The following is a 72089-nucleotide window of genomic DNA, read 5'->3' as shown; positions in this document are numbered from 1 at the left end:
AAGTATATTGTGTCAAAGAGAAAATAAGACTTAAAAAAAAGTATGTTAGGAATTTCCAAAATTATTTCAAACTGCTTAAGTCTTACTGCTTTATTCATTAGTAGATTGGACTAGAAAAAGAAAAAAATGAATGCAAAAATATAGTTTTCCAATATTTAACAAAATGTGTGAGAAAACTAAATCCACAGGCAGGGTTTATCGTTATTCATTTATATGAAATTAGTAAAATGAGTTGAAATCCTGAGTTACCCTTCCCCATACAATTCCTCTTTAATATTGGGGGAGAAAAAAAAGGAAAAAAAGAAAAGGTATTATAAAAGGTATAAATGTTTTATGTTTCTGGTAGCCAACTTATGTAGAGAAAGGTGTAAGTTAGCCCTTTCTCTGAATAAACCAAATTCTTTGGTATAATTCTGTATTAAGCAATGAAACATATACACTAAACATTACAAACACATACTGCAATGTTGTAACTGTTAAGATGTTGAAAGGTTTTCTACAGAAATTTCAATCAGTTAGCACCTCAGAAGTGGATCAAGATCAAAAGCTGTATTATTTTTATTAAGAAACTAATGGAGTCAATGTATTTGCATGTTTTTATACCAAAAAGAGTATCAAATCAAAACATAATCAAAATTAAAAATTGTTAAGGAAAAGTCTATAGTTACACTGTCCCTGGAATGAGATGATGAATAAATTTGTTGGGTGTTTTTTTCTGAAAATTACAGTTATTTGCTCATGTAAAGCACTGGAAAGGCAGACAAAATTCACCTTTTTCATGTAGCCTGTGTCCTGTGTACTGTTGTACAGAAAGAATTCCATTTCCCTGTTCCTAGATCAGCTGTACAAGGGGAAGGAAACATGGACCTGTCAACAAGTGGCCCCTTACCTTTCCCTTTCCGGGAATCCCAGTTCCACAGGACTAAGTCAACCTATGAACAAACTCATTATTTCTTTCTCTGCCAGCCTGGGGACGGAGCTCTAAATGTCACTCAGAAAGCTTGAAGTATTTTGAAGAATCATTTATCCAGGAAAAAGATAATTAAGACAGATACTAGAAATCTACCAGATGCTTACCCTGGCAAGTGTCACCATGTATGCTTGTAGAAAAGACTGAACAGTATTCAAAATAAGCCACCTGCTGAAAAATATGAATAGTTACAGAGATGATAGGAAAATAGAGCTTGGGCAGGGTAGAGGTAGGTCACAGTAATTCCCTGCCAGGAGCTAATGTCAAGTTATTGCAAACATCCCTGTTTTGGAAGATCGTAGTAAACCTTTTTAGAATAAATATGGAAATGAAACAAATGTTAATGGATTCATCTAGCTTGGGTGAATTTGACTTTCTTGTTTGTTAAGCCATTCTGTCCACCTCTTTCTCATAGCCCTCCTCCCCTTCTAGTTCCTGCCTCCGGGCCACTGCTTCTATAAGCAAGAAAAAGGTCATCAGAAAAAACATAATTTAGATCTTCTGAGAGCCTGATAATTAGTCTTTATGTTATTGAAGTGGAACTGGCTAAATTTGTTTGAGAGTGTATTTTTGTAAATGTCTACAAAATCCAGGTGTATCTGCCACCTAACTGAAAATCTATCATTCTGGGTGAGGAAATTATTACTTGAGCATTGTTATTAGTTAAAAAAAAATCAGTGACTCCTAGCTTAAACACACACACACACATTACACATGTGCATATATGTATGTGTACATTTATGTTTGAGTGTGTTTAAATGTATATTTTATTTCTCTTTCTCTTTCTTACTGGCCTCCCTAACTTTACTTGCATAATCATGGTAAAAAAGAGACCACATGAAATATGTTGGTCTTTATCATTAAGGACCAACTAAAATTTCAAAGTGCCAGTAATTTCCCACCTCAAGAAATATCTTAGTTTAGATGATAAGGGAAAATGATAAAAAAGACATAACATGTAAATATAAAGAGAAAGTAATAGAAAAGCCAAATGAAAAGCTGAAGGAGAAATACTGAAAAATAATGCAAATCTGTAAACCTTTGAAATACTGCATCATCAAACAAATTCAGTATTTTATTTTCAAAACAATAAAACCATATTATGCCTAACATGATATATATTATCAGCTATGTACTATATAGATTACTGAAACTAATAGTCTTAACTGAAATTTCCAGATTCCAGTAGAGGTCAGTGACATTTAAGAAATGTCCCATTCTTAACTGATATGCAAGATTGCTTGAAAAAATATGTGATATATTCTGCAGGTTTTGCTGGTAATAGTTTTAGAATGGAGTGTATGAAACGTAGAGCAAGGCATAGGGGTCAGGTGGGGAGTAAAAAACAGGAAGACAAATCTGGAAGAAGAAGAGGAACAGGCCCCAGAACAACCTGGAGGCATCGTGACAGAAGATGAGATATGGTATTCTGGGAGCAGCATGTTTGGTAAAGAAAGCAAAAAATCTGTTACTTCATGCCTTCTCTAATAGTTATGAATATCATTGCTTCCTGACTCTACTGTCATCAATTTCTACTTCTAATGTAGAAATTTCATTAAAATGGGGGAGGGGGACAAAGGAGGGGAGGACAAACCCCACAATTTTTGACTAGTTATTTAAGTCAAAAGAGACACAATTCAAGAGACAGTATTTACCAGTCTTACCTTATATGGATATGATAAAATTTCTTTCTGAGAGAATACCTTATAGATTTCTTGATTTTATTTTTAAATACTTAGATTTTTATATTCTCTTAGTAACTGACTCAGGATGAGTCTTCTTCTCAGGCTAAGACTTCTACTAGATGCTTTCACATTATTCCCCATGTTGCACTCCTCTTCATGGAGAAAAATTTTCTTCAAATCATTTGGTTCCATAAAAGAGGCTTTGTGGGAGTGTCACTAGCATTTCCTAGCGCAAAGGTCAAAATGTTGTATCTATTCACTTTTCATATTGTGTATCACTTCTTGTCTAAAATTTGGAAATAAAAGTTAAAGCAGGAATCCAATTCAGACCTGCATTAGGAAAATCAATAAATATCAGAAGAGAAGCTCCCAATTCTAATGGTAGCTATTCTGAGGAAAACAAACAAACAAAAAAAGCACTAATAACCAAACTGATGAATACTCTCAGTTCTTTATTTATGTCTTTATGTACATTCTTTATTTATGTCTTTACTACACATTTGAAGTGCAAATCAGAAGTGTCAGGCTAAAATTTTATTAGCTCCAGAAATAATGAGTTTTCATAGTAAAAACAACAACATAAGGAACAAGAGGTGTTTCTCCTTTTTCTCTTTTTCTTTTTCCTTTTCTTTTACTTTTTCTTTCTTTTTTTAATCCTTCATCTATTTTCAGATGTCTGAAATATTAGTATTTTCTAATAGTTTCCTTTAGTAATGCTGCTCCTTTCCCATTCCCTTCTGCTTATGTGAAATAGAAAGTATATTTTATCTGCAGAGACTTTACTTTTCCCAAGTGGGTGATAACCAATAGGGGAATTTTTTTTTCCTCTTTTCCTGCTGAAAGCACTTTTTGGTAGCAACACTCTGAAGATTAAACTTTCACATTCGAAAATTTGTCTTCCAAATTTGAAAATGACCTAAAGAAAACCTAGGATTTTTATCCATAATGCCAGAAATCTTTCATTAAAGCCTCTCTGAAGTGCTAAAACTCAAGTGTATTTCAGAAAACTAAAACTAGGACCTGATAAAATGGACAAATATATGTCCAAACAGCTTATCACACGTATGGGTATTAAATGCTCTAAGTTAGTTCAAAGTTAGTTTGATGAAATCCCAATAAAGATATGCCGGTCAAAATCCTCGAGCAGCTAGAAAGACATAATACAAAACCTCTCAAATTTCTAGTTATAATAATTATTTTAAGCCTATTGGCTTAAAACCTCTCTTAGCCCAGGACACATATATAATCAATAGCACCCAAAAGCTTCCCGAACCTGGATAACCTGTGGTAAATCCAATTTTGTAAATGCTTTTAGTATTTACCAAAGAAAGGGATTTTTAAATAAGTATTGTGACACTAAAATAACTTTTCAGAAAAATTGGAATATTTGGATAAACTTTTTAGAGTTTCATTTTAATAGCCCTTTTTTAAAATGACCTACACTGGAAATATAATTTCTAAAAGATGAATATCTGAAAAATAAAGATAGCTAGCTCAGTTTATGTCTCTTTCCCCACTAGCTATCAGTTCTGCTGACCTTCATGTAGAAGTTGAAAAATCTCACCTTGATTTTGTTGGTAGGAAAGAGCGAAAACTTATCTGGGAAATAATTTCTAATTGCAGTGGAAAATAGTTTCTAATTGCAGTTGTATTTATCAGCAATGCTTTTCACTCACGTTTCATTAACTCTTCCATGACTTGTGTCATGAATAACTTTTTTATTTTACCTCATAAAAGCTCTCAAAATAGGTATTGCAGGTAATCCATCTGATTTTTGGTTGGAGTTGCGAGAAAAGCCAACAGAGTCCCAGAAGAGGAGGGAAGGTAAAAAGAACACTTACTTCATGACTTTTATTTCTGCATAATTAAGGTAACACAAATGCCAGAAGTCAGATCTGCAAAAAAGGTCAGTCCTACCTTAAAATTTAATGGTGACTTTAACAAGACCAGATCTAGTCCAAAGATGAGGTTTGAGGAAATTTTTACTTTCCTTTTTCTTTTAATCTTACCTGTTCTATTTAATATGCAGAGACATTCTACAAATTATTACACTGTGCTATGTAATAGACATTAGTAGTACAAGTCCTTTAAAAAATTTTGCCTTTAGAAACAGGTTGCGCTTCTGCTCTTCATGAGGACAATGGGAAACCAGCAAACAAATCAGCTGTAAAACTCGGGCCCCTCTCTAGAGAACAAGTTGAATATTACTAGTCCACATGAACATGAGAGATGATGCACATGCTCAACATGAAGCACTCTTTTTAAATGGGCCAAAATCTTCAGATGCTCAGGAGCAAAACAGCCATCATAGCGTATATGTCCGGATGCATATATATACATATCGATAAACCTAATCTTCCAATGCCATATAACACCAGTGCTGAAGAATACCAGTGTGACCTCTTAAATTAGGGTGAACTCAAGTAAGTAGAATTCAGTGGTAACTTAAATTATTGTCATTTACTTCAGTAATTTACTGACTGCAACTTCTTTTTATAGTACCCACACTGTGGTCTGATGAGAAGAAAAGCTAGCTATACAATGTTAAAACTGGAATACTCTAAATTGTTAAAATTATCTATAGTTATAGTATTAAAGGGCTTAAAGGGAAAAGCTCCTGGATATCAATGAGTTCAGGCATCAGAACAGAAGGTCAGAACAGGGATAATGACAAAGTACTTGTCAAAGGGCATACGAGAAGGAAGAGAAGGCAGGATCAAATCTTGTGATGGTATTAATAGTCATAAGGACTGAAATATGAATTTCAGTCACATTAAAGAGGAGAGGCCAAGTCCATACCTGCAATTTTATGCGGGCTGCAATTACCTAAATCCAAGTTTTGACTTTATAAAGTAATTAATTCTATAACAGCCTTTCTCCTTCCTCATTCCCTCTGTCAAAAGTAGGCCAAAGACGTGGATAGCATGCAACATTAGATATGTGAACTGAAGACAAAATGTAATGGATGTGTTCTTCGGAAGATTACTCTGGACAGAGTTTTATTGCAGAAAAGTGAATGCAACAGGCCTGCTAATTTGAAATACCAGATGCTAACTTTTAGAAAGGGCAATAAAGAGGCAGGTTATTAGTAGATCTTTTTATGTGCAATTTACTCTGTTTAAGTGGCTCTTAATCTAGTACAAGAGAAATACATGCCAGAACTGTAGTACATTAATCTCCCCCATGTCTACCTCCCAGTATTCATAATCAGTATCGGGCTGAAGTGAGAAATGTTATAGCTGGGAAAAAGAAAAGTTACTTTACACAATATAAACAGCAAAAATGTGTTTTGCATGCCCCATAACTTCTTATTAATTCCTTAGGAGGCTTTCTCATCAAACTACATCCAAAGTTATGATACAACAAGGTGATCAAATGATTTATGTCATGAAAAAATCCTCTTTGATATGATGCACGTTGAGTTCCATACTGGTGATGTCATAAAATATGATAAAAGATAAAGCATGAGTTTCTATTAAGTAAAAAGGAGAAATACAAGAAAAGACTTCACTGAAGTGTCAATTCTGAAACTTGGTACTGATTTAACAGGTGGTATTTCTCTAACTTGAAGGGACTTTTATTTATAAACTTAACAATGTCCTATCAACCATATGTGTATAGTCACAAGTGAATGCTTGAGGAACAGTTATTTTCTATCTTCATTTCAAAAATACAAGTCAGCAGGCAAAGCATTTCTCTACTAACAACCCCTCAAACTGTTAGAATGTCTATGAAAATTCACAGAATAAATGAGAAGGAAGGAATGGAGTACTTATTGAAGGAGTACTAATTTTTGTATAATTACAGGCTTTCTGAAAGGAATGGTTTTCTTTTCTTATATATATATATATATTACACATTCAAAAATACTGCTCTACTTGTAATATGCCATGGTGACAGAGCACTGGAACAGGCTGCCAAGAGAGCTTGTGGAATTTCCTTCTCTGGATATCTTCAAAACCTGGAAGCAATCCTACGTAACAAGCTCTAGGCGACCTTGCATGCGCAGAAGGGTTGGACTAGATGATCTCTAAAGGTCCCGTCCAAACTTAATTATTCTATCACTCTATGGACATTTAGGGAAGAAATAGTAATGGAACTTAGCGGGACAGACAGGATCTTTATTAGAAATAATAATTATACAAAGTATGCCACATGTCTGAATGTGGACCAAAGTTTTGGAAAGAAGACCTCTATCAATATATTAATAGTCTGCTGTTCCGTCTTCAGGTATTTTGAGTTACTGAACAGGACTGGGTGAATTATGTATTCTTTAAATGAATAAATATTGATCTGTAGCCCTCAGAGCATGTCGCATGTCACCAGGAAGAAAGAAAGAATCTTGGAAAGAAAATTGAGATTAATTACTTTCTAACAGGAAAAAAGCCAGGTATCAAAATTATTTCCAACACCCATTAAATTTTATGAAAAGTAAATTTCTATCTTCAGAAGTCTTTCCACTGCAAACACAAAGGTTCTGGTAGCACTTGCATGTGGTTAAAGCAGTGAGTGTTAGTGTTTAAAAGGCTACAGTTGTTTGAGGATAGGATCTTTAAGATAAAAAAAAAAAAAAAAAGTGATTTACTTTTGCATCTGTTTTAAGGAATTAATTTGAATAGTTCCACAGCTATTTATACAAGTTTACTGACAGTGCCAAGGAACAGATTTCAACCTATGCTCACTTTTTGCTCTCCCTGCTAAACTTCTACCATGTGAGTACTCATTAGAGTTCAACTGCCACTTTTTGTGCCTTGCTGTTATAAAGCTTCAGCTCATCGTCCTTATTGCACAGTAATGGGGTGTTAATTTTTCAAATACAACTTCCTTGATGTCATACTCACTGGGTATAAATTGCTTCAGGGATTCTTTGGATGTATATTCCTTTATCGAGTTAATGTCACCATTAGTTCTGATTGCTTCTTTAAGTGCCTTCTTGTGTTCTGCTCAGGGTATTACAGATTCTTATTGTTGTCTTCTTCTGGGCAATTTTACTTTAATGCTTTGTTTGTTTTCAGTCTTTTCCTGATTTGTACAGGAGCTTTTGCCTCAATTTTCCTTCAAAGTGGATTCCACTTGTGTTATTAGGTGGAGTGCAAAGCAGTTTTCCATCATTTTAGACAGTTTTATACTTGCTTAATGGGGTTAGAGTTTTTGTTCTTGGGGATGTGACTTGCCTTATTTAGTGGGATTTTAGTCATGCACACTATTCAGTGACTGTTTTTGTCTGCTGAATTTTTTCAATTCCCTTCTGTGTATTTGGTGTTTCTTGTAATATTATTCAGAGTTATGGCCAGTAGCAGCTGTGTGATTTCATGGCTGAGGTCTGCAGAAAATTCTGTCTATCAATAGCTCTCAGCAGCTCATGAAATTTCCTATTTGTGTATAATATTAAGTTACAGAATTCGCCAAATCCACAGTAATGAATTTTGCTCTGCTGTAAATTACCTGTGCATGCATGAGCAAGTGTCATTTAATGACATTTGCATGTCAGACTAGAAAGGCTGAATTTCTCCTAATGTGTTCCATTCCCTGGTTAGAAATCACTTCACACTTTTAGCAAACTTATAACAAACTGCCATCGATTTTATAAAATTCTGGATTTTTAGACTTCTAATTTTATTCATCCTTGAACAACCAAGTAAGTCGAGACATTATAACTATGTCCTCTGAGAAGGAAAATACAACAATTTTAGTAACCTATTCCTGGTGAATTTTCCTCAAGGATGCATTATCATTTGGATGCAATTGAATTTAGGAGTGTGCTACCAAAACAAATGGCCCAGGTCTGTAAACATTTTAACTATGTTGATTTTGCTAACTAAAATTTTCACAGAACCTGACAAAAAGGAAATGGCCTACATTCACTGCAGGGTTTCTCCAGCTTCCTAAAGAAAAACTTTCAATTCATATCCCCAGGGAGGAAACCTCTGATGTGTCCACCACTCTTGTTCTGCCACAAAACTCAAACCTATGACAACTTGGTTTTGGTGCTCTAAAAGCTGCTTATTTTTAATCTGGTTTGATCTCAGCACAGCTTAATGTGTTTTAGTCTTCCTACAGTAAAAACACAGTGAGGATAAAACATGATAGTTTTGCTTTAAGCTTAACCTCAAGTACTATAGCAAGTGATATACCATCTCTCGCTAGGTAAAAAGAACAATATTTACTGCTTTTTATTTTTCAAAGCCATGAAGTAAAGACACTTGTTAGCTCCAGAGATAAATTATTTCAGTTCTGAGATGCTTCAGTTAGGAAACTTTCCCATTACCACAGTCTAAAGATTATATCCAGGGAGAAAGGATTTTGTATTGGTTTATGTTTCTTCATGGATCATAAACAAAGTTAAAAGAGTTTTGTTTGCTTTAAAATGTTGATTAGCTTACTCCCCAGTATTGGAGACTGACTTAAAAAAAAGTTTTTTTTAAAAAAAAGCATGATTTTTATTTTCATTCAGCGCTGTGAGTCTTTTGATAGAATTGAATCATGTTTTAAAATCTTTCTTGATGAAGACCATCCTACAGACTCCCTGAGAAAAAAAATATATAGCTATGATGTAACGATAGGATCTTTACACAGGGCTTCAGACCTGTCCGAGTAGGTCATTCAACAAACATGAATTGGATTGTAAGGAAGTACCATTTGAAAGATCCTGCACCTAAAACAACAATCAAGTTTTACCTGGTCAGATTCATGGGTTTCAAAATTAGATGTCAAAATCAGGACAAGTTGTCACTGCTCCATTAATCAGTTACTTGGTAGGGAGTAAAAAGCATCTCTAGGAAATGGCTCATCTCATTCTAGACCTCATGTTTAATATAGGTGAGATGAATCACCTTTTGTATGTTTTTCTCTATTGGCTATTACAGGAAATTAGATTTATCTCTATCCTTAAAAATAAACTAATAATCTTAATTAATACTACATGATTATGCCTAAGAATCTTGAAGAAGTGGGTTATTACCTCAATAACAAATTTGTGAACCACAATTTCAAGAAAGTGAGATGTACTAATATGTGTTTAATGAAATAAAATATGTTTAAATGATCCTTGATTATTGTCAAAAAAAGAGAGTACACTGGTGCTGAAGTCAGATTATGGCTCAATTTGTGTAAGTGTCATTTGTGTTCTTAGGTGTCATTTATATTCTTAGATATAAAAATCTTAACGATTCAATGCTCAGGAATCAAGTAGTGTAACTAAAAATAATTATTTTTGTGCATCAGAAATCACTAATCGTTAATTACATTACAGACTTTGAAAGCTGGACAAGAGACAGCATTTTGAATTTTGAATTTTTGGCTGTCCTTTGCCTTGCAAAATTTTGAAGACGCTACAGCAACTTTGTCAAAAGGCACTTCTAGTAACTGTAATGTGCTTAGAAATTCATGTTTTATGCAAATTTGTCTGACATACTTATGGACATTTATGCATCCACAACCCCCTCAAATCCCCTGTGGGGTTTAATCATGACAAGATGGATCACATCAATGAAAATATTTCCCTTGACTCAAGAACTAGTATAATTGAAACTCACTAGCAACTATATTTTGACAATTTTTTAACATTTCTTAATAATGATAATGATTATCACCTTCAAAAAATGCCTTGATTTAGATCTTTCCTCTTTAAGAAACAGTGCCAAGGTATGTTGACATAAGCTTTCAGCCAAAAAGTTTTAATTCACTAAAATCTTGAGAGAATTTGAGAAAGCTCCTACTGAAATCTTGCAGCCTCTTATGTGGGAGATAGAAAACTGAAGCCAATTAAAATGCTGGGAGCAATCCTGGAGAACTGTGAAATCAAGCATTATGCAAAATAATATTTACTATAGATAACAGCAGTCTATAGAGGTCAAAAATGTACCAGACTGAATTGGTCTTAGTTTTCATTATTATCCATGTAGCTTCCTTAGAAACATCTGATATTTTCCATCATTCACGCAGTGTGACACATTGAAGGAAGCAGTCCTACTATGAGGATTTCTAATCTGCCTAAATACTGACAGTGCCCAATTTATACCAATATGAATAAAAGCAGGTTGCTCAAATACTAGTGGCCTCATACTTTTGGGTGAAGTCATTCACAAAATGAAAGGTTCTCTTTTCAAGATTACTTTGTTCCCAAGAAAAATGGCCTTTGCATTCACATAAGGATGCAAAATATATTGGAAGCCAAATAAATGGGGAGTGATAAGCCTTTACTCACAGCCTCTGACTTTTTTTCCTCCATATCTGTTTCAGATAAACAAATAAATAAATAAATAAGCTTTCCAGTACTCCAGAGCAAACTGGATAGATAGACATTTTGTCATCTCACAGCAAATTGATCATGACAAAAAAGAAAGGGAGGTGAAAAAAAGAGAAGGGTTAAGGTAATTAATACGTGTTGGTATATATGTGTACTTAGTTATTTGGGCCCAGTGTGAACAGAGAAGAGAGGGATAGAGAGGAAAATACAGCATGGAATTAAATGAAGACAGAAGTAGATAGAATAGAGCTGGCAGAGGTGATAAAGGATTCCGCAACAACAGAGGAGCAGGACTTTCGGAAGGAATAGGGCAATGCTGAATAAAAAGAAATCATCATTATTTTGGCTTTGCAATATGTGTATGAATTAGGCATGGAAACAGATTATTTTCCTATAGTTCAAATAGCTCTCATTGTCAACTACAATGAAAAAAGATGACCCAGGTCTTTGATCCACTTTCACAAGGAACATGTTGCAGAAGGATGTCATAGTTTCTCTGTTTTATTGATCTAGAAATATGTATAATTTTTTCTAGTTTATTTGATCCAGAGTTATTTTACTTATGGCAGTGTTTCCTAAAATACCTTCCACAACATTTTATCTGGTTAGTATTCAAATATACTTGATTTTGTTATTGTTGTTTATTGTGTATTTATTTTGAAGTTATTTTAGATTGAAGTTATTATGCCATTTGACATTCACACAAGCTTTTTAATATTGCTATCACATCAGTAAAGATTCCACAGTGGCCTTCTAAACATGATTGGAAAGCTCCCATGAAATTTATTAAAGAACATGTATTTGAGGAATATTTTGGAAAAAAATCTCATTCAAATATAAGAAAAATAATTTTAGATTAAATAATTTTGTTTTTCATCAGGTTTTTTTTTCTGATGGAAATGGAATGCCAAGAGTAAAGATTTCAAAGTACTTTAAAGTAAATTAAACTCCACATAGTCTGAAGTTAGTAGCTATGGTCTTTGTTTAAGATGGACCACAGTTCTTACATGTGCAACGTAACTTCATTTTGGCATGAAATCTTTATTTACAGAAAGATTTTAAATAGCAGAGAATCTGTTTCTTCCATTTATATTTTTTCCCCAATTTTTAGTTAAGCCAATTATTCATAGGATTCCTCATTCCAATACTTAATCTGTTTAGCTATAGCATCTGGGTATTATATCTCTTTCATAGAACCTACTTTTGGCTTTAAGTGAACAGACCGTCTCTCTTGAAATAAATAAATAAATAAACCTTAAATTGAAAATGCTCTAAAACTGTGTTCATCTCTTTTTAAGTGATTTTCAGTTATTTTCTATACAATGACTATTATGAATTTGTATGAGGTAGAAGGTTTTGTTAGGTTGGCTTTGCCAGATGGAATTTACTGGGGATATTTTCTCTCAAAAGGTTCTTCATGTCCTTGAGACAAAACAAAATGTGCCTCCAACATATCTGCTTCATTGCTAAGGTCCAAAAATGACATGAAGAATTGGTGAGAAGCTATGGGCAAAACTCTCCTCTCACAGAGCTGAAGTGAGAGTAAAGTAAAATGTGTTGTAAAGTCTTGAGGCAGGTCAGTGTTACCTGTGCCTTGGAGTGTTTTGTCTGTTTGTTTTTGTTAGTAAAGTAAGTTCTGAAGAAAGGTATATTTCTATGATTAGGACTTCGTATTTGTATTACTAGTCTTATGAGTATCATTCATCACCTAACAGAACCGAGGCATGATTCAGGCTGATAAATTAATAAATATTCTATAACTGGAGAAGGAAGTTTCCTCCACACTTATCTTTCCTCAGTAAAGTCATATTACTAATGATGACTGCACCCCAGAATGCAGCACCGTTTTCCAGTGGAGCACATTATTAAAACAGCTTGATGGAATACATCGAGTTTCAGAAAACTACAGGTGCCGTCTGCCTTACTTTGTGGAAGGGAAGAGTTGGAAAGATTTTTCCCCCCATTTGACAATGACATACATAAAATGTGTGGCAGCACAGCTTGATAAAAAAGCTAGGTCATGCCCTTGCTCTGTATTTATCTCTGCACAGTTCTTGAAGCCATTAATAAAGACAGCATTGACAGAGTTCCTGCTGAGTAGGCAGCTGTAGGCAGCTCTCAGCATAGTGCCTGCGTTGGAGATTTAACATGGTGCATAAAAGTTCTGGGTATGGTTTGGCCATGCCATCAAATATAGAGGTTGCAAAAGTAACTTTTCAAAATGGAACATATAACGCTTCTAGCAGTTGTGAAGCCAAGGATACACTTGCCATGGATACTGGTTTGTTTCCAAAGAACATTCATCACTATCACAAGTAGAGACGAGCCGGTTTTAGTACTTCTTTCCTGCCTGTGAGCTGTGCCATCAGACATTTTTTCCATGACTCCAAAATTGATGTGCTCTTTAAAAATGGGCTCTACCCCTTTGTGTGATTATGCATATGTAATGGATCACCCTGTTAATTGATACAATAGCTCAACTGAGGAGTCATCAGAGTCAAAGTCCACATTAACCTCACTCTTGCTCAGGAATATCAAATACCTATCAAACCATCAGAAGCCGAAATTGACGGTTATAAGCAAAGTTGTAGTGACATTGACATTATATAAATGTTTAGAACCCTATTAAGCCTTAACCTATCCTTGCCACATCATTTGTAAAATGTCCTCTTCTTAACATGAGTTCCTGTCACATTACCTAGCATGAGTCTTCTGACAAAGACTAATGGTGACAATATCAATACAGATGACTAGGAGCTATTTAACAACAAACATTCCATACCAGACCTGACTTTGTTGTTCATTCTATTTCTAAAAATATTAAAAATAACATATCCATCTTGTATTTTTCACATCTGTTTGTAGAAGATTACATATGTGTGTGTATGTGTATACATATATGTAGTTATAAATACAGATATAAAGTTTGGACTTGTAAGTTGTCTTTAAAGATTTTAATATGTCATACTTGATCTGAGTACATGTAACAAACTTACAGAGGATGATGCTCAAGATGTTAGTGACTTGTCTAAACAAATCCATTAAAAATTTAGGAGAAATAAAACCTTATTTCATAATAGCATTAACCTGATAATTGAGTTAAATATGTATTGTGCTTGACTAAAAAGGGAACTACTTGTTAAGTAATACTACAGCAAGAAATACTTGCTGATTTAGCCTACACATTATTAATTATTAATGTCCTTTTTGTGAAAATTGTTGCATGACAGTTGACAATGAAGTATATGGGCATAGCAAACAACTTTTCCAGTCTGCTAGAACAAAGTATTTGCAAATACAAGTCATAACACTCATTCTTCACAATCAGAAACAAATATTAAAATGTGAACTGTCATTTTTGCCAGTTAATCAATTTAAAAAGTGATTTAATAGTCAAAGTTTTTATTTTCTATAATCTGTGGTTTTAGACTCTTCAAATGTGGTTACAAGCATTCTCTGGACTCTGTTCTATGTTATCTAAATTTTTTAATGTGTAAAATTTGTTATTCATCTTCTTCATCTTCTATGTCCACAAACTTAGTCCACACATATACCAGGATAAATTATTCCCATTTTCAAAACTTTTTTCTGAACACTGGAGATTCTAGGCTTGACTTACCAATTGTGGTGTGGTACCTAACTTATGCTTGTGTTGTACTAATGCGCAATAGGAGCTAATTACTTGCTATCCTGTTTGAATACAAAGAAGAACAAACTGCCTCCTGCATTTAAAAAAAGAAAAATAGTAAAGAAACATGCTAGGATTCTGTAAAGTTGTAACTTACAGTTACAACTGTAAACGTAGTTAAACTACATTTTAAGTCAAAAGTTTTCAGTTTCAGATATGATTTTCAAAAAAAAAAAAAAAGTTAACAAAATCGGTAGAAAACATATTCTGCCAGAAAGAACATGTTAAAAAATAAACATTATTTTAGTTAAAAAATCAAGAATTTTCTCAGAAAAAAAATGACATTTTATTCAAATATGGAAAAAAAAAGTCACACATAAAGAAAACTGTACTATATTTCTCTTTAAAATGAATATTACAGATATTTTTCAAGGATAGACACCAACTATTGTGCAATCCTTCACAGGATGTCTTTGTATCGAAAAAGCAATCTGCAAAATATGAACAAAATGCTGGGTAAATTTATAAGGAATAATTTATTTCCTTGCATAAAATTTCTATAAACTCAAGCTCACATTGCATAATCTCCACCTGTACACCTGTACACTAATGCACACTAATAACTACAGTATGTCATATCTATGGAATATACATTTAGAACAGTGAGTCATGGCATAGGCAAATCAGATTTTGAGCGTATACACAGTTTGTTAACTAGGGCTAATTCCTTGTTCAGAGAATATATTAAGATAAAATGTACTCCTTCACTCACAAACCAGTCTTGAGTGTACAGTATACTAATATGTGAGAGCTAGGATAATTTCTAGGATTACATCATGTATATTCAACCCAGAACGTACCTGGTTGCCCACAGACTAAACATTTTCTGAAGGCAGAATTCATCCCTCATATACCTTTCCTGGCTTAAATGAATTTATCAAATATAAATTAATTTTCCCTATAACTCTTGCTGATGAAAATTCTAATAATCAAGTGCCCTATAAGAAATAAAGCTGAGAAAGTGAACACTTCTTCTCTAGGACTGATGGTGAATGTTGTCACTTAGTCAGGGAAAATCAACTGTTGTGCTCATCCATGATAACTGCATCAACTTCTTTGATTAAAATAACTCCAATTAATAACTCCCATTTGATAACTCCAGTTTAACAATAATTTCAGATTATTTTAAAGTACTTCTTGCTGAACTTCAATTTAAGACATTGATAAAGGATATAACATTATTATTTTAATTTAGAACACAAGCAATTATTTTATTGGCACATTTTCTCAAAATAACAAGTTAGCAACAATTCAGGTCATGTATTCATGAGCTCAGATATTTTCTTAACAAATGGGAAGACAAGCAAATTAGTGAATAAATTACTCCCTAAAAAATTGGATTATGTCAATTTAAGCAGTACAGCAGTTTCCTAAATTTAGAAACACTTAAAAGAAGTCATCTTCCTGATATAATTAATATAACAGAACCAATCTCTTAACGCTAGAGCACATTCTTTTTTTCCTTTAGCTTTTTTTTTTTGTTTCGTGTCATTTAATTTTTTTTTCTCTTTCTTTCAGAACATTATCAGTGTAGCCCAGTAAGTGGCTTTCCAAACAAATCCTGCTTGCCGGTTACTCCTGCCTGGCATGTGCATCATTTTACTCATGAAGATGAAGCGCTATTTCTGGAGAAAATGCCTCCCAACCCAGTATACACCACCTCCTCCTTACTGAAGATCATCTAGAATACTCTTTCTTTCCTCTTTTCTCCTGCAGAACAAAGCAATTCATCCAGCTCAGACCTGATTCCCATTTCTCCCTTTCTCCTTCCCTTCTGTTACCTGCACTGGAGAACTTTCCAGTTCCCACTTTGTTTTGCAGTGATGACTGAAGCTGCAGACAAAAAGAGAAAGGATGTCGCTTGCTTGAGAGATCAAGTAAAAGAGAAACAAGCTGAGGATTATCCGGGTATTTTCTAGGAAATGATGGTTATGTCTGCCTTTAAAATATGAATGCTTCTGAAGTAGGGCTACTCCCAGTCCACTGTAAATTTTGACAAAATTTTACCTAGATTTCCAGGGAATAGAGAAATAAGTGATTATTCTTTCTGGCCCCGTTCATCATTTTTGAACCTATTTCCCAATTTACCCAAACTTGGTGAGGACTAAATAGCATGAAAGATCAGTTATTTCCTAACAGCTTTGTTAAAGAGAGTGGCCATCACAGAATCACAGAATGGTTAAGGTTGGAAGGGACCACTGGAGATCATCTAGTCCAATCCCCCTGCTCAAGCAGAGACACCTAGAGCACATGGCACAGGGTGGCATACAGGCAAGTCTGGAAGATCTCCAGAGAAGGAGACTCCACAACCTCTCTGGGGAGCCTGTGCCAGGGCTCTGTCATCCTCACAGGAAAGAAGTTCTTCCTCACATGGAGAAAGAACTTCCTGTGTTTCAACTTCTGTGCATTACCGCTTCTCCTGTCACTGGCCACCACCGAGAAGAGTTTGACCCCATCTTCTTTACATTCACTCCTCAGGTACTTATACATATTGATCCGATCTCCTCTCAGTCTTCTCTTCTCTGGGCTTAGCTCACTTAATCTTTCCTCATAAGATAGATGCTCCAGTCCCTTAATCGTTTTCGTTACTCTACGCTGGATCCTCTCTAGAAGTTCCACATCCCTCTTGTACTGGGGAGCCCAGAACTGCACGCAATATTCCACATGCGGCCTCATCAGAGCTGAGTAGAGGGGGAGGATCTCCTCCCTTAACCTGCTGGCAACACTCCTCCTGATGCAAAGCCTGATACCACTGGCCTTGGCCACGAGGGCACATTGCTGACTCATGGTTAACTTGTTGTCAACCAGGACTCCCACATCACTCTCCATGGAGTTGCTTTCCAGTAGGTCAACCTTTAATCTGTACTGGTGCCTGGGGTTATTCCTCCCCAGGTGCAGGACCCTGCACTTTTCCTTGTGGAACCTTATGAAGTTCCTCTCTGCCCAAGTCTCCATCCTGTCTGGGTCCCTCTGAATGGCAGCAGAGCTCTCTGGAATGTCGGCCATGCCAGTCAGTTTGATATCGTCTGACTTGCTGAGGATGTACTCTGTCCCCTCATCCAAGTCACTGATGAACAAGTTGAACAGTCCTGGGCCCTGAGGGACACCAGAAGCCACAGGTCTTCAACTAGATTTATTATCACCATTTATCACCGCCCTCTGAGCTCTGCCATCCATCCAGTTATCAATCCACCTCACTGTCCACTCATCCAGTCCACACTTTCAGAGCTTTCCTATGAGGATGTTAGGGGAATCTGTGTTGAAAGCCTTGCTGAAGTCAAGGTAGACAACATCCACGGCTTTCCCATCATCCAGCCATATACATAGAATGCTTAAGGTTGGAAGGACCTCTAGAGGTCATCTAGTCCAACCCCCCTGTACATGCAGGGTCACCTAGAGCACATGGCACAGGACTGCATCCAAGCGGGTTTTGAAGATCTCCAGAGCAGGAGACTCCACAACCTCTCTGGGCAACCTGTTCCAGTGTTCCGTCACCATTACTGTTAAGGAATTTTTCCTTAAGTTTCTATGGAATTTTTGATGCTTCAGTTTCTGGCCATTTCCTCTAGGTCTGTCAGTGGCCACCACTGAAAAGAGGCCAGCCCCATCCTCCTCACTGCCTCCCTTGAGGTACTCATATACACTGATCAGGTCTCCTCTCAGCCTTCTCTTCTCCAGGCTGAACAGGCCCAGCTCCCTCAGCCTCTCCTCATAGGGCATAGGGCTCTAGGCTCTCAGCCTTCAGTCTCCAGACTGAACAGTCCCAGCTCTCCCAGTCTTTCCTCATAGGGCAGATGTTCCAGGCCCCTGACCATCCTCGTAGCCCTGCTCTGGACTCTCTCCATAAGCTCCACGTCGCTCTTGTCCCGGGGGGGCCAAGAACCGGACACAATACTCCAGATGTGGCCTCACCAGGGCTGAGTAGAGGGGCAGGATCATCTCCCTCAATCTGCTGGAGACGCTCTTCTTAATGCACCCCAGGATCCCATTGGCCTTCTTGGTCACGAGGGCACACTGCTGCCTCATGGTCAACTTGTCTTCTACCATGACACCCATGTCCTTCTCTGTAGAGCTGCTCTCCAGAAGGTCAGTCCCCAGCCTGTACTGGTGTCTGGGGTTATTCCTCCACAGGTGCAGAACCTTGCATTTGCCTTTGTTGAATTTCATGAGGTTTCTCACTGCCCCATTTTCCAGTCTGTCCAGGTTCCTCTGGATGGCAGCGCAGCCCTCTAGGGTATCAGCTACTCCTCCCAGTTTCATATCATCAGCAAACTTGCTGAGGGAGCACTCTGTGCCTTCATCCAGGTCATTGATGAATAAATTGAACAGGACTGGACCGAGGACTGACCCCTGGGGGACCCCGCTAGCTACAGGCCTCCAACTAGACTCTGCACCGCTGATCACCACCCTCTGAGCTCTGCCATCCAGCCAGTTCCTAATCCACCTCACTGTCCGCTCATCTATCCCACACTTGCGGAGCTTACCCAGGAGGATGTTGTGAGGGACAGTGTCAAAAGCCTTGGTGAAGTCGAGATAGACGACATCCACCGCTCTCCCCTCATCTATCCAACTGGTCATTCCATCATAGAAGGGTATCAGGTTAGTCAAGCAAGATTTCCCCTTGGTCAAACCATGCTGACTACTCTTGAGCACCTTCTTGTCCTCCATGTGCCTGGAGACAACGGCCAGGATGAGCCATTCCATCACTTTTCCGGGGACGGAGGTGAGACTCACTGGCCTGTAGTTGCCCGGGTCCTCCTTCTTGCCTTTTTTGAAGACTGGTGGGACATTGGCTTTCTTCCAGTCTTCCGGCACCTCTCCCGTTCTCCAGGATCTTTCAAAGACAATGGAGAGCGGCTTAGCTATGGCCTCTGCCAGCTCACGCAGCACTCTGGGGTGCATCCCATCAGGACTCATTGATTTGTGGGTATTGAGTTTCCTTAGGTGCTCTCTGACCCAATCTTCCTCTACCCAGGGGGAGTCTTCCTCTCTCCAGGCTTCTTCTCTTGTCCCTAGGGCCTGGGGCTCTAAAGGGCTGCCCTTGGTAAACACCGAAGCAAAGAAGGCATTCAGCAACTCTGCTTTTTCTATGTTATTTGCAACCAGGGTACCCATCCTGTTCACCAGTGGACCCACATTTTCCCTGATCTTCCTTTTGCTGTTAATATATTTGAAGAAGTTTTTCTTGTTATTTTTAATGTACCTTGCCAGATTGCATTCCGTACGTGCCTTAGCTTTCCTTGCCACATCTCTGCATTCTCTGACAACGACCCTGTATTTCTCCCAGGGGACCTGTCCTTTTTTCCACATTTTGTATACTGCCGCCTTCTTCTGCTTGAGCATTGCCACAAGCTCCCTGCTCACCCACGTAGGGTCTCCTGCCCCCTCTGCCTGACTTCTTACACACAGGGATGCACTGTTGCTGGGTGTGGAGGAAGTGCCACTTGAAAACAAACCATGTCTCTTGGGCCCCCCTACCTTCTAGAGCTCTAGCCCATGGGATTCTTCTGAGGAGGTCTCTGAAGAGGCCAAAGTTAGCCCTCCTGAAGTCCATTGCTGCAAGGCTACTTACAGCCCTGCCTCCTCCTCGTTGGATCCTGAGCTCTACCAACTCATGGTCACTGCAGCTGAGGCTACCCCCCACCTTAACATCTCCTACAAGTCCCTCTCTATTTGTTAGCACAAGGTTCAGTAGCCCATCTCTCCTCATTCGCTCCTCCACAACCTGCGTCAAAAAGTTATCATCAACGCACTACACGAACCTACAGGACTGTTTGTGCCTGCATGTGTTGTCCTTCCACTTGATGTCAAGGTAGTTGAAGTCCCTCATGAGAACCAGGGCCTGTGACTGAGAGGCAACATCCATTATAGAAGGATGATTATAGAAGGCCTCATCAACTTCCTCATCCTGATCAGGTGGCCTGTAGCAGACACCTACCACAGTGTCTCCCACATTAGCCTGCCCTTTAACCCTTACCCACAAGCTCTCAACTCGCTCATCATCCACCCCCAGGTTGGGCTCCATGCATTCCAGTTGCTGTCTCACATAAAGAGCAACTCCACCACCTCTCCTTCCCAGCCTGTCCTTCCTAAAGTGCACGTAGCCTTCCATGGCAGCGCTCCAGTTGTGTGAGCTATCCCACCACGTCTCTGTGATTCCAAAGAGATCATGACAGTGGGACCGCACGCAGATCTCCAGTAATATACACACATATACACACACACCCTCACACCCACACACCCCCACATATATTCACACACACACACACACGCATATATATATATATATAAACAGCTTATTTATATGAATGAAAATAGTGTGCAAGTTAGCACACAGGTAGGTTAGAAAACGTACCTGTAGAGGAAGGCTTATAGCTTTTGGCCCTGTGAAAATATTTTTATCTTGTGAAAGTGTTATTATTTGTTGAAAACCTGTTTTTATTAGTTCTACTTTGCATGGAACAGATCTTTTCCTTTGGACATTAACTATCAGTTTTGCAAGCAACAAATGGCTACAATAAGGAATGAGATATGAGAACAAAGCACATAAGGGCCTATTACAGACTTGTAATTTAAAAGGTTTATCACTACATTTAGAAGTGTCAGGTTGCTGTTGGTTGCACAAAGTGAACAAGAAGAGTTGCAAAATAATTGAGGCAACATCATATAGTCAGAAAATGTACACTATACATATAACATGGTGACAGGTGATGTGACACAACATGACTTTCACGCATAGGTCTTTCTTCTTACTCTTCTTAAACTAAATGCTGAGAGTAATGTCTTTGTTTCTAGAAGTCTTGATAATACCACATTTTTGTTTTAAACCCAATTTCTACAACTAGTCCTTGTTGTTTGAATTCAATAGGACAACAGGGGTGTATAATAAGAATTTCTCTTGGTTGCCTCCCAGCCAAAAGAAGTGAAACATAGTAAAGACTAGAAGCCTCAAGAATGCACCAAGATGACAGAAGAAAACAAGAACAATATATTCCTGGGAGAGTTAATTGGGTGGACAAAGCCACATGATAAGAGGCAAATCTTTAATGTTTGGAACTTTTAGAGGGCAGCTTGAGGATATATATATATATTTCTTACAAACTATCTTTGTGTTTGTTTAATTTTATTTCACACCATAAATACACAGAATGTGTCACAGTAGATAAGCATATTTCAAGAATGCAGGCTTGAAGATAATTAAAAGTATATCTTGAAGCCAGAAATATCAGAAAGTTCCCATGGACTCCTCCGTAAGTAGATTTGGAGATGCATAATAAACACATTTTGCTGCAGTAAGTAAATAGTTGTAAATAAAGTTAAAGATCCTATGATTGTTTTGATATTGGGATGCAAGGAGCAAAATAATGTAAGGAACAAAATATGGCTGAGGAAATTTAATGAGAGACTTCTCAGTCATCTAAAAGACTATTATGTAAAGGCAGGAATAAGCCAGTGAAGAATCACAGACTGTACTGAAGATTGTTTATAAGAAATCAAGTCTGAGAAAAAAAAAAGGGAAAATAGACGCACTCAAACAAGCAGGAGAGCACAAACAAAAAAGGAATGCTAATTAGGGAGGAGCATGTAGGCATAGAGAATATTTTTACGTGAGCAGAATGTGTGTTTTCTGGGCTCACAAGTCAAGTGAATTCACAAGTGAAAAGTGAAAAATTAGAAATCAGCTACAAGCTGCATGCAGTTTGGAACAAGCTGTCTCAGTTTTAAGATAATTATGTTGATCAGTCCAGCTGTAACCCCAGTGAACAGGTTAACTTAACCATATCATGATTTAATAAAAATACACTATGTCTCCCTGTACCACTTATTATTTCTCAAATCCTAGATCTTGAGAACAAGGACAACATTACTACTTCAACTCACGGAGAAAATAAAATAGGTGTGCATAACAGGACGATAAGTACAGATTAGCAAGTAATTAAATTAATAAGCAAGAAAAGCATCAAAATTAGTACTACCAAAGCCTGAGAAAGTCTGTGGCGAAATTTAAAGCATGAAGCAAAATGGTTTTTACACAACTCGACATAGCAAATGAAGAAATATTTGTGAAAGCTAATGCAGACAAAAATATATCCTAGAAAGTGGATAGAATTAGAAAAGCAGTTAATAATTATTTTTGATGGTTACTTTAAATTAAATAAACGAAGGGAAAACATAATAAGCAAATAAGTAAGAAAAACAAACAAACAAATAAAATCCCAAACTAACATCTGTTTCTGATAAATGTTATTATATAAACCAAATCTGTAAAGATCAGTAAGATGTTATGCCTATTTTATTAACTGCTTGAGTAGAAATTATATCAATAATACCACAATATAGATCATTATACTGTGTTTTGAGAACAGCTTTCCTTCAGGATTTTCAAAATAATTTATTAGAAATAATAATGGTCTGCTATAGTTAAATGACTGCTTATAGCAAGAGATTGCAGTTAGCAGCATCTCGCATCAGAGGTGACATTTCTGTGCCTGATTTGATATTATGTGAATTATTTACTGAAGATGAAGGCATGAAAATAAAATGGTGTACATCTAAACTAAAGTCCAACTGATTTTTCTCCCCCAAACATCACAATCGTCATTAGGTACTGATACTTACTAATATGTACAGTGAAACTTGTCAAAAGTAAAGAAGTCATTCCCCTTCCCTCTCCATCCCTCCATCCCCCCATCCCTCCCAAAATCGACAAGATCCCATGTTTCTGAATTAGCATGGAAGATAACTTTTTATCCTACTCAAATTTTCTAAAAGAGAAAAAAAAAAAGGGGCTCTCTTCTTCATTTTAAGTTAAATATGTAAGCTCAGGGTGACATACAAGGATTAGTATTTGCCTGATGAAGGGAAAAAAAAGCATTAAATGCCATCTTTCCTAGTACAAGATCATTTTGAAAATATCACTGTAAAATGAAAAAAAAATGGTGGGACTAGCTGTTAAATTTTAAGAGGAGAGAAAAAAACAAATTATTCTAAATTAGTGCAACAAGGAGTGTAAGTCAGTCAGTAGATACAAGGAGTTAAATTTACATAGAAATATATGAAAAAAATATTAGCAGAAAATGAAATAAGAAGGCGGAAAATGTGCCATTAAAGTATTTAGTTGTGAAGTACAAGGAATTTTTTTTTTCTCCTTGCACAGTCTCCACTGAAATTCACTAAATGAAAGCATGTGAAAATAATAATAAAAAATAAATGTAGAGGTGCCTACCATCATATTAAAATGTTTTCATTTGAACTACTCAACATTTACAGAAAACTTTAAACTTTCACTGCTGATTTAAGGGCAATATGTAAATATAGTAAAGTAATTTGCATAAAATAAGTTGGAAAGCACTTTTCTCAGAACTGTTTGGAATAAACCAGGACTCAATATTCATGCTCAAATGGAAGCATTCTAAGTACATTAAAGAGTCGTAATTTCTAAACCGTGCCACCTTCACTTGCAAAGTGGTGTGGATACATCTATACATATACAAGTATATGCATGTTTTTGGGGGTGAGGAGGACTTTGGCTTTCCTTTGGCTTTGGATTTCCATGGGAGAAGTCTCTTACCTTTCTGTTTCAACTTATTTAGGTAAGTTAGTAAGGGGAATCATTAATCCAAATCCACTGTCATGCATTCAGGTAGCTATGCATGCTACAGAACACTTGGAATTTCCAAAGCTTTCCTAATTTAATGCACTCAGTATAGCAAGCTGTTGAACACAAGTGAGCTAGCATTACTCCCTTTCTCTATTCGGTCAGTCAAAAATACCTCACGCTAGTAGACTTTTGTGTGATTTTTTTGAAAGTAATACATAGCTATAGATACAAAAACTTCAAGGCACACAGTTGTTTCCTTAGTAAAAGCATGTAGTTCTTATTCTTTCATAGGAAAATAGAAAGAAAAATATAAAGAAAAAAATGAAAAAAAGAAAATCAATATAAGGTATTATATCATACTGAAAAAGATGTACTGTAGATGTACTGTGGAGGTATTTCCTGTAAAGCTCCAAATATGGGTTAATTTACTGCAAGATTTATTAACACAGGCATGTAAGCATCAATAAAACATTTTTTAATACACTTTTTTTCCTTCCCCTGAAGAAGCAAATTGTTCAAACTAAGGTGTTTCTATAAGGTCACGTAAGTAAAAGCTTGCTTTTTTCTAACCTTGATATATTTAAGGAGAAAATTCTAAGAAATTCCCTAAAGGAAATAATTAGTTTGATAAACAACCTTTATTGAATATAGTTGGAGGAATATTTCCTCAAGGTGCATTGCATTTGAGGTATTATTCAACAGAGTTAATTAAAGCCCTGTTCAAACTCTTTCTTATTTGCTGAGTCATTTGCTGTCCAGTACAAATCAAATTGAATGTAAAACAGAATCAATTCATCTGTCAGTGAAAACATGAAAAAACATAATTAATTGAGAAACTTTAGTTTTATTTATCTTAAGTAAAGGACATCTTGGAGACAGTGTACTAAAATATCTATGTACAAAATTTCAAAAGACTTTGTTTTACATGTCCTTGGACATTGCTCAGAAATACTCGTGTTCTTTCACTGCATCCAGGGAGAGAGCTATTACTATATCTAGGGACTAGTTGAGGAGTTAAATCTTTCTGCCTAAATGTACCTTAATTATAACCTCCTGAAAGCACCAGCAATGATTAGACAGGACAATTCACATAATTCAAGAGAAAACTTGTCTCTGGATCTGAAGAATGGATCTTTGCCAGCATGGACTGATCAGGAATATATAATCAAAATGTGTGCGTGTGTGTGTGTGTGTCTGCACGTGCACCTCCATGCATGTGTGCATGACATAATTTTAATTTACAGGCATATACATGCATATAAAGATACAGTGATTAATATAAAAAAATTTGTAAATGAAAAGACAATTTCAAAATGATGAAACTATAGATCTGCTTTAATATGTTGAAAAAAAAGGTTAAATAACTAATGTAGTCTGTTTGCTAACATTTTATATCGATATAATCAATATTTCTTTTTTTTTCTTTTTTTTTGGTGGATGATGTGGATCAGACCTGAGTGCACTATGTCAGTATCATACAGTTTGAGAATTTTTGCTTTGCACAAGAAATCCAAGAGGACTGGCCAAAATGTGTTATTTTTTATATGTTTGGCCTAAAAGACAGGACAGAGTGAACTTGGAATTAAAGTTATAAAGATTAAAGTTGTGAATGTTATAAACAGCAGCAGTAAGAAGGCAAAGTATATTTCAAGAAATGAAAAAAAAAAAAAAAAAGTGCTGGATAAAATCTTTCAGTACAAGCAGTTACAATCTGCAAGCAAAGACCAACTCATTTTGCTAAATGAAGCAAGTCTTGAGCATGTGATCATGTTTGTTGCACTATGGAACAAATGCTCTAATCTCACCCTGAAAATTTTCTGCTTTCTTCAAGCAAAAATAATTGTAAAGAAAGAAAAACTAGAATAGAATAGCAAGTTCATTTGGTATTTTGGTTTGTTGCTGTTGGTGTTTTTTTTTTCTTTTGTTTTTTTATTGTTCCTTATGTCTGAAACATTATCTTGCTTAGGATTAGAAACAAAATAATGAAAAATAACATTGGTTTGGTTAGCCATGTTAAAAATCTCTTGTTTTCTGGTTGTTGTATCATGTTCATATGTTTAAAGCCTTAGAGTGGAGCCAAATATGGGTTGCCTAATTTACATTGCTGGAGTCAGTTTCTCTCTCTCTCTCTCTCTCTCTTTCCTTCACTCTTTTCCTTTCTCTGTGTATATGTCTATGTATATATAGACTTCTTGCTCTCTGTAGTTACGTTCTTTGTAGCATGATATTGACCTGTTTTGTAAGAGAGCTCCTATTTCCCCATGGATATTCCAACCAGAGAACAAAAAGCATTTCTCAATATCTTTATTGACATTTTCCCACAATATATGATTAATATGCATTAGAGATTGGGCCTGAATTTTAGAATACCTTTGTGACTGGAGCATGTTTTTATCATTTTATGTCTGTGGGATTCTACTAAAATTTAGTTAATTCAAATGCCTTTAAAAAAAGCAAAAGTGCCTTTGTTCAGATAAGCTCAGAACTGACCTTTTTCATTTCAGCAACTACAGTCTCCTTACAGTTACATACATTGGACATCATAGAAAATGGAATTATTTCTATTCAGGTCAGGGCTCCAGGGCCTATTTGAAACATATGGATTATAAACAGAGAGTTTATACAGTGGAGGGAGAGAGCTGCTGAAAGCATGAATCTGTTCGATCGTCACAGGATAAGGTGAATGAGCTGAACATGGAAGAGAGAAATTAGATAAGGAATCAGGAAGAATCAGGAAGAAACCCTTGGGGAATATTGACAACTTTCCGTGGGCACCAGCGTAGGCCATTTCAACCTTCTCTTTCTATATTACCCTAGCTAGGGAAATTACAGCTACAAAAACAACTACAAATGGATTTGCACTTACTAGAAAAAGAACTGTAAAAGTAACATATTTGGCTGAAATATTAAGTACTTGAAAGTTAGAAGATACCTGACTATAGATTGCCTGTTCTTTATATGACCTGACTTCTCTTCCACCTTATAGTTTCCAGTTTATCACAATGACAGTCTAGGCTCTTGTGCTCCTAAGGAAAGCCTAGGTGATATAAAAACGAAAACAACTATAATCTCAGTTCCATGGCATATACACTTTGTATTAAAAGTATTAAAGTTTGTGTTGTGTAGACAGTACAAAATACTATAGGTGAAGAAAACTCTTGCGATTAGGAATGCACTATACTCTCCTCTATAATACAGCGACCAGCCTGACTACAGTAAGTTAACAGGCACCACAACTTGCAGGCGAAAGAAAGTGGCTACAGTGGTAATGAACTGACTGCATTCAGTCCTTATCGCTAATTGAAAGCTGTGCTCAGTAATGGATCTGTGGTTTTCCATACCCAAAGCTTTTGTTCCATTAGGACAGACAGAGTATAAAACTTGCAACCTGTTATGAGAAAAATCTTATCTGTCATTTCCAAAACATACTTAAAAATGCATTAAATTTGAATATATGGCAAAGATCCCTGAATTCTACATGGAACTGAGTCTTGATAAAATGATAGCTGAAAATGGAGATTATGAATTTTGCACACATTTCAAGAGCAGTCAGAAAATACATACTAACAATAGGTTACATATAGGCTAGTTCACTGAAGTAGTAATATTTATCAACATAACCACAAAAATTCTCTCAATCTTTTGCTTGCAGTGGAATTCATGTCTACATTTTGCTGCATGTATAAATCTGGATATTCAGGACTAAGAAGTATGAAATGTTGCAGTTTGAAAGCCATAGTGGTGGTGGTGGGGGGGAAGGAGATATCAAATCAGTATCGGATTCACAAACAGTCTGTGGACTGTAGATCTGATAACCTTCCTAGGAGTGAATCGAGTTCCCAAGTAGTGTGATCGACTCTGGCAGTATTGTATTCACGAACAGTCTGTCAACTGTAGGTCTCACCCCAGACAAGTACTCGAGTTCACAAACAGTATGATTTATTCAAATGCAACATTTACAAAGCAGGTTTCGGGTGTCAGTACAGGAAATTCACTACTACAGTGTGGGGTTTTTAGCTAGCTCTGATGTACAAATGTGCAATCACCACTCACCCCAGAAGATAGGGGGGGGCTCTCAGTCTCAAGGCTCCTCAGGCGGCGTCCCAACCGAGGGGAGGAAAGGGGGATCAGCACATCAACTGATCCAGAATTTACTATGGAATCTTCCCTCTCACGTCTTAGTCTCCTCAGGTGGTGTTTCAGTCTGAGGGAGGAAAGGGGGATCAGTCCGTCAACTGACCCAAGAGTTACAATGGATTCTTCCCCCCAGCTTTTCATCCTTAGTTCACCTTTTATACTTTTCTTTACATTCAGGTGGAGCTTGAGTGACTGTAGTCATACTCAATATTGTTATTGATTGGTGAAAAAGTTTCTCATTTTCATTTAAAAGTACAATCAATCGAAAATCTAGAGCGCATGCTGTGAGGAGTGGTCACACCTCGGAGGTGGGTAACTTTTGGGATGGAGGTGTGGTTTTGACATTATAATGAGCTTATAATGAGAAAAGTTCAAGCAAAGTTCATCTGAAAGGAGTGATTTGCCATCCTTGCTGGCTCAGCACCAGACATGTTATTGTATATCTCCCATTGGGCAGCTACTGTGCGGCTTATCAGCAGCCTAGCACAGGGAGTGCAACAGAGTTTGGCCGCTTCAGACCAGAGTTTGGTCTTCACTCTGCTCCATTCTCCGTTACTCCCCTTTGCAGCTGTGAGGAGGGCAGGTTGTGCTGCCCAGGGAACCGTGGAGGAGCTGAGTCCGTGCGCACCAACCATCCTGGAAGTGGCAACTGTGTAGCACCCCAAGCAGGCCTCTGTAATGCCAAAACTTCGGTTAGACCGTAATTTTTCTTTCAGTTTCTGCTTTTAAACAATTCTTCCACAAGAAGTTATAAAAATCCTTACTAGTTAGTGGAGAAAGGCAACTTTAGGGAGAAATTGAACTGAAAAAAAAAAAAAAAAAAAAGTAAAACAGGATAAGTGACTCCTTGCTCTTTAGTGGCTAAAAAAGAGCCCAGATATATGGTTCCAACAAGATGCCTAACCTTCAGATGGCTAAAATAAGATGTCATTACTCCCCTCTTCAATGTCTGGAAGGAAGCAGTCATCAAGGGTGGATCTACGCTATACATATAGACTCTCAAAGCTGACACCAAATCACTCAAGTCCAGATGTGTAAGTCTGGAACATTGCCATTCAAATTATTTTGCATAAATGCAGATCAAGATCATAAGCTGGTTATGCAGGATCTTGGAACCCTGAAATTTTAGCTATTAAACTATAAGTTGTAAGCTATAAACCACTAAACTATTAAATTTGAATGGATAGGCATATACTGTATGGCTGAGAGTGAAATATAGATATAACAGTCTTGATTGCCATGAAAGGTAATTGACTTTTGTTGGCACAAGCAGTGGCATGATGATTTACAATCCCTACTGGAGGAAATGGCCCTGAGATTCTTACCATTGCTTGCACGTATGGACATGACAAAGTCTATCCATCTCTTTCTTCTGTTCTGTTAATTTAAAGAGTGAATTTCACACCCTTCTACATCCTTGCACTTCTTACCTATTCCTTCATGCCTCTACTAAGTGTAACCCTTTTAGAAGAAAGTGGTGGATTGACTACTGTGGTTGCATGAAGTGAATATCGGATGGCAACAGCACTGGAGAAGCTGCAAAAATTATACCTTAACTAGATCTTGAAGTGAGTAAAGGGACGGAAAAGGATAAAAAAAAAATTACTGAAAAAACTCAGGCCAGCATCTTTTTTTTTTTCTTATTTCTTTCTTTTTTTTTGTTAAGATGAAAGAAAAAAAAATACATTCCTTCCAAATAAATAAAGCAAACATTGAAGACAATAGCCCCTTGACAGTCTAAAATATGCAGGTGTCCAAATCAGCCCTTTCTGCCTGTTCTATTCTTTTTTTATAATAATCTTAAATCCATCAATCATAAATAAATGTCAGTAAATAACATAAATGTCTTTTATGTGAGCAGTTCTATGAAAGTTCTGAATAGAGAAAATCTAATTCAAACCAATAACCATGCATTTATTATAATTTTTATACTTTTTCATTTCTTTCACTTTGCCATCAAATGGTAAAAATCAAATAGAAAAAAAAGCCTGGATTTATAAATCTCTAGTAGCACATAAGCAATTGGTGTATCTTATCTAATTTGTTTTGTACTGTGTGATCTTTGACTTAGAAAAATAAATAGTTAATCTTACATTTTTTTTTACACTAAATAGAAGCCAAATCTATTGAGCCATGTTCAATAAGCAAAATTCTGTTCTTCTGTAATTATGACAGTCAGGGGAAAATGAGAAGCTACTCATTTATCATCTACCATTATTACTGTTTATCATGCTGATTTTTCTTTGAAACTATTAATGTTTTTTAGTTCATTACTTACTTAAATGTTGTTGCACTTAGCCTTTATTGGACATTTACTCATATAAATTAGGAAGAGATTATTATACTGAGAATCCTCCATTTCATAGGACAGTGAAGTCAAGAAAACTGAGGTCCTGATTGAGCTTAAACTTTTCATGCCTTAAATAAATCTGGAATTTGTACTGTCTCATGGTTGAACTTGCAGCAATCAGAGCATTCCGCAGAAGACTTGATCTACCCACAGAATTTCTGTGAAGCAATGCGAAATGGTCATCTGTCTTTCCTGTGATCCAGGTGTCAGCTTTCAGAAAACACTTTTTGTGTATGCTTCTTTTGCTTCTCTGCATTCAGAGAAGTATTCCTGAAAATGAGGTTTTACATTTGTCATCTGAGATATACTGTCATACCATGGCTCCACTAAAAGCATGTATATAACAGTAAGAAACGTAACAGCACGTAAGTCAGGGTTTCTCATCATAGCTGTGAAACTTTGTTCTGAAGTAAATCTGGTTTTTACTAAACTTATCTTGTGCCTTTTAGTTTTTAGGTGCATTAAAATGTAGCAAACTTCGTAATCAGTCTGAACATATAGTTAACAAACCCATCCGCCCATTGCAATTTTTGTGCTGTCATCCACACAACAGGCAATTATATCGCTGTTACCTGGGGTGCACACTTTAGACAGGCAAACCAACTTCCTTCATTTTGATCCTGTATTTTAAAAATTGCATTTACTTTGTCATGATGTTTAAACATTCTTCCAGAGAAAAACGCATTATAAAACCATGCTTATGATCAAACAGTTTATAAAGTCATTATAAAATTCAGCTTTTGCATGTATTAGTTTGAAGAGAATATCGATCAGAGGCTCACAGTGCTGAAGAATCCTATCAACTGAAATGGGCAAAGCTTAGGGAAAAAATACCAAGTAACACCAAGTAACTAATATCTGTAGTACAAAAGAGCGCTGTTAGAGAAAGTATCCAAATTAGAAAGATGTAAAATACTTCACACAGTTTCTGTTTTCATAGTAATTTTGTTGTTGTTGTTTTTGCTTTTTGTTTTCACCTTAAACATTAAAAATAATCCAGTATCTAATGCAAAACTTTGCATGATTTATTAAATAAATCCTATTTTAGGCTGCTAGACAGCATCGTAACTCTCTGCATCCTAGAAGGAAAAACAGAGTATGGTTTCTAATGAGGCAGAGAAGCAGGAAAACCTACTACTTTTGTTAGGAAACTAGCAAATGACTTGTTACAGACCAATGTAGACATAGAACAGGTCTCCTAGAACAGGATAAGAGATGAGGGGATTTTTGTCATCATATGTCCTTAGCTAATAAATAAAACCCAAGAATATTTCAGATTTACTAGTAAATATAATGGAATGCCCTGTAACCATGCTTGCTTCATTTTCAGAATAAGTTAAAGGGAAGATATTGCATAAGTGTGATGACTCTAAGCCAGGGCCATGTGTAACAGCACTGAATCAAACACTTTTGTTCTTTATAACAGGAACATATTCTTCATTAGAAGAGGTGATATTCTACAATCTAGTAAGATTTCATTTTATTAGATTACAATTAAAATTAATGTGCATAGTATCACACTACCTTGCCAGAAACTAAAGGTCAGTTACTTGGAATAGCAACAAAAGATGACATGATTTAAATAGTAATATTTGTGATTTTGGGAAACACTCTAGAAATGTTCTCTATTTAAATATCAAGTTTTTTTTTTTTTTTTTTTTTTTTTTTTTTAGATATAAAACAAGCAATGGAACAAAAAACAAGATGTTTTTAAGCCTAGCATCAGTATTCTCCACTACGAAGCAATAAAGTCATCATTAATCAGCACAGAGTACTATTTTGCAATGGTGTACTTTGTTAACAAAATCATTATTTTACTCCTGAAAAAAGCAGTTGCAAGGATGAAAGCAACAACAACAAAAGATTTTGTGATGAACTCTTAAGAATGTAAAAGACAATTAAATGTTCCTTATTCATTCCTTTAGTTTTAACTGATCTGTACCTTATTCTACCATTTACTGTATTTTTTACAAAGAATCCCCATGAGAGTAAACACTCAATGAAAGTAATTTAGGCAGTAATTGAGCTAGAGTAAGTTTCTTAGGCAGATTTAGGAGGCACAGCTTTTTTTTTTTTTATTTTTCTGGAATGTTTTAAAAATGATTGTGGTAGAAGACTTGAGTAGAGCAGGTGTTCAGATTGCATTTTTACCTTCTCTACGACATAGTTTCCAGACACACTACCTTCTATGATTTTTTTTCCTTTAACCTTCACTCTTGATTGTTAGGAACAAAAATTTAAACAAGTCTCATAAAACATTACAGTCAAGGAAGATCTGGAATTATCTTAAAGACTGATGTCAAGAAGATTTGAGTGTCAAAATATTACTAGAATATGAAAGAAAGACAATAATTAAAAACAAAACAACAATAACAAAAAGAGGCATTAATAATGAGTGGAAACAAAACAATTATTAGTTTTCTTTAATTGGCGAGAATTAAAATTCTTGAAAATTTACATGAAAATCTACATGAAAATCTCTACATGAGAGATATACATATTCTGATAATGTAACATATATCACCCTTTAGTGTGAGGCTACAACACTACTTTGTTTTTGAGCTTTTATTATGTTCTCTATAATATTTATTTCATTAGAATTGAAAATATTATTCTTTTAAATTTTACAATTTATAACCATATAATTTTCTGTGGTACATTTTCACTTGAATTTAACATAAAAAATAAAAAAAGTTTTATTTTTAGGAAAAGAACTTTTTTTTCTAAAAATCTTAAATAACTATTTTCCATTTCACTAGCGGGAGAAGCAAATATAAATTCCTACTTTGAAAAATGTATTTTAAGAAAAAAAGAATTTAAAAAATTCTTAAAGGAAGTTTAGTATTTCAGAAAAAAAATTAAAAAGGGTTTAGTAGAAGAGAAACAGGGTGATATAGTAATATAAGTAAGATGGTTGACATAAGAAGAACCAATGTCAAATATTTAATTTTTCCAAAAATGCAGTAGCTGTGTTGAATTCATTTGGATGAAATTGCTTTCATACATCCCAATAAGAATTGCTCTATGTACAATGCTTCTTGTCCTTTTCACTGGAGACTGATCATTTAATATAACTCAAGAAAAATATAAGGGTGTAATTTATCAATTTACACAGAATAGTTTCCTTGAAGGGTCACATTACAGCAGTGTGTTTCACAGCACTTTAATTCTAAACAGTGGAATTGAACATGCTAGGTATTAGTTCCTTAAGGATGATCATTCTGTGGGTCAAGAAAACGATATTAAAAATAAGCCAAATGGGTAGATAAAGGAAAAAAAAAATCATAAGAAAAAGTGAAATAGTGCAGTAATAAACTCTAAAAGGAGAGATTTAGTTTCATCTGGTCCAGAGCAACATGGTAGGAGTGCACTCTGACTGGACTGTGAAGGTCATGTCCATGTACTGGCTCATTACTCCAGCTGGGATTCGCCTTTGGCTATGGACTCGCTGCTATCAAGAGAAATGAGTGTCTCCACCACACAACACATGTGGAAGTAGCGAAGTAGCAGCTGCAATGCAACATTCCCAGGACTGTGCTTCAGTGAGGTAGATTGTAAATGGTACTAGATAATATTTTAACATGGCTCCCTAAGGCAAGTCTAAACTTCAAGGACTAACATGCATATATTTATTTTAATCCTATAGGATAGCAATCACATCAGGCCACACTAATGAGAATAATTCATGAAATTTTAACAGTCTCTTGCATCTTGAGGAATTCCAGCGTTTCTCTCTTTTCTCATAATAACGAATTTCTGGCCTGTAATAATTTTTCTCTCTAATCTAGTATTTGTCACTAGAGTTTATTCTAGAAACACACCTTAAGTAATTGCATTAATTAAATACAGTTCTTTTAGATCTTTTTTAGCAAGTTTAAGGCATCGTGTCATCGTGATCACCTGGCCTAGCCTAAGTCCAGAATCAAGATCAGAGGATTCCTCTGTAACAATTTACAGCACTAAATCTAGTAATTATTCTTGACATATATATATTTGTAATCCTCATCTTAGTTTAAGAGGACCTCTTCAGCTAAGAGGTCATAATGAGATCATAATTTTCATTAACAAATTGTTATCAAATTGTAATACTCATTTTTCAGTGGTTTTGCAAAGTACTCCTAGAAAAAAAGGAGAAAAGTCTTACGCTTTCACGACAGTGAATGAATTTATTATTTTTGAAAATTATCCTGAGCATACACCATTTTTAACTATCCATAGTTTAATTATTTTCTAGTATTGATTGGTAACTATTTTCTAGTGTATTTGATTAAATTTATATAGTTCACCTTTTCAAAACTAAATGAATTGCAGCAAAGTCATATTTCATTGGTCATTTCAAGGATCACAAATCTAATTGGAATGCAACATATTGAGATGCATATGTTTATTCTGGGATTTGACCATAGCTTGAAACACTTGAAATATAAATGAATGATCAGCTTTTGTACCCAAAGGCTTGGCTTTATCAGATATTTGCGGCTGTTTTCCTACAGATCAGACTCTGTCCAAAGCAAAATCAGGATACTTCGAGAAATTTAAAATACAGAGATCTCCTTCATGACACCTTTTTGAAATACTGGGATTATCAAAGTTACAGTTAAAGGAAGTCAAACATCTTATTGGGAAGGGAAAAGAAAATAAAACCCTCCAAAACAAAGCTGAAAATGAAGTTCATGAAAACTTGGTGGTTAACACCTTTGACAAATACCTCTACCTGCTTACTATACAAAGGATATGTTTTTCTTAACAAGTAAGGCAATCTGAAGGTCTTTGTGCCAGACTTAATAGCATTGTAAAAACAAACTAAAACAAACAAACAAAACCCAAACCAAAAAAAAAAAAAAAAAAAAGGATACACAGTATAATACATTCAACAAATGTTTGGTAGAGTGGCATAATTTTAGCTGCTTGATGTTTGTGACTGACCAATAAACCACCCCAGTGGAAGAAAGCTCAGAAAAGTTGGGCAAAGGTGAGGTGCCCATGGATCTCAGGGATGAATCCAATGATTACAGATTCTTTTCAGAAAGCTGAATGTCAACTGACTTCACTGTTGAGGAGACCAACTGTCTGTGTAAATGTTTTGGCCCTTGAAGTATGAATATCTCTCTGTTTTAGGTAGACCCTTATGGCAGGTACGTGCTTGACTCAGCCCAACACAAAGGGTAAAAACCAACAAAAGCGCTTTGAAGAGAGTGATGAGCTTGAGCTTGTTTCAATCCACGTATTACTTTTCAGAGACTGATGATGCCCAACATTGTGACAAGGACCATAATATAGACAGCAGTAATGGGAATCATATTTGCATTGTAGGTAAATTGTACATTGTAACTGATATATTCTGCTAAGTGTAACTTATGCTTGTATTGCCATTTCATTTTCTCGCTGTGACACTCTGATAATTCAAAATCCAATGTAACATCACATGTCTTCAAATAAGTAAATTTGATATTTAACGTTTCACTACACCCTTGTGTGGAATATCTGAAAGAATCTGATCAGAGAATGCTGAGCTCTGACAAAGTTAGCATTAGCATTAAGATTAATGGTAATAAAAATGTTACTTTAATCCAAGCATATGTACATTTCATTTGAGATAAATATCCATGTTTCTCTCTCTCATCTCTTCCCTATATTAATGAAAAGTACTTCAAATTAACTCAGCATATTATAACCACAATGTATTTTAGCATGTGAAACTTAATGGTAAGAGAAGATTCAGTTAAGAAACCTGGCACAAGAGGTTAGGGAAATTTCATCAACACTGTCAAAAGAAAAGGTCCACTGCATGTAGGTGATGGATTAATCTTCATGTACCAAGCAGAGTTCATTAGTTCCTGTGCCTTCAGGGACTCATTCCAGTGTTGAGCTCTCACGTGACAGCACAGATTAGGTGAACAAAGGGTTGTAATGATATACTCAGTCCTTGCTGAGCACAATGGCCCTGTATCTACAGCAAGTGGCAGAATGTTTGTCAATTTGAAGAGGCTTTTTAATGCACAGAAGGCATCCTGCAGCCAAGTCATTTGGCTAAGATGACAGCTACCTGTGACTATATTGCTCTAATTCGTGTTTGATTCTTTCAAACACAATCTCTCATTAAGGTATGAGGGAGTATTAATATTTCATCCAAATGTTTATTAAATATGCTTGGCCATTCTCTGGCCATTATGATAGAAAGCCATTCTCATGTTGTATTTTCATAGGTTGCAAGAAAGATATTTTATACAAGCACTGCTACTGGGCCTAGTAGTTCTTAAAACACATATTGGAGACATCATTGTGGTCACTGTATCTTTGTGATCTATTTTTTTTTTTTTTTTTTTTAAAAAAAAAGTACTTCTTGGATAGACCAATATAAGTAACTGTGGAGTTTTAACTTCTGTTCTGAATTTCTTCTTCTTCAAGAAATGAATATATATTTTTTCAGTGATATTTATATTCTTATCAATCCAACTTATACAAATTTTATCATTAAAAAAAGAAAAAGGTCACAATCCAAGGCCACTTGCTTCTCAGTAGAAATAGAAATTAGAAAATGGTGCTGATAGACTGGATTAATATAATATGATAGGCTGGATTAATAAACATCCTAGTAAATGCAGATAAATAAAACATTATTTTTATAAAATAGAAAATAGAAAAATAACTCAGTGATGCAGTCTAGTTGGAGGCGTGTAGTTAGTGCTATCCCCCAGGGGTCAGCAATGGGTCATCTTGTTCAACCTCTTCATCAATGACCTTCATGAAGGGACAGAGTGCCTCTTTGGCAAGTTTCCTGATAATACAAAAGCAGGAGAAGTATCTGATACAGCAGGGGGCTGTGAAAAGACAGAGCATGAATGCAGACTGTGTTCAGAAAGCATATAGAAGTAATTCTGCATGTAATATAAAAGCTCTGAGCCAAAGATGTCATCACCAAAGTGTTTGGAAGGGCAGAAAAGATAGGCTAAGAGTAAGCCTCTACTGGCTTGTGGACTGCTATTATACAAAACACAGTTTAGAAAAATGTAATCCACTCAATTTTCTTCCTTATTTTTATCTCATTTAAACTTGAAATCTAAAGTTAAAATACAGCAGAAAAAAAAAAGTGACGTAAAAGTGGGCTAAGGAAATAGAAATGTAAAGATCATCTCAGACTCACTTCATGTTATCATGCTAAATAGGCATGGTAAAATGTCCTAAACATAGGAACTGCCAATTTAAGTGGCTAATTTGCCCACTGCACATACATACTTACATATGTATGAAAGTTGTATTTGCAGGGAAACATAAGATTTGGTGTTGCTTCTGTGCTCAGTCTCACGGTAGGTTTTTGTTGCTATTGTTTGTTTATTTTTAAATTGAGCAGTAGGAAATTATTAGTAGTTTATTTCATGCTTAGCTTGCATGTCCCTCCTTGCTTCTTTTCTTGCATTGTTCTCACTGGCATTGAAATGATCTGAGTGCTTAAATGATCTAAGTGCACCTTTTTTTTTTTTCCTCTTCTTTGCTGAAATGAAGTGTTCAGGAACTAAAATCCTCAGGATCAGAACTCTGAAGGTACTCATTCATAATTGTGTCTTATTTATACACAATCAGTCCAGTGAAAATTTGTTCACAGTTTAGAAACAAACAGAAAATTCACATGATTTCTGCTTCAGCTAATCCGACAAGCAAAATTTCTTAGCTAACTGTCCCATACACCCAAAACTATATTTCCATACACACACACTTTCCAAAATAACTTAATCAGTCTTCCTCTCACACTATTTTTAACACCTAAATTCATCACTATTTCATGCATTACTTTCCAATCCAACATGTGTCAGCCTTTTATCACTTCTCACCATTCTAGCTTCTCTACCAGCAATCTGTGCCTGCAAATAGGCTTGTCCTGTGATCTCTGCTAGCTGCATTGGGTGGGAAGCAAGACAATTTGTAGTTTTTGTTGCTTTATCCAACAACATCAAATCTCCTTGCAATCTCCTTATCACCCAGGTTATCTCTTGTTGAATAGTTTAGTACCTGAAATAAAGCAGCACAGGTCATTCTTCAGCTCCTGCTTTAGCTTGAGCTGTCCAACTTCGGGGATCACCCTGCCAGCAGTAGAAAGGAAATTTTGCAGGTGGTTTGGAATTAGAGTGGGGAGATGATAAGGAGGTATCTGGGATCCTTGCTTAGACAGGACAAGAGATTTCCTCCTGACATCAACTCTTCAAGTCCATGTACAGCAGAAACTAACAGAAAGTGAGAGATGAGCTGCAGCAGTTACAAATCCCATTCATTACAGAGATACAGTGAACAGATTTGTTTGCATTCAGCAGAAGAGACTGATAAAAGGGTTTGGGGAGTAGAAAGGTGCAATGAGAATAAATGTTGTGAGACACAGGGAGTTAAGGAGCAGTGAAGGATTTGTCAGACACTCATTTAGAGGGGAAGGGCAACATTCACAATCAGAACTGACCTTAGGGCTCTACACAGCTATTTTTTTTTCTGCAACTTTTACTCATGATAGTCTTAGTGACATACTGGGTAGACTTTAGCATTTAGGTGTACATAAGAGTGTACATAAAGCTGTATTCAGCCCTATATCCGTTTGCATTCTTGGACATTCAGTACAATGTTCTGACATTCAAGAAAATAGGAAAGATCTGAGAGCATGCTGCGTTGCTTACCAGTTCTCAATATTAAGACATAAATATTATAGAATAACTATTGACATTATAGTCAGAGCATATTAGAGATTCCTTTTTAAAAGTCTATTCTAATACTAGTGCAAAATAGTTTTTGAAATACTCCCCTTTTTAGGTGAATTCCTGGATACCTACTCAATATTTGAAAAGGAAGTCAATAAGAAATATTCTCACCAAATTTTCTCCCAACTCTGCATTCAATGTGCTACATCAAAACCTTTATAATAAATTAAAATTCCTGACTCCCTCTACTGTTCTTTAGACATAAGTGGGTACAGAAGATGATCCCCCACTTAAGCAAGGCATTGACCCTTAGCATCACAGAAAAAGAAGTATCAGGATAATTCAGAATACAGTTGTATAATGTTCTACTTATTTTCTATATAAAATGTATTTTTGTCTCTCTAATGCTGTCACCACAAGCGCAGCAATCATCTCATTCATAAGGCAAAACCATGTTCCTTTGGTTGAACAGGAATATTCTATTGGCTGTTTGTCATTTGGAAAACAAGTGGGAAAAAAATCTCCCAGGCCTGGAAAACCATTTTTTTTTACTAGGTTTTAGTCAACAGATCAGCACAGTATTCTAGACATGTGTGAACTGTAAACCTGTATACTGTACTGTTGCCTTTTTTTTTCAGGTGGCTAAAATGAATATTTCATATGCTTTTGGCACTATGACAAAGATAAATTCTCAAGTAAATGATATGGTTTCCTTTCTTTAAACTCATTAAATGTTGCATGAGATTTGTCATTACAGTATTAAAAGAGAACAAATTTTAACCACTAGTTTCTTGTCCTTTCATTTGCTTTTGATAGTAGGAATTAATAAAAGAAAATAACATTCTGAAAACAGGCATATCACTTTTAATATTACTTATAACAATATTAATAATTACTATTGTTTTAGGTTTATAAAAAAACTACAATAGTCATTACGGATATAAATTAAATATTGTTATTATTAATATTCAATCATTATTATTATTTGCTGTAGATGTAAGGAACAGGATTGTACTTTTATATCTACTTATCTATTTTTATAAATCAAACTCTTTTTTTTCTAAACAAAATTGTTAGTCTCGTGGTACTTGCATGCATAGAAGACATATCTCAAAGTCACTCTAAAACTATTGTTAGCTGTATGATATAAAATGTAATAACAAGAAAACACTGGATCTCAGAGTGTATTGTGCATGAGTTACAGAGAAGTAAAGGACATTGGGTATAGGCTTCACAGTATCATTCTCCCAGTAATGGAGTTGACTGATTGCTTATTGTTATGCTCACAACTGCACACAGAATGCAATTATCTATCCAAAGCTTTGGGGATTTGAAGGTGCACGCAGAATAATAATATTTTTATGACAATGAGCTATAGGAAAAGTTATAGCATCCAGTCTTTCTCAGCCTCAAAGCTTTATAAATAGCAGAGAGAGAGAAAAGGTAAAATTTCATTTAAAACCATAAGAACATTAGTATGACTCACTGATTTTGTCAGGGAGCAGAAGGGAGAAGGAGTGAATCCAGGGTTTATCTTATTCATTAAGGACCTGATACAAAAGACACTTGAAGTTACTGGGATTATTTCCATTGACTTGACTCAAGTAGTGGAAAACAAAACCCAATAATGACACACAAACTATTAATCCTTCTCCCCATCTTCCCTGGATGAGAAATAATTAAGTCTTCAAATCCCGTGTTTCCTACAAGGAATTTACCATGACTAGTAGGTAAAATTGATAAGCAAAGTACTCCTTTAAATATGAGAAATTTCAAATCAACCATTCTGATTCTTCACTCCATAACAGTTGGTAGGTTATATTAGGTGCAAACTTTTGAGTAGTGTCAGTCTAGAAACACTGAAGCATGTTGCTGCAGGAATTGCTGATGCCAAAAAGTAAAATACACCAATATTTGACTATATTTATAAGAGGAAAGACTTTAATATTTAGAAGACGGCAGAAAAGATTTTTTTCCCCTAGAGCATATTTTTAACCATTTTAATGTTTGTTTTATATTGTTTTTCTATTCTTGAAGGAGTTCTAAGTAATTAAAATACTTACTCCCTATCAAGAAAATGAAGAAGTCCTACCTCTTTTATTCCAATATATTCCTCAAGAACATTACGTATAGCAAGGTATATTGACTATATCAGGAAAATTGTTCTTCCATGGAGCTAGGACATTTCATATAAAATATTCTTTTGTCATTAAGCTGAGATCTTGAGGTTGGATCTTTCAATTTTCAGATGGGTACCTTCTTAACATAGTGAATCGATGAAATCTGAAATGTGTGTAAATATGGGTTCTAGTCCAAGGTCTGAAATGGGCAAAGCCATAATCTGAAACAAGGCCTCTAATCTCATGTAAGTTTTCTTATAATCAGACAATTGACAGCACTAGAATCTTATTTTTGTTCTCACCAAATTCTACCTGTACTCTATCCATAAAAACCAAAGATTTATTATTGTAACTGCTGTATGTACACAAAATATTTTACTTCTGAGCACATTAAAAATGATTGTGTGCTGTTTGGGCATTTTGTTTTGCTTGTTTTTGTTTCTTTGCTGAATTCAAGCTGAATTTTCAGTTTTCCCAGTTTCATACAGACTTTCATAGGTCTTTGTCAAAGGGTTTTCTAGTTTTCAATACATCCTCTCAGGATATAAACAACTATCTAACTACTCATGCTGCTGTCAAACATTGAAGGAATGCAGCAGTCTCATATTTCTTTTGATTCCCTATATTTAATTGTAAGAGTAAATACACACATACACACACACATACACACACACATGCATATATACATATATACGTATTTTTTAAAACTCCATTTAATGAAGAGTTTTGTGTGTCACAAATGGGTATATATCAGAGTGCTGTAAAATTATAAATTCTAAATCCTCTCTCTTTTTTTTTTTTTTTTTTTTAGGGTATTCCCTCTAAGTAAGGAAGTATTATCATTCTCATAGCCTCAAAATATTTTATCAAAAGCAGAGAGATGTAGAAGCGGTGGTAACAGAAATAAAAAAATGCAGCCTGATTATTTATTAAGGCTATGGTTTTAAGTTGATCCTGTTTAGCTGATTTGACCTCGTTCTACCTAAGGAGATGCATGATTTAGGACATATATGCCCACATCTGCTTCTATTTACCATGAATAGATATTGTCTGTTTTTTAACTATTCCAATGTAAGAATGACTGAAAAGCAATTCTATACTTAGATTTTGTTATATGCTTTGATGTTATATGCTCCTCTTTATTTTGCATCCAAAACTGGCACTGGAGATTTGCAACTGAGAATAGATGTAAAGGAATCCATCCAGAAACACTAGCCAGTATAGTGCTTAGCCATCTGCTTATGTTTACTACTTGACAAATGAGATCAACATTGACTGTTTCAGGGAGATGGCTATTTCTTCCTCATAAACACATGCTAAACAAACTGTTATATATATATATATGCATATAAATATACGTATATATAAATACTGTAGACTACTGAATTTTAAAATGTAATCTCTCTATATTTCCTTTCCTCCCCTTGCAGTATATTCCAGTCCAAAAGCATTGTGCTGCCATACTGTTAATCCAGTCCAAAGGATTTTTCAGAAAGGTTTTAATAGACGCTGTGGTTTGGTGTTTTTGGTGCCCAGTATGTGGGCAGAACTTCCAAAACTGTGCACAACAGATTAAAAAAAAAAAAAAAAAACACCCTGCAACTGCCTGATTTACCTTTCAATCTATGAAATTTCTATGCAGATTGGTCTACCACTTTCTTCACTAGAAAGATATACTTCACACAATTATACACTTTCTCTGGTCGATATTCATGAACAAAAGTTTGTGTGTGTGTATGCAAGTGTGGCCCCAAGCCACAAAATACAGTTTTTTTTTGGTGTACTGTTTATAAATTCCTTTGAATGGTTTATTTATTCACTTATTTGTTTTATTTTTATTTCTATGTACATTGGAACAGAATTTCAAGCTGTCTGCTGGTGTTCAGTCTCAAGTATGAGTCTGAAAATTCACAGCTCAGTATTGAAAGATATGATCTGAGAGGAGGTTGGACAGACCTTCAGACTGCTTGGACCCATGATCCTTTGAAGAATGAGCAGAGGTCAAAGACTAAAGTCCCTCGATCTGCAAACTAGCTGACAGAGTGGAACATGTATTTCTGTAGTCTATTTTATTCAGCTGTTGTAATCTTACTTTCAAGAATTAATCATAGGTTTTCTCTCAACTTTTCTGAAGTTGACACTCTAATTTTGAGAGCTAAAGAATTATAACACTCAAAGCTGGAAGTAAATCAAGAGGAGCACCTTAATAAATCAGAATCCCGGTTAAATGTTTGCTGAAGTAAAATGCGGGGCCATTTCACGTTTTCAGCTATTTGGTTCTCTAGAAATAGTGAAGAGTCTCGCAAAACCTGCAGACAATGGTAATAATTTCAGTTAAATGTTTTCAGTGCACAACAATGGGAAAAAGAGGATTATATTACTAGGAATATTACTAGGATCACATTTAAAATGGAAAATTTATTCCCTGTTACTCTAAAATCTATGTTGGCAATATGCACGAAGAAATACCACTTTGTTGGTATCTGTGAGACTACATTCATTTGGACTCCTTAGTCCCTTGAAAGACAGTGAAAACCTGGAGAAACTTCAGTGGATGACAGCAAGTCCACCATGATTATCAGGGAGAGGGAGCCCATGATGTACAAGGAGAGATGGAGAGGTCTGATCGGCATCTAACAGGAGAGCTCAAGTCATGACAGAGCTAGGCTCCTTTCAGAGGTGCACAGTGAAAGAGTGAGAGGCAAAGGGCAGCTCTGCATCAAGAAAAACTCTATTTGGATATTCAGAAAATATTAAATGACACAAGCAGTCAAAGAACATGTTGCCCAGACAGGGTGTGAAATGTCCATCCTTGAAAATAATAATGACTTGACTGTACAGACTCTGAGCACTCTTAAATAACATTTAAGTTATCTAAACTTTGATCAGTAGCTTGGACCAAATGACCTTCAAAGATCCCTTCCAACATAATTGTTTTGTGATTCTGTAAAATGATGAAATATTGAAATGCAACAGTACATACAGTACAACAGCACCTCAGTGCTTGAGAAATGTTAATGTTTGTTTAAAAGGATATGTAGATTAGTGTTCTCCCATGATATAATTCAAATACATGTTCTGAATTTCATAAAATTGCTTATATTTGTAAAATGTATATGAGAATTTCAAAAACAAACTACAGGATATCAGCTGGATATCAGACAAAATTACTGAAGCTCAAAAAGATTTCAGACTAGAAGGGAAATCCTTAAATATTCTGGTAATTTGAGTAATCGTTATAACCTACTGTTAGTATTCTACAACTTATACAAAATGCTTCCTATTTGTTTTGTTACATCGCTGTTCACCTTTTGTTCTATATCTGAGCAACATCAAGTCAAAAATCTATGATAAACTACCCTTTTTAAAAGTTTTTCTTTAATATGTTATAAATGCTCAGTATCACAGTTGAATAGATATGTATTCATTGCAATGTACACAGTCTAGCTGAGAGACTTTGCTCAGGTCCATTTTTAAAGGATGATTTAAAGGAAAATTTTAAAATAAAAATATATCTGTCAAATGGGCAAAACAGAAACCTGTAACAGATGGGCATAACAGAAACCTTGCAAAGAAATTTAATGCTTCTATCTTTTTTCTTAGTATTTATGAAAATGGAAGAAAGAAAAAAAAAAAGGAAGAAGAAGAAAAGGTTTTGTGAAATTTCCTAAGAGGCACAGATAGAATAGGCACATAACTGCTAAAAAAGAGTATCACCCCAAAGGAGATCCTATGGTGAATTTTACTAAACCAAACAAGTTACGTACCAAAAAAATGTTCAAAATTCTACTCTTATATCTGGAGAAAGAAATAATTTCTTTGAAAAGTACATCTTAAAACATCACAGAGGATATTTGAAAAGGTTCAGAGGGCAGACAATTTCTGTTCAAAGTCAACAGGTTATTTATATTTATAGATTCAAAAACCAACACTTTGGGGAGAAATGGGGCAAAACCATTAACTTCTAAAAGTTTTAGAGAAACCAAGTTAAATATATGTTGATAACAGACTACAAGTATAATCTCTTTAATAAAACATGGCAGGTACTAAGCTATCTTTCAGAATTTGAACCACTGTATTTTCTGAAAAGATTTAAGATCCAGACCATGTGGATCATTAATTTCTAATGTAGGTAAAATACCTGCAGCAAGATCATAAAGTAACCATCACAGTGTGCAGGCAGTGGTAAATCAAGAATTAAAAACAAAGATAAAGAAGCATACACACACATGCACACAAAAATCACACTGGACAGTACTTCTACATGATTTCTTGAACATTTGATGAACAACTAGTTTTCACCTCTGAGTAGGTACATCTCCACACCTCAGCGTATCTCCTCATTTACCACTGGGCAGATTTATTCATTTTCTTATGTTCTTTATGCTTCTATGAGCCATATTATCAAAGAGCTCTGGTATCCACTGAGTTTCAATTCCTGCTTGATGATGGATGAGAACTGCATTGGTGACCTACACAAGAGCTAACACATCTGTATGCTCTGTGCTGTGTGATGTGCTGTGCTGCACATGCAGCCTGGTCTGCAGGCATGTGCTGGGCTGCATATATCCCTTGTGCTTGGATATCACATATTCAAGGCATAGGTCTTACAACTAGCTGTAATGCAGGAGTCCTTACGCAGTTTTTTACGGGAACATCCTTTCATCTGACAGTGTCAAATGAAAATAGTTTTCTTAAAAAAAAAAAAAAAATCCGTGGTTTGTCATACAGAGGTCCTTTAGTGAAGAAGAATAATTATCAACTTAGGTGTCATGAAAACTTTTAAAATGAATGAATGCAAAACCAAACTTCCAAAGATGTCTTCAAGTAGAACTGAAATGAATAGAGACTATTTCCTGTATAATAGGCACTGCTGAATTATTCTGATTGTCATTTATTATCTACATGGAAAATATGAGCTTTTATTTATTCATTTATTTATTTTCACTGGCCCAAGTTTCTGACATCTGAGGAGTCATCTGCCATGAATTTTAACTATTATTGATGCTAAAGGACCAAAATTCAAATGATCATTTAATGTTGTCTGACATGAGAAAAAACATAATTGAATTCTAAACAAGTAATGTCACGTTATGTGAAATGATGATGTGTTTATCTGCCTGGATGACAGAAATAACCCCCAAAAGAGATGCTGTGTTTCACACAGAAGAAAAGCTGACAAATAAATCTGAAGCACTTGTGTTGAAATATTAAAGAACACATACCTTCTCTCTTTTTCTTTTTTCATTTTTTTTTAAAAAATATTTCTTAAAGTATGGACAGGGGAATATAAGAGCCTGTAACCTTCCTGAAATATTTAAAAGTCAAGAACATATCAAGGGAATTTTTCATTTACAAAGGGAAGCCTTTGTAAACCAATAATAAAATCTTGGCTGACGTTACACACTGTTGCTATTAAAGAGTATGGCAAAGTTCAGGCCAAATAAATATGTAAAAGATGCCACACTGGTTGAGATAGAAACTGAGCATTGGCATCCTTTGCTGTGTATAAGAGTACAGTTTTTGTGTCACCATCAAGACTTTTTGGCCCTTGTAACTGTGCATCAGCATTTTAGCTCAATGCAACTTAGCAATGACCTCAATTAAAGTTAATATGTCCTCTTTATGCTTAGCACAAAGCTGTCACAAACGGTTTCTGGTAGACCACGACCAAATTCATTTAAGCATTTTGCCTACATCCTGTTCCCAAACAAAGTTCATAGAGTTAAAGAGAACTTTCTTTCTAATATAAAAAATATGTCTCTGAGTAAGGAAATAATCTAGAAAATTAAAATCCATAAATAAATCTAAACATATTCAAATAACTGTTGGAAAATTGTTGACAGCACTTATGGGTCTGTCAAGGAAATAAAAAATTCAATACTAAATACAGGTTTCACTGTATGTATGATTCTGAGAGGCCACTGTTTGTGTGATTCTGACATTTGCAGAGAGATACATATCAGAGATACCTGATCAGTGAGTGACATTGAATAAGGAAACACATTCGCTTAAAAAAGAAGACATTGCAATCTGTTGGCTGGGATATGATGGTGTGGCTTCCACAGAAAAAAAAAAAAAAAAAAAGGAGATTATCCTCAAATTTACAATGGTCTGCTGGCCTTTCTGCTGGTTTCTGTCACGTAAAACAAAGGTTCTTCTTCTCATCGGAACTGCTTCTTTTCATCTTAACAAGGAAATGGCATTGCCATTGTCATTTAATGGAAAAAATAAAGAAGTAGAAAAAAAACAAAACAGAATAAAGAAAATCCACTTGTCTAAAATATTGCATGTGTCTGGGATGCTTTCAGGATTTTTTTTCAAGGCTCAGGTACATTAGAAATAACTGTTTTCCCAATCTACAGCATTAGTGCTCTGGGCAACAAGTGGCAAGTGCACTGTGCCTCACACATAAGTTCTTCTGGATCATGCTCAGTGACAGTTGGCTCTCAGTGAGTCACACACCCATCTGTACTGAATTCAGAGGCATTTGTGAACCAGCATACTATCGATACGTTTTTTAAAATATTATCGACTTTTAAATTTCATAAGAGGCCTCTACCTATAAGCAAGCAAAATAATATGAACCTCAGCATTACATTAACCTCCCTTAGGTTATACATAACTACTCACTTGCATAAAATTTACTGTATTCATTAATGCTTTCAGTCTTCTATCTATTAGGCAGTAACTTTGACTACAATTACAACCAAAAACAGTAGTTTTAGAGCATTGCTCAACACAGGTCAGACCATTGCTAAATAAACTTTCAGCGAGCTATGGAATCTGACTCAATACAAAATTTTGTCCTTGTATTTTATACTTTCCTGCCTTGAGATATCTATAGTACTCAATTTTATTATTTTTCCTCTGTGTAATGGTTTATAATTCATTTATTAGGAGGCTAAATTCGCATATATACATTCAAATATATTTTAATCAAAATCCCAATCTGATGCATAAAAAGTCTGTCTCCTATTTAAAGCTATCTGTAAATCAAAAAATGGCTGTACATTTATTATGGAAATGACTTGTGCAAAACAGCTATTTGATCCAAACCAACAGTCATGTGAGAAAGAAGTAGCAGAGAAAGATGCCTGAAAGCACATGGCAGGAACACAAATGTAATTACAGTCAGCTTTTATTTGTCAGAATCAGAAATACAAAATGTGCATTCACAATAATAAACAAACATAATGTCCCAAGGTCCCTATCAATTTGAAGGCTTTCCTTTCTCAGGGATACGCAGATATGAAGAATAAAACTCTTTCAACACAGAAAAAGTGTGAAAATCTGTGTACAACATAAATCATGTATTTGAAACATTCAATTGCTGACTGAGTCAGATTTATTTAATGTAAACCACCTCCTGCATATCCAATTAACGGTTGCCATGGCAAATAAGAGTCCCCACTGTAGTGTCTTATTGCAATATGCATGGCAATTTTAAGTATAGCACTCAGCTTATTTCCATAATGATATTGGTCAGGCTATCCAGTGCCAGACAATTAATTTTGTGAAGCATCAGGTGTTCGATATCTATCCTCATAAAAATTAAATACAAATATTCACATATCACATGGAAATAGCTTCCTTTATATATCACCATCCTGCCTTAGCTCATTAAATATTTTGTTAGCAATCTGATAATTAGAAGACAGATTTTTGGTAACTCTTCTGTATGAAATGGCCATGATCTCTACAATACTTTAATTTTTGAATAACAGAGAGTTTTATAATAGATTTAAATAAAGAAAACCTTCCATAAAAAATGTTTCCTTAGTAATCCTATAGTGCTTTGTAAACATGCTCTTAACTGACATACAACACCAATGCTATCTAGGCATAACCTCACTTTTGCTTGTAGTTTGCTTGTAGAACTTCTTGCCAATTAAAGGCTGCACCATTCACCCTTCTACAGAGTAGCCAGGCTTAGTAGAAAATGAATGGGAAAATCTGGTTAATCAGGGAGCTCTCCATAATGAGCCAGCAGGAATTGTGTAGGGTGTGTAGTCTGAGCTTCTGACTCTGCTTTGAAATAGGTATCTATAAACTGTTGGGTCCAGAACTCAAAGCTTTCCTTTTGAATTTTACAAGTTCTCTTTTGAGCAGTAAGTTGTCTTCCCCAAAGTCACTAGCTGACTCAGTGCTGAGTCAGACTTGAAGAGGCAACTGCCTCTGGGATAGCTCTCTATCCCTCCAGACTATCAGCCCATCTTTGAGTGTAGCTCACCCTGTGAAGAATCTCTTTGGAAGAAACCCAAAGAGCAATGCAAAAACCTTGCAGCTGAGTCATTACAGAGTTGGGTATATGGGAGTTCTGCCTTCTGCCTTTGAATTATTTCTGGCTCATGATAGCTTAAATCCATGAAATGAGAGAAGATATGGGTTCTTCAAGTGATTTCCCTTGAAAGTGATAGTAATATTTATAATACCATGGAATCATATTTTGCCTTCACCTTTAACTTCTTCTAAAAATGACATTTGAAGAAAACCCCATCATTCAAGCAACTTCAGTCTCCATCAGCTGAATAAGAAATCCAATTAAGGGGAAAGGATAGTAGACTGCTTTTGATAAAGTACTATTTGTAGGGCAGAAGCGCTCTGCTGAAGGACCAAAGATGAAGCTGAAGGACTGGTAAAGTAACAATGAGTAAAATTATTTTTAATCTTATTATTCTGTTATTTTGGCACTTTTCCTTTTGCTGAATTTTAAGAAACAAATGCCATGCATGTATGGAGCAAGAAGAGCTCATGCAGTCTCTAAAAACAAACTTCAGAGCAATTTTCATGTCCAGTTTTGGGCTCCCCAGTACAAGAGGGACATGGAGCTATTGGAGAGAGTCAAGCGCAGGGCTGCAAGGATGAGCAGGGGCCTGGAACATCTGCCCTATGAGGAAAGACTGAGGGAGCTGGGCCTGTTCAATCTGAAGAAGAGAAGGCTGAGAGGAGACCTGATTAGTGTCTTTAAATACCTCAAGGGAGGGAGTGAGGAGGATAAGGCCAGCCTCTTTTCAGTGGTGGCCACTGACAGAACTAGAAGTAATTGCCACAAACTGAAGCATCAAAAGTTCCACAGGAACTTAAGGAAAAATTCTTAACAGTGAAGGTGACAGAGCACTGCAACAAGTTGCCCAGAGAAGTTGTGGAATCTCCCTCTCTGGAGATCTTCAAAGCCCACTCGGATGCAGTCCTGTGCCACGTGCTCTAGGTGACCCTGCGTGTGCAGGGGGGTTGGACTAGATGACCTCTAGAGGTCCCTTCCAACCTTAAGCATTCTATGACTCTATGATTTTAATACCATTGAGAATGTGTTCCTACATCAAGATTCTGCCTGTGTATGTATCCATTTATACACCTCTCCATATATATACATATACACACATACACGTGTATATATTCTTTTTCCTTATCCACAGGATCACTTTAGTAGAAACTTGAATATAATTTTACATGATGAATTGTGATCATTTTTGTTTCTGTTTTAGTTTTTTAATGTATCTAAAGCAATTCAGTAAAAGAGAACACTGCAAATTCTGTATAATTCTCGTACAATTGGTCAAAAAATATATTAAGACAAATATAGAAACAGAACAAAAAATCAGACACTCAACTGAAAACTAACTTGGTACTTCTAAAGTGCTAGTTTGTCCCGATCCAGTGTCGGAGGAGGTTTTGATACGATCCCAAGAGTGAGATTAAGACACCAATGGGGTCAAATGCCATACAACCCTGTTAGCTTTATTCTCATAAGCGCAATAGGACAGAGAGAAGAAGAAGAGAAAAAGAAAGAAAGATAAGCAAGCAAGCAGAGAGATTCAACAAGATTATAGTTACCACCAGCACCACTCCGCTTCGGTGCAGGTACAGGTGCCTCGGTGCAGGTGATGTGCACGCAGGTGCAGGTGATGTTCAGAAGCAGAAGGCCATATATGCCAGTGCGGGTGATGTTCTGCCCCTGGTTGTGGGGGGGAATATGTGCTCCTTTTATGGCCCCCTTCTCAAAGAGTCCTCCCACTTTCTTGAAGTTTTCTGGTACATGTTGTTTGTGTCATATGCGTGGTGTGCTCTGATGTTCCTCTTCACCCGATTGGAATGTGAGCTGCTCTGGTGGGCACTGCTGAGTCAGGTCTCGATCTTCTGAGAGACAGCATGCCAAGGCCAAGTAGACAGCTGATATTATTGTCAGAGACAAGATGCCAGGGTTAAGAAGTGTAAATGGTGAGAGATGTCCTTGTTTGGGTCTTGAGCTGGTCTTCCCAGAGACAAGATACCAGGGCATTGTTCAGGTAAATGGTATATCAACAATGTCGAGACAAACACAATCCATAACAGTCTCTTACATAGGTTTAGGTTAAATGTCCTTTGGAGGACAGCTAAATAAAATGAACCAACCACACCAGCTTTTATAGTCAGCAATATAGAAGGAAAGGAAGTGATTAGTAGCATATTACACTGTTTAACTTGCATCCAAAAAGTCTCCTTACATAACCAGATGTCCATTTATAGCTGGGTAATGTGAAAATAGCTAGAAAACCTGAACAAGATTGAAATTCACAGGTCTGTACTCGTACGTTTAAATGACACTGCCAGCGTGAATTTACTAACACAGTCTGGCTCTCATTATCTCCATGAGAAGTGAGTGTTTGCCATTAAAAACAAACACAGAAGACAGACATACACACAAAACAAAAAGTTAAATCTTTTGGCTATGCTAAATCTTTTGGCTATGCTCTACCCTTCTTTTTTTTTTTAATTATTCTTCTGAGTATTAAAGCATTTGTCAGGGAAGAATGATGGTATCTCTAGCTGAATGTTATTAGAACACACACTAGTTTTGCAAACTCTTTGAAAAGTTCAAGAATGTTACTTTTTCTTAGAGTATATCAAATTCAATTTTAACAAAAACAGTTCTGATTTTTTTTTTGACAACTCCATTTTTTTTATTGTAAGAACAACATTTTGATCCAATCTTCAATTAATATTTCTTAAATGCAATTGCTGTATTAGTATCCAGTAAAGGCACTAAGACACTTTTTGGGAATGTGTACTTGTGTACATAGACAGGAGTAAATTTCTTCTTTATGACACATCAGGACCAAGTGTGTGGTCCTTCAAGAGTGTGAAGACACAGTTACTCATCTACTCCAAGTTAGAACCCATGCAAAAAGGCAGAGTTTGAAGAGAAATTTTTTCAAAGATACAGCATCTGTTAGGCTGTTAGGCTTCTGTTTCTGATATATCTTTGAGAATAAATATATTACCTTCCTAGCATTCTGCAGTTCTATATGTATACTCCAGAAGTAAACATACTGTTTTCCTCTTTCCTTTTTATTCTTTTTTTAGCCTTTTTAACAACAGTTTAATACTGCTCATGTTCTCTCTCCCTAAAAAGAAAAAAAAGAAAGAAGAGAAGTCTAAAAGGTATAATATTATGATAAATTACAAAAATTCCATTTAAGTTATTTTAACTTTAATGGTAAAAATAATGGTTGTAGAAATGGAACTTGAATTTATACAATCCAGTTAATCAATGACAGCTATGAATATGCAGGAATGTTTGCATAGGTACAATATAAGATTATTCACTTGAAAATAGAATACCCTTTGAGCAGGTGAAGTTTTAGTTTCTAAAGACTGAAAAAGTGGCTGTATGAACGTTAAGCAATGAAAACAGTGGCATTTCAGAAGCTTTTTTTATTATTAATAATAGTTTTAATTCAGTAATACTTTCAGGATTCAATGTAAATTTAACATAAATTTACCATCTATCATGCTCAAGTGCTGAGAAGACTGAATTATATTTTGTTCAAGAGGGATTAATTAACATTAACTAATCATTGCTATAAGTTGCAATGTTACATCTATTTCTGAGAAAATATAAACAGTGATACAGCTGGTTCACTTCTGCTTTTCCCTTATTCAGACACGAGAAATAACACTAAAAGCTGTCCTGACTCTGTTCACAGAAGAATATTGATTATAGAAGATTCTTAGATTGTGAACTACTACAATATGAATCCTACAGCTATCTATTATCTCCAGAGTAATAAATGAAAATGCTCAAGGTTTCTCTCATTGACTAGAAAAAAGTCCTCCCCCAGTCTTTTTAATTTCTTCTTTGGCCTTTTTTTTGATTATCTCCTTACAATCTTTAGGGCTTTTCTTGATGTGAAAAATTTACATATACCATTATTTATAGCACTGGGAAGAAAAAAAAAAAAAAAAGTAGTCTCAGAAACTCCTGGGCATAGTAACACTTTTTTTTTTTCTTTTCCATTTAAGCCTTATTAGACTATTCCCTAAAATCAAATTTGGCTACATGAGCTAATGCCTCAATAATATGGGCAATGTCTTCTACATCACTACAGTCTTTTCCCTTTGTGAATTGTGTGGTCTTCAGAGAACTCTTTTGAGATTTCCTTTTTATTCTGTACCTAATGACCTTACTGTTGATAGGCACTTAAAAATCATTTAAATATGAATTACAAATAATGCTAGTAAATCTAGTTAAAATAACTAAAAGGTTCTATTTTAAAATGAAAAAATAAAATCAATTGAAAGGTGGCTAGTCTAAGTGGATCAGCCATCTATTACTATCTGGATAATATCCAAAATGGGTCCAAAATTGATTTGCCAGCAACGACTTCTCAAAGTAATCTAACTGAATTGAAAGAGGGAAAAATTAAAATGAATGAAGGAAGAAGTGAACTATCTGTGTTTAATCTTCAGTTTCATCACAAATCGATTAACTAGCTGACTTTGGGTCCAAAAGAATTAATTATAATCAGTCTCCGGTATAATTAACAACACTATGGCCATCTCCCAAAATATTCATTAAACAGTCAGGAACAATATGAAATTCAAATTAAAGTTGGAAAAGAGATTAAATAGAAGTAGTCATCTCTGAAAAGAATCATACTACATCTGAGATGAAATCATTTGAGCAATACAAAATATGGAAATACATTTTATGTTACATTTAATTATCATTAATTCCAGCACTGCAAGCTGGCAGCTATTTTAGGATCATTACAAAGACTAAAATGGGCTGGAATTTTAATAGAAATCAATCCTCTTTGGAATAATAGGAATAGGATTCAAACTTTCAAGGAGTGTAGTCCTGAAATCCAAGTTTTATTTTTAATTTCTAAGTTTAGCTGAGGAAAATTGCATTCTTCAGCATTCCTGTCAGTAATTTTTTTAAGAAATATATACTTAGCTGAAAGTGGGCAGAGACTGGGGAGAAGGAGGAGGAGATATGAAGTTTGATTACATGCCTTGAACCCTTATTTTCAAATTTCTCAATTTTGTTTGATTTTTCTCAAACGAGAGATAATAGCAGCAGCTTGAAGGAATAAGGCAGGCAGAAGACAGTATGTGAGAGAAGCCAAGAAATTTGGATAAGTATAGGTCTTGAGAACAAGCAGTTAACGAGTCTGTACTTTCCACTAAAAATTTTGTACCTGCTTAAGTAAAACTGTTATTTTAAAGGGGTCCTCTCCTTGCATTTTCAAGCTTGAACAAGGAGCCTTATCAAAGAGAGAAAAGGAAAAAAAATCATTTGAAATTGTTAACAATCACAGGGCTGCCAGGGCAGGAACGCTCTAGGAGAAAGGAGCAAAGACACAGCTAGCACCAAGCTTGAACCTGGCATGAATTTTGCTCTGATTCTCTAGTCTGGATCTAAAAGAAAAGGACTAAATGTTTGAATGAAAAAACTCATTACTTTCCTATAGCGTGGTTCAGCCTTCACTGGGAGCCAGCCAATCACAGACCTGGTGGATATGGTTGTCCGCATCAGTGGGTGAGATAAAATGCACTGGGCTTGGCCGAGGCCGTCTCAGGATTTTTGGTCAGCGTTAGCACCCCTAGGCCATGCAGAGCAAATCATTATCCTGATATCCTAAATTATCATAGCACATGAGGGTCATATTAGCCAATATTGTCTCCAGCCTGAAAGGACTTAGGTGACAGACCAAAGATTCTCCACTGTTTACTTTGACACTACTGTGTTGAGGCTTATGGGGTCGTATAAAATGTTCAAATTTATGTGAGACAGGACAGGACAGAAACAGGTTCAGGGTGGGTACAGCTGCCTCTCTGTTTATGCCCATGATTCACTGAAATACATGCTGATGACTCATCTGCTTTGCTGCTGCTGACACTGAAGAATTATTTTCTTTTTGTAAATAAAATCCTCTGGAATAGCTTGAGTTGGACATCAAGTTGTGCTTATAAACAGAAAAAAAAAGTAAAAGGTGTTGGGCTACTACTTCGTTTTAAAATTTATTATATTATGAAATATTGAGGATTTTTTTTTAAAAAAAGCTACATCAATTTTATGAGCTGCAGTAAAATGAATGCGTTTTGTCAATAGGTCAATAGCACAATAATTGCAGCTTGTAAGTAACTTGCTGAGGAAAGCTTTGAACTGGGAAGGAGGGGGAAATAATCTCACAATAAAGTGAGAAAATGGTGAAAAAGGTGGAAGGGAAAACATGCAGCATAACAGGAATAAGAAAAGACTTGAGAAATGATGAAGAAGGAGCAAAATGGTTCCTCTCTGATCTATGTACACATGCACATGTAGCCCAGGAAAAAGAGGAGGAAGGAAAAACAGCATGTGCATTCACAAAACTCTGACTAGCCTTACTGTAATAACTCTGAAATTGTAGAGTTCAGTATCCTGAGGGGGAGGGAGGGAGGTGTCTAGCAGATCCCACACATGCCCTTCACACAAGACAGTCCTATTTAGGAAGGTGGTAGGTGGAATCCTATGGGAGGCAGCTTTGAAGGACCAAAAGAAAAAAAAATCAGGAAAAACGCCAGGTCTTTAAGGAAAGAATCATCCAATCCTGACACTCAAGAAGACAAGTGAGATGTGCAAGGAGAGCTGCTTAGCTAAATAGGGAACTGAGCTACAGTGCAGAAAGGCAGTATAGAGTAGATGCAGGCAAAGACAGGCTACAAGAATACATTTAGAAACATTGCCCAGGCTTGTAGGGAGCCCGTCTGGAAAGACAAATCTCGTATGAGGTTGAGACTTTCAGGAGATGACCAAAGCAACAATAAAATCTTCCAGCAGTACATCAGCAGTAACATATTGAACAAGGAAAATTTGCAGCAGGTGATTTGAAGACTGCAGACATGATATGTTTGAGATACTCAATGCCTCCTTTGCATTGGTCTTCACTAACAAGGTCTCCCAGGCCTTTGTGATTAGTAGAAGGGTTCAAGGAAGAGTCAATAGTAGATGAGAGCAGACTCAGGTATTATTGAAGAAGACTTGCAAAAGCAAAGACCTGCACAGGGGAAGAAGGAACCTCTGGAGACAATAAAGGTTTGGATCAGACAAGCCATGAAAAGGCCCTGAGGGTATTTGTAGACAGCAAGCTGACCATGAGGACGCCCTGGCAGCAAAGAAAACCAACATCCTAGTTCTGTATTAACAGAATCACACATCCTGCAGGCTGGAGAAAAGAATTTCCTTCACCCTGTTCAGCACTCGTTAGACCACATCTGCAATATTTTGTCAAAGATTGAGCCACTGTATACAGAAGACACATTGATTAACTCGAACGAGTTAAGTGGAGGTGCCCCAGGACACTGAGGGACTGGAGCATTTGCCATGTGGGTAGAGGTTGAGCACCAGGCTCTGTTCAGTCTGGAAAAGAAATGGGTTTCGGATTGCCCATCAGCAGCCTCCCAGTACCTGTGGGGAAATTACTAAAACAGGTTCTTCACTTCATGGTGAAAGAACAAGAGATGAGTGACATCACTTGAAACAGGAAAGATTCAGATTGAATATAAAGAGAAACTTTTTCTTCCTGAGAACAGTTGGCACATGTTGCCCAAAGAAGTTATGCAATCATCTTGGTGATTTCAAGGCCTGACTGAACAAAGCTTGGAGAAACTTGGTCTAACCTCAGAGCTGACCCTGCTTTGAGTATTGAGGTTGCATTAGCCGTCCCTTCCAACTGTATTATTGATAATCCCATGAAGCTAAAGGCTGGACTATATGCTTAGGCAGGCTATAGAAATATGAAGTATATATTTCTATATTACCAAAATAAACTTGGGCCAAAAACCCACCCTTTTTTTCTTCCCCTGAGTATACATTTTCTCTTTCTTAACCATTATCCTGGAATGTAAATAAGTTAGAGCAACATAGAAAAGAATTATGTAAGATTAATCTGTTGTTCAGTCCTGACAGTAGAAGAAACTGTGTGTATTCCACACTGTATATACAACAAACAGACAGCACATATATGCTTGTGAATATTCTTTAACTTTGAAGAGTTTTTCAGAGATAATTCCACTCTTTCAACAAACTACTGGTAATGATATTTGCATTTATTGATGCTATTGTAACACACATAAATATGAAATGGAATGAAGTTTTGAAATCCGCAATAAAGTTATGTGCCCTTAAGAAATTTCCAGAGGTTTAAGTTACAGCAAAATGAGTGGTTACTGACCACATCTTGAATTGCAAGTTCACAAATATATACTATAGAGACATTATTGTAAATAGTAATTCCCTCCACTTTACTTTCTGTTAGCATTAGAATTTCCTCTACCTGTGAAAACAATCTGCTGACATTTACAAGAATCCTATAATTTAAGCAATTTGAACATCGATGGGGCAGGAAATTACTGCATGAAGCCTGTCCTCAGGACTGACCCTCAGTGAAAAGCATGTGCTACTACACTATTGCAGTGGTTTTGTGTAAGGACTTTTCCATTCAAAGACTAATGCATAATTCATTGCAACATTTGAGAAAGCTTCCCAGGCTGAAGATGTCTGTAACAAGCCAAACTTACTGTACTTCCAGAAGTTTTGTTTTCTTTTAATGTTTATTTCACAGAAATTGAATGTGAATGTTTAGGATCACTGAGCTGTGTATGTGAGATTCCCCTGAAGACCAGTACTTTTCACGAGAGAGTTCTGCAATAATTAAACTGTAGCAGGATGTGAACTGGTAGTTTTAATGGTCAGACTTACCAACTAGTGAGAGGGGAAATAGAAGCTGCAGATTCTGAAAGCCACTCAAGCACAAAAATACATTCTTTGAAACAAAGAGATAACTCAGAAGAGATAAATGGGATATTGACTTTTGGATTTTTTACAAGTTTGTTTAAGTCTCCTCTAGCAGGTAAGTAAACTCTACATATATTAATGAATTGGTCAGAATCTTGTTCCTGGAAGATTTGTTTGAATTGATTAAAGTCACCTTCTTTCCCAAAAAAAGGAAGGAGACCAACTTTTTTTCACACTATGCATATGAATTTAATTAAAAAAATACAAAATGCTCTGATCCACAGGTCTTCAAATTTCCTAATTATTTCTGGGATATTTCAAGCCAATCACATAGAGATTTTTAAAAGTGCTTTTGCCTTAGTAGGACTTACAAAGTCAACTGCTTATTTACTGAAGTTTTACATTTACATATTCAGCTTTGTGGGTGAGATTTTAATAAGTACGGTAAGAAACTATGCCTCAAACAAGCATAAAACAAACAAGCATAAAAACTTGACAGGTCCTAATATCACTGAATTCTGTGTCAAGAAAGGACCACAGGAATCCTCTAATCAGAGTCTAGAAACAGACTTCCTGCACCGCACTGCAGAGCTGAGTCCAGCCCTTCCCAGGAAGCATGCAGTCCATCTATGCAGTGCACCAGGAAAGTTAATCATTGTAGACCATGGGCAGGTTATGATACTATATATATCATTATTCTTAAGCTATATGCTTTTTAAAGTATATGCTATTTTTAAGCTATATATGCATGCGTGTGTATATGTATGTATGTATATCATTATATGTTTTAAATGACACATGTTACGATTTATCTTCACATCAAATTTGGCTTGTTTTCTTAATTTTAATTGCAGGATATGGGAATAAATGTGCGTACATGAGGGAAAGCCCTTCCTGACTTAGAAAACAAACAGAAATTACCATCCTTAGGGAACCACATTCTCAGCTCTGCAAGGTTCTAAGAATCTCTCTACACAAAGCGCGAGAAATGTTTCTGTGTAGAATTAATTCTTTATTGGAACATTTTACATATGCATGTATAATTTGAATAAACAGTCATTAAACTGACATAACTACCAGATGATTAATGCACTACTACATTATCAGATCACATGGGAATTAATGCATGGCTTCAGTAATAAATATGTCCTTCTCATTTTCTAAGGACATCTTTAAGAGGCAAGCTAAAAAGGTTAAAAAAAAAAAAAAAAAAAAAAAAACTCATGCCATTTAACCAGCTAGCAAAACTATGGAGCTATTCTGTCAGTCTTCATTAAGAGTTCCTAAACTGGAAAGATTAATCAAAGCTTTGGACTCTGATTATATACTCACTAGAAAAAAAAATTAAAAAAAAAAATCATTGACCATCTTTAACCTATGTCTTTGACTTGCCTAAAAAAAAGAATTCACATACATTCCTATTGTTCTTAATTTACTTTTGTTCATGGAAGGATGATTATTAATTATACATTAAAATATACTTATACATAACAATGATAATAAAGGCATGAGATGAAGCTACTGAAAAATAAGAATAAGAATAAAAATAATCATTATTATTCAGTCAACAGTCTGGAACAATTAGTATAGATCTGGAAAGCAATATATTCACCGCATTATATATCCTGCTTAACATGTTTAAAAACAAGTGTACTTGCCTTCTAGGATGTCTTTCTAAGGCAGGATTTTGAAAATATCCCCGTTAATCCCCCATTTCAGGCCTCTTCCAACACAGATAAAAACAGTCACATTTGTATGGTCTTGATATTGTGTGGCGACATCACAGATTTTCCCTAATCTATCTGTACCAAGCAGTTCTCCATTACCTTTCCTTCAGAAATAGTTAAAACTATGAGTGTGGGAAATACATTTGTCATCTCCTAGTCATATTCTACCTTCAATTAAGCATTAATTTAATCAGAAAAATGAAAGATGGCACAGGATGGTACAGAAAGTCCAGTATGACTATTTTTACACACCCTATTTAAAACTGAATCCCTTCATTGAAAGGTTTATAAGATAGCATAAAAGATTTCTTTTTTTTTTTTCAGTGGAGTATCATTCTGATCTAGCATAGTGCTCTTACAAATGTAGCTTTATATTGCTTTGAGTTTTGGAGAAATCACAGATCTAGTATTTCAGCTTGAAAATTATTCTGAAATTCAGTTTCTAAGCACTTAAAGGTACTTTCAGACCTTTTTAATCTGTCTTCATTTAACTGAAAAATAAAATATACAATTTTTCACTAATAAGAGAAAAGAACTGAAAGTTTATCCTTCTTAGAGGAAGATTTGAAAATGCCATAAACTTCCAAATTCTTAGCTCTTTGGGGGAAAAAAAAAAAAAAAAGATGATAAAATAGTTACTATAATCAATCCCTTGGTTCACAGTGAAATCAGAAGTTGTGAAGAACTGCAGAAGTACTAGAGATATTTGAAACCAAAATATATATTATTATTCTCTTTAGTATAATGAGGTTAGCAGAAGGCAGAAAACAGTTGATTAAAAATGGAAATATAATTAAAAAAAATCTCAAATTACTCAAAAGTCTCAATTACTTTTAACTTGGCCAAGATGAAAGATCAGCTTCTTTGTGGGATTCCCCTAATACAGAACGAGAGCATCTGTGAGAATCCTATAAAGGAGCTGATCTTTCATCTTGGTCAAGTTAAATTTATTGTGGTAAAATAAATTCCATGTGTAGTATCCTTGCTGTTGAACTATCTCAGAACTCAGTCAGTCATTTGTTACAAGAGAAATAACTAAAATATTTTATTTTGAAAATTAACTGCTTTTCAGGAAGGAGATCAATTACACTGAGGATCAGTTTTCAACTTTTCATTTCATTTTATTTACCAACATGACATACTGCATATGTATATTAATAAAAATTTCTAAACTCTTTGCATTGTGTGCATTCTGTGATCGTCTTGATCCAATAAAGCAACAGCTATCATGCTGTAACACAATAGTAAATGTCTCTGCTTTAATTTTTAAAGGCTCTTTTTTCTTCTCTTACATCATTCTCAGAAAAAAAGAAAGCACAATCTCTCCCCTCCCCACAAAATCCACTATTTTGTGAAGGAAGACAAAACTTTCTTAAAAATAAATAAATAAAAATAAACAAACAACAAATCCCCCTCCCAACACACAGACACACACACACAAAACCTCCAAACCCAAAAAGCAAAAATAGTATCAAAGAGAGCAAGAACTAATTTACACAGATAGCAATGTGAGTTTCAGATTTAATTAAACCAAAATCCTTCTGATTTGTTTGGATCCTGTAATTCAATTTCATATATGTCTTTGAGTCTTTTATTATGAGAAAAACAGTGAGATAGTTGTTTCCTAATCATTTTCATTAAGCTAGTCAAGATTTATAGATCATTTTCATATCCTTCCTAAGCCGTATCTTTTCTCTACTAAATGGAAACTATTCAATATCTTTATTATCCATGTTGCCCTTGCTTGTACTTCTCTTCTTTGAGATTAAGGGGGGAGCATAAGAAGGAAGGAGATCAGAGCCACATTCATATTCAAGGTGTGAAGGCACTGATTAAAAATAGATGAAAGGGAAATAATTACAATGGTTGATGATTAGGCAGACAGGATGATAAAACATTTACTTAGCAGTAAATGTTAAGAAACAATTATGTTGTGCAAAATTCAAATATTAAACGGTCTATGTTTAATGCTATGAAAAATCTCATACAGAAAAAGTTAGAAAACTCATATTATTTCTGAAATTCCGTGTAATTATTTAAGAAATCTGCCCTGTTTTGTGGATGGTTATTTTGAATTTCATTTAAATAGCATGGTTTCCTTTCTGCTGCTTATCTTTCTTTCTTCTTTTTTTTTTTTTTCCTGAACTGAGGAAAGTAACACAACTAAATATGAAAATGTAACAAAATCCATAACACATTAACCAGAAGTGTACCAGCAATTGCATTTACTGCTGTGATAGCTTATATTAACATCTGGATATTATCACAAAGTTGACTTTGGGGATTTTTTTTTTTCCATAGTAAATCTTTGATGAATATGGTTAAGTGTTTTTGTGTATTTGTTAACAATATTAATTCTTTTAACCTGAGCAGCACAGTGAGGTGATATAAACTATAACCATTGAGCTTGGTCGTGTGTGATCTGCTATTCTAAATACCTCAAGGCCAGATTTTTTCCATTGAATTGCTCTGCATCCACAGCAGTTTCAGCAGAGCTCAGTTTATCATCACTCCCACTGCAATACTTATGGCCAAACTTAGAAAGAGGTCCAACACAGTTACTGCACTGAGGATTTTCAAAAGTCTGGCAAATAGTAATATCCGGAAGAGTTTAAAATTACAGCTGATGACTTCGTAGTTGTTTCATTTTACAGTTTATTGTTTACAGTGAAAGGAAAAATGCCATTCTTCCCTATATTCTTCTGTTCAGAAAAATATGCACTTCCTACACTCCCTTTCTGTTTTTAAGAATGATCAGTGGAGGGTGTACATGTGTATATGCATATTTTAACAAGGGCATCAGCAGATTTTAACTTCTCCTCCTGCAAATTCAGAAGTTACAATACATCATGAAAAAGCCTAAATACGTTGTTTATAAAATTGCTAAATGTTAAACTGCAATAAATAGAAAAGTAAATATTGTACATTTTTCAGAGGAATGAAAGAAAAGTAATTCAGGTGGTTGGCATCAAGACTGTTGCAGATAGTTAGGGAACGGCGGCCGGAAGATATCGTGCTGTACGGAAAGATAGGGCCCCTAATAGCCAATAGTGTTTAGTCTATGGTGTAAGCAGACGGATGTGACGTTGTAAACCTAGCTATATAACACCTTGTTACCCATCAATAAACGCCATTTGCCGTCCACCACATTGGTGTCAACTAGCTGTTAGCCCGAGTGGTTTGGGGGTGGTCGCCGTGCCGTCCCTGAACCAGGTCGCTGCAGCCGTTTGAACTGCAACAAGTGGTGCTGAAACCCGGGAACGTCATCGCCTGGATGAGCGAGCAGCGTGAGCAGCAGCCAGAGCAAGTGGACCACCCCGGCGAAGGGGACACTACCGAATCAACAAGGAGGATGGAAGCCCTCATAAAGGTCGTATCGCAATTACATAACTACTGGGGGATTGATTGTAAGCCAAAAGATTTTACTCTTGCAGTTACAAGGCTTTTGAAAATTAAGGCTATAGACCAGCCGGTGGATATTCTCCACCCTGAACTGTGGGACAAATGTACTAAGGCATTAGCTGAGGAGACAATGTCTCAGGTTGTGGGAAAAACCTTAAGGCTTGGGGAAAAGTTGTACAAGCCTTACAGAAAGCTATGAAAGAGCAGGAGACTTGGGTAGCAGTAAAAGACTGTTTATTGGCCACGTCCAAAGTGGGAATCGGGACAACTGCGCAGACTTTGGACCCCCCAGATGATGGCAATTCTGCTGAGCCTAAAGGTCAGCAAGAGGGTGAAACATCCCCTCCATCCCCGAACCCCGCCCCGCTTACAGAAGAGCAGAAACAGCCGAAATCTGTTTGGAGCGAGCTAGCCGAGGAAGCTAGGAACATTGAAAAGAAGTAAGTCAGAGCATGGTGACGTCTGGGCCAGGCCACCACCCTATGCCCCTCAAAATGGCGCCAAGCCGCAGGGGGTAGGGTGGGGCGAGGGTGCCCCCGGCGCGAGTGAGGCGCCGAGAACCAATGGGAGTGACCGGACACCTGAGGGCGGCCCGAGGGAGGAGCCGAGAGCAAGCCCGAGGGAGGGGCGAAGAGAAGACCCGAGGGAGGGGTCGAGAGCAAGCCCTAGTGAGGGGCGAAGAGAAGACCCGAGGGAGGGGTCGAGAAGAAGTCCAAGTGAGGGGCGGAGAGAAGACCCGAGGGAGGGGTCGAGAGCAAGTCCGAGTGAGGGGCGAAGAGAAGACCCGAGGGAGGGGTCGAGAAGAAGTCCGAGTGAGGGGCGGAGAGAAGACCCGAGGGAGGGGTCGAGAGCAAGTCCGAGTGAGGGGCGAAGAGAAGACCCGAGGGAGGGGTCGAGAAGAAGTCCGAGTGAGGGGCGGAGAGAAGACCCGAGGGAGGGGTCGAGAGCAAGTCCGAGTGAGGGGCGAAGAGAAGACCCGAGGGAGGGGTCGAGAAGAAGTCCGAGTGAGGGGCGGAGAGAAGACCCGAGGGAGGGGTCGAGAGCAAGTCCGAGTGAGGGGCGAAGAGAAGACCCGAGGGAGGGGTCGAGAAGAAGTCCGAGTGAGGGGCGGAGAGAAGACCCGAGTGAGGGAGCTGGAGCGAGCCCGAGGGAGGGGCGGAGAACCGATCAGAGCGGACATTTCAAAAAACGCCGAAGCCCAACGAAAAAGTACCGGAGCCCGGAAGTGACCAGTCAGTCGAGTTCCGACTCCGGATCAGACACTAGTCAGGACGAGTGGCTCACAACCGATTCAAACTTAAGGAAGGAGAAAAAGAAGGTAAACATCCGAATTAAAGAAAAACCGGCGGGAGCATTCATGATTAAGCATGTTGCAAAGGAAGAGCATCTGACCCCAATTCAGGTGGCTGTTACCTTCAAAATAAAACTAATGAAAATTGTGAGTTTCTGTTCACAGGACCGGATCATCGGACACCCCCGCAACCCGTACGCCCCGGTGACAAGCGTCCCGCCCGAGCCTGTGAGTTCCACGCTGACCGAATCCAGAAAACAACAAAACAGCCTCCGCAAGAGGGGGCCGCAATGCCTTTGCGTTATCTTAATTTTGCAGCTTGTCACTATGGACAGGTAGAGTCACACCAGCCCTTTAAATGGGGTACTTGAACAGATCGAACAATCTCGAGCAATTAGTACAAAAATAACTACAGGGCCACCAGTTTTCAGTGCCATGCCTTGCCAACTAGCATCCATTGAACCCTGTTCCAAACGCAGCTGGTACAAAAATTTGTTCACCGGTTCGCCGTGGTTAACCACCCTGATATCCACCTTGATAGGGCCGATCACAATGATCATGATGACGCTAATCTTTGGACCCTGTATATTGAATAAGCTCATGCCGTTTGTCAAGAATCGGCTAGAGAAGGTTAACATCATGTTAGTAGAACACCAACAACTGCTTTAAGAATATATCCACTCAGTATTACCCCCAAGTTATCCCAAGGTACACCCTATTCCTACACCCTGGTATTACCTGTCATCCCCTACCTTCTACGCGCCTTCTTCTTTGTGCCTTATGTTTTATGTCAAGTTTATGATATGTAATTTTAAGATTGGTATAACTATAAGAATAGAATAAGATAGTAATAAGAATAAGATAGTTGTATTTTAGCTAGTTTTGTTATGCATAGGGAGGGGGGAAGTTGTTACAGATAGTTAGGGAACGGCGGCCGGAAGATATCATGCTGTACGGAAAGATAGGGCCCCTAATAGCCAATAGTGTTTAGTCTATGGTGTAAGCAGACGGATGTGACGTTGTAAACCTAGCTATATAACACCTTGTTACCCATCAATAAACGCCATTTGCCGTCCACCACATTGGTGTCAACTAGCTGTTAGCCCGAGTGGTTTGGGGGTGGTCGCCGTGCCGTCCCTGAACCAGGTCGCTGCAGCCGTTTGAACTGCAACGCAAGACCATCTCAGTGAGGGCTTTAAATAGTTGAAGGAAAGGTCTCAAGAACAAACATTTTTCATGAAACTCATTTCAGAAATATTTATGTTTCAAACTGTTCTGAAATATTATTAACATTTAACAAGTTTGATGGGCAGGTGGAGATCTCAAGGATGTGACACTTCTTAAATGTGTTCTATGAACTGCTGTTTAATTTAGTGTCTTCCCCTAAGGAAAGACAAAGGACTATCCAATCTGAGAGGCAGCAGCCAGCTGATGATGGTCTTCCAGTTACCCAGTCAAGGTAGAAGGTGGCATGGCAAAGAAGTGCAGTAGTGGGAAGAAAGAGAAGCAAGAGATGTATAATACACTTCTCTACAAAAGCGGACTTCATTAATTTCATTGCTAAGCAGGTAAAATATATTTTTTTGATGATGTTTTACATAATGTGAATGTCAATGATGTCAAAGGACAATTAAAAATGTGTCCTACTCTGTAAAGGTTATCCCTATTGAAATACGTATTTTTCTTCATCCAGTGAAGAATTTTGCCTTGTAAGGAAATAAGCAAGAAATACTTTGTGCCAATAAAAATATTAAAACTCAAACATCATCTTCCATTAATCACTAACAGTAAACAATACAAAAGTTGTATTCTGCTAATAGTACCCCCTCCCTATGTGCTTTCCTTGTGCTTTCTAGGAGTGATGCTCATTTTACAGTAACAATCGTAAAACCTAAGGCAGACACTCCCCTGGGACATTCAAATAAATACTGAATAGTCACCTCCTTTCTGATGATAATTTCTTAATCAAGTTAATAGAGAAGAGTAGTGTGAAAGCATATATCATGGTGTGAAGAAAATCTCACCCACCAAACAACACCTCTCCCATGGAGATGATAAAATCCACAGAACTGTAATTAAATAAACAGTAATTGTTTGCATCACATGCACATTCTTCCATGCTAATTCATAGCATGATTAAAATACCTCTTTTAGTGATGCATATATATAAAATACCAATGCAAGTTAATTTTCTATTATATTTTTCAGTCTAATAAAACACATGCTTTCCTGATACAAATGTCAATTCTCTTTGCATATAGCTAGCTTATTAAGAGAATCAGATTTTTTTATGGAATATTTTAAGCTGTTTAAAAATCTTTTCCCAATTTGAAACCAACACCTTGAAAAAGTAATAAGTAAATGTGCACATACAGTTTAAACTCCTGCAAATTCAAGCTAAACGTGTATAGCTAGTACAGTGGGAAACATACTTGGAAAATACATTCATCAGCAGGGCTGATTAGTCCATGTGCTGTATTATGCTCACTGTTTTGAACTTTGCCCGGTCTAACGAAGGCCCATTTGGATGCATTTTGTCTGTTTGCAGCACAACTTGGATGGCTCCGAGGTGTCCCAGTTTCTGTTGAAGGCACTTCTGTGCAGACACTCATGAAGAGTGTTCAGTGCACGGAATGACTTGCTCAGATCCATATTTCTGCCATGTAAATATCCTGAGAAAAACAAGCAGTTATACACCCACACTTCTCTATCCCTACTGTAGAAAAAAGATTAGGCCATAGTCAGTTCTCTTAACCCATCTATGTCTGACAGCAGGCAATCCAGGCTCAAATCTACACTAGATATTTCCTGAGAGACAATTAGGACATAGTCATAATTTCTTTGCTAAATTATACAATATAGCTCAAAAGTATTGAGGAGTAACTTAAAGTCTACACATTGCAGTAGACCGTACTATGCTTTCTGGAAAACAGTTAATCTGTTAATGGAGAAGAACTTTCGAGGACCACCTTTCCTGTATGTATTTTACATGTCTTCACCTGGTAAATGTCTGCTTCTTAAGTGCTCCAGGAGAGACATTTTTTTTTTCCCCTGGCATATGTGGTGCTCATTTACTCACCTTTACCAGAGATTATCTAACATTGTGCCACAATTGATTTTTTTTGTATAACAGCACCCCTGACAGAAAGTGTCAGAGACACAGACTAAAGGCTACTAGGAATTATAGGGTGTTTTGGACTAGGAAAGATGTTTAGAACAGATCTATACTTCTAAAATTATTATTAATGAAATTATTATTATTACTTCCCCTCTACATTCCCTTTCAATGAGTAAGAAAATTCAAAATGGACCAACTATTCGAGCTCTACTTTTTGTTACTGCTGTTTCTAAATTGAAAAACATGCCTGAACACATTTTGATTTTGATGACCAAAATACTGGTCCATACTGACAGCCATCACCATATTCCATGCATAAGCCAATGGAATTTACCTAATATAGGCCAAGACATTAAATATAAATATGAAAGAAAAATCAGGGTGCTCATAACAGAAAGCTTGACTGATTTTTAAATGCAGAGAGATTATTAGGCATCACCATGAAGGGATGATTCTTCTTCTGAACTGTGAGGATGTTATTTCTTATATTAAAGCTACATTCACTGCCAGTTTGGGGCATCTTGGAACTATGATTCCATCAATACAATTTTCATGCAGTTTTGATCAAAAAACTGTATATCGAACCATGAAATTGCTGCTGACAAAAAAAAAAAAAACCTCCATTACCTCATACTGTCTTACAATACAAGCTCAATATCTGATGGATAAAAGAAAACTGAATGAAGAGCCATGCTTGGATGATACAGGTTTCTTTCCCCCACTCCTGCACGTATAGTAAGAAACTACATAGTTCAAATTTTAAAATAAGTTATTTTTTTCTCTGCATTAACTCTAATAATCCTATGTAGTAAAACACAATGAATACAGCGTACCAGTGAATGCTGACTAGTTCAAATCAAAGGTCCAAACTTTTTAGCAAGGTATCTTTCCAGAAAAGAAAATTGCTAAGATATGCAAATCATGCAATGAATTATTCACAAGTTCTCTGTCACTCAGGACATTAACATTAATACTTGCCGAGTGAATAATTTTATGCACTTTGAATTTCTTTTTATTTGTGTTGCTGACTAAAATGGGAATACAAAAGAAAAAGTCATTATTGCGTTTATCTTTGTCAAGCAAAGATAAAAGCTGCACTACCCAGGTGGGCACTCTCTCACTCTCAATTCATGTACTGAGGCATGTAGTGTGTTGAAGAAATACTAAGTAGAAGAAGTGTATAGTTCTGCCGTGACAACAGCAAAAATTGTCTGCTGCTCTGCTGATTAGCCAGTTACACTGAAAGAAAGAATACTAACTAAAAATCATTTGAATTGTCAATATTCTCCTATAACCATCCACTTTGTTGCAGTTTGGTCTATTAACTGGCAGAACCAGCTAATGTTACATCATCCTTAGAAGGAATTCCAGATAACAAACTGCCACCATATCTGCCTATGAACGACTTTAAAATCCAAAATAGAGGTACTCCAAGATGTGGTCAGAGGCAGAAAAAGTCTGAAGAATCAAAGATAACTAGAGCAGGTGGCTATTCCAGCTGACTCTAAACTCCTGGGAATGGGACTTCATAGCAAAACTTACCGCGGTCTCTTTCCCTTGCTGAATCTTAAGCTAACCTCAGGTCTACTTTAAGAACTTCTATACATCTGATACCTAAGTGTTGCTGAATGATCCTTATGAGCTAATCTCAAATCATATCCTGATGACTTTTCCTCATTTCAGCCACCATCGGCGATTACTCAGTATCACAGTATTTCTCAAAGTCCAACAGTATGTGCTCTATGTGAAAGTGCAATAATAAAGACTGAAGTTGCAGCAAGTTCTCACATTGGCATTTTCTAATTTCTCCTGAAAAGTAAGCTTCAAAAACGATACATTCAGAAAAGAAGCAGCTGCTAATTATAAGTCAAAAAGACCTGGAAAAAGATGAACATTTAACATATGACATTTTTATCCTGGAATCATCACAGAAACTTCATCATCTACATTAAATACGGAATATCTGTGCTACTAGGAAAGCACCTGTCCGAAGAACAGCTCACATTTTGAAAGGATGTGGTAATAAAAAATCAAACAAAAATAAATGATTTTTGGCATTTGCCAAAAGCAGATCGTGTTGAGCAGGAACTAGATCAGACTGTTAGCTGGGTGGAAGACCAGCCAGGGCACTACAAAGAGACTTCTGAAACAACGAAGAGGTCATCTTGAAGAGTATGACGGAAGAATTTGTAAGCAGTACGGCGAGACCTTGGGAAAAGGGGGCAGCAGGAAAATCTAGCTGGGTGCTGCCTACGGCCACCCTCTGGCTTTGTAGCCTCTGCAGATGCCAGGCATAGCAGCTGCTGTGGGACAGGCACCAGGAATGTGAAAGCAGTGCAGGGCAAGTGTGGTGCAGAGCAAGGAGGAGGGACCCACTTCGAGATGCTGGATGTGACCTGGAGGGGGTCCTCCACTCACCAGTTTGTGAGTTTGGAGAGGGCATGGATGCATTTACAGCAGCCTCTGCGTCTTCCTCAGACACAGGCTGGGGAACCCTGAGGCACTCCCAGGTGAGGGGAGCATGCTTATTTTCTGTGCGCATGTGTGGATGTGTGTGTATGTGCACATGCGTAGTGTTAAATCTTCAGGGGATGCATTATAAAAGAATGCTGAGAAATTTATAAGTATTTACTGATATGTCATAATGTTTGGCTTGGTGGCCTAGCTGTTGTGCTACTGCTACTGATCCTGAAAGCATAGTTATTTACACACTGTGAAAGTACCAATAAGATGCCTCAGTTCTGATCTGATTTAAATGATCTGAACTGAGCTATTTTCCCCTGCGACAGCTGCGATTTTTATTAACACAAGGCATTCTGAGATTATTTTAGAAAAGGCTATCTCATTAAAACACGGGAGGGTTTCCAGAGAGGGGAGGGATACCTCATGGGCCATAGTGGGGCTTGAGGACAGGGAGGGTTTGTGGAGAGACCATGGACACTGCAAACAGTGTGGTGCCTTAAGGCACTGTGAGGGGCTTACTCAACAGGCACTTACTGACAACGAGAATTTGAGAAAAAGTTATTTAAAAAAATGCCTCCATAAATATTTTGTTGCATCCTACCTTTGGTTCTACTAAACTGCTACTACTTGGGTTACTTTAGGTCAGTTTTTTCCTAATTCAAACTGCAGTGGCAATTGCAAAAGTGACAGTTCTTCCTTCAGATAATTTCTTCTTGACTCTGTCTATTAAATGCAGTGTGGTATCTACAGTTTCTCCTTTCTAAACTGACCATCTAATAACTTGATCTGTCTCCTCAGTCTGAATGTTTTATGGCCAATAGCTTTTCTTTTTTTTTTTTTTTAAATGAGGGTAGCAGGGAAGAAACTTACATTCGTTACAAGCAAAGACTTTCACACTGGATCCTTTTTTCTCAGTGAATATGTGATTGCAGTGTATATCAATAAATAGCTAAAGATGCATTATATAAAATGCATGCAATATATATGGATTTATATTTCTTAATTTCTAAAATCAAGTGGGTTTTAAGACTCCTCTACAAAGTAATTTTCTGCTGTTTGATACTTAAGGGTATCTCCAGAAAATTTATTTTGAGTGATGCGGGTAGTTCAGGGCACTGTTTGCCCTGATGTAAGTAAAAATATTCCACACAAGAAATCTGTAAAATAAAGGATTATCTTACTAGGTCTAAACCAATCTTTTTTTTTTTTCTATTCATTGTGTCAATTATTTTACTTCTTTTTCTACCTTCTGTGCCATGGAAAGAATTCTAAAAATACTGCTTTTCTCTTTCTAATAGCCACAAAGGAAAAAAAATAGTTTACCTTCTAGCACAATAAAGAGCAATGGCTTTCACAGCATGCTCTATCTTTAATCTTCTAATAAGACAGGCACATTTTAAAATCATTTAAACCAGAAAAATCTGGAGTTCTCTATAGATAGAAAATAAGTTCTTGCAGCAAGAGACAGAGAAATAAAATGGCAGTTAATGGCCAAGTCAGCTTCTAAAGATAGTTATGTTCTAAAGGATAATCAAACAGCATTGATTATCACACAGTCTGATGTGCG

This window comes from Tinamus guttatus, unplaced genomic scaffold (assembly GCF_059628265.1).
Source record: "Tinamus guttatus ecotype Peru unplaced genomic scaffold, ASM5962826v1 Tinamus_guttatus_pri_ptg000136l, whole genome shotgun sequence".
Taxonomy (NCBI): Eukaryota; Metazoa; Chordata; class Aves; order Tinamiformes; family Tinamidae; genus Tinamus; species Tinamus guttatus.
Note: the sequence above shows the minus strand (reverse complement) of the source record.